Genomic DNA, 72089 nt, shown 5'->3' with positions numbered 1-72089 from the left:
TTTATCCAAAAAACTTGACCTTACTGTTTGGCCTAGCCCTCAAGTCTGTGTGCAGCGGCCGCCGCTGCCCTAATACTTTTAGAGACCCTTAAAATCACGAACTATGCTCAGCTCACTCTCTACAGTTCTCATAACTTGCAAAATCTATTTTCTTCCTCACATCTGACACACATACTTTCTGCTCCCGGCTCCTTCAGCTGTACTCACTCTTTGTTGAGTCTCCCACAATTGCCATTGTTCCTGGCCTGGACTTCAATCCCACCTCCCACATTATTCCTGATACCACACCTGACTCCCATGACTGTATCTCTCTGATCCACCTGACATTCACCTCATTTCCCCATATTTCCTTCTTTCCTGTTCCTCACCCTGATCACACTTGGTTTATTGGTGGCAGTTCCACCAGGCCTAATTGCCACACACCAGCAAAGGCAGGCTATGCTATACACTAGCCCGCCTCTTAGAACCTCTCATTTCCTTCCCATCGTGGAAATCTATCCTCAAGGAAGTAACTTCTCAGTGTTCCATCTGCTGTTCTACTACTCCTCAGGGATTATCCAGGCTCCCTCCCTTCCCTACACATCAAGCTCGAGGATTTGCCCCCACCCAGGACTGGCAAATTGACTTTACTCCTGTGCCCCCAGTCAGAAAACTAAAATACCTCTTAGTCTAGGTAGACACTTTCACTGGATAGGTAGAGGCCTTTCCTACAGGGTCTGAGAAGGCCACCACAGTCATTTCTTCCCTTCTGTCAGATATAATTCCTCAGTTTAGCCTTCCCACCTCTACACAGTCCAATAGCAGACCGGCCTTTATTAGTCAAATCAGCCAAGCATTTTTTCAGGCTCTTGGTATTCAGTGAAACCTTTATATACCTTACAGTCCTCAGTCTTCAGGAAAGGTAGAACAGACTAATGGTCTTTTAAAAACACACCTCACCAAGCTCAGCCACCAACTTAAAAAGGACTGGACAATACTTTTTACCATTTTCCCTTCTCAGAATTCAGGCCTGTCCTTGGAATGCTACAGGGTACAACCCATTTGAGTTCCTGTATGGATGCTCCTTTTTATTAAGCCCCAGTCTCACCAGACCAACTTGGACTGTACCCCAAAAAATTTGTCATCCCTACTATTTTCTGTCTAGTCATACTCCTATTCACCGTTCTCAACTACTCGTGCATGCTCTGCTCTTGTGTATACTGCCGGTTTACAGTGTTTCTCCAAGCCTTCACAGCTGATATCTCCTGGTGCTATCCCCAAACCGCCACTCTTAACTCTTAAAGTAAATAAATAATCTTTGCTGGCAGGACTATGCTGAATCTCCTTAGGCACCCTCTAATTAGATGTCCTGGGTCCTCCCAATTCTTAGGCCTTTAATACCTGTTTTTCTCCTTCTCTTATTCCATTTAGTTTTTCAATTCATACAAGACTGTATCCAGGCCATCACCAATAATTCTATATGACAAGTGTTTCTTCTAACAGTCCTACAGTATCACCCCTTACCACAAAATCTTCCTTCAGCCTAATCTCTCCCACTCTAGGTTCCCACGCCACCCCTAATCCTGCCCAAAGCAGCCCTGAGAAACATCACCCATTATCTCTCCATACCACCCCCCAAAAAATTTTCACCATCCCAACACTTTACCACTATTTTGTTTTAATTTTCTTATTAATATAAGAAGACAGGAATGTCAGAACTCTGAGCCCAAGCTAAGCCATCATATCCCCTGTGACTTGCACCTACACATCCAGATGGCCAGTTCCTGCCTTAACTGATGACATTCCACCACAAAAGTAGTTAAAATGGCCGGTCCTTGCCTTAAGTGATGACATTACCTTGTGAAAGTCCTTTTCCTGGCTCAAAAAGCTCAAAAAGCACCTTGTGGTCCCCAGTCCTGCCCACCAGAGAACAAATCCCCTTTGACTGTAATTTTCCTTTATCTACCCAAATCCTATAAAATGGCCCCACCCTTATCTCCCTTCACTGACTCTCTTTTCGGACTCAGCCTGCCTGCACCCAGGTGATTAAAAGCTTTATTGCTCACACAAAGCCTGTTTGGTGGTCTCTTCACATGGATGCACATGAAAGAGGGGGCTTTCAAAGTGTTCATGGATCTTTAACTTTAATGGAATATACTTCCCTTATAAAAATTTGCTGCAAATGCGAAGTAATTAATTATCAAAATGTGGTCTGAAACCACTCAGTGGTAGCATCATTTTCTCACATCCACACAAGTTTGCAGTTTAATGTGTTTTTTATTTATACATTAAAGAAAATGCTTCTGAGAAAGATTTAAAATAAATTCCATGGCTTTTAGAAAATTAATACAATTCATACTGTTTGATTACATCTTTTAAGCCTAATATTATACACAAACATTTAAGTTATTGTATTTATTTTTTTAGTGCCTGCATAGTACTCCACATTACAGATATACCAGAGGGTATTTAAATAATAAATATCTTTGGGCATTTTAGTTAATTCTAACTAAATATTAAGATAGTTTCTGGCCCAGCACGATGGCTCACGCCTGTAATCCCAGCACTTTGGGAGGCCAAGGCAGGCAGATCATGAGGTCAGGAGATCGAGACCATCCTGGCTAACATGGTGAAACCCTGTCTCCAATAAAAATACAAAAAAATTAGCCGGGTGTGGTGGCGGGCACCTGTAGTCCCAGCTACTCAGGAGGCTGAGGCAGGAGAATGGCGTGAACCCGGGAGGCAGAGCTTTCAGTGAGCAGAGATGGTGCCACTGCACTCTAGTCTGGGCAACAGAGTGAGAATCTGTCTCAAAAAAAAAAGAAAAAGATAGATAGTTCCTTATTCTTGTATAACACTGTGAATAATGTATTTTATATAAATATTTGTGCATTTGTCTGATTGATCCTTTAAGATAATGAAGAATTTGTAAGTCAAACACTCCACCCACTTATAAAGCTTTTCAAAAATATTGGCAAAGAGTAGTTGGAGCAAGATGGCTAATTAGAGCCCCCCAGAGAACATTCCCTGCACAGGAACATCAAACTGAACAACTATCCACACAAAGATGCACCTTTATAATAACCAAAATCAGGTGAGCAATCACAGTATCTGGTTTTAACATTATATCAAGGAAAAAGACACTGAATAGGGTAGGAAAGATCATCTTAAATTGTGTACAACACCTCTCCCCCCACCTCTGGCAGGGCAGCGTGGTGCGGAGAAAGTACCCCTATGCTTGGGAGAGAGAGAGAGCCCAGTGACTGTGGAACTTTACATTGGAACTCAGTGCTTCCCTGTCACAGTGGAAAGCAACACAGGGAAGATTCAGCTGGGGCCCATTGAGGGAACATTTAAACTGGCCTTAGCGAGGGGAATCATCCATCCCAGCAGTCAAAAACTAAGTTCCAGCTAACCTCACCACCATAGCCTAAAGTGCCCTGGAGTCCTATTTAGTTTATTTAAACCTCAAAATAGGACCCCAGGGCACTTTAAGCCAGACGGCTGCAACTACTGGGCAAGACTTGGTGCTGTGCTGGGCTCCAAGCCAGTAGACTTGTGGTGCACACAACCCAGTGAGATACTAGCTGGAGTGGCCAAGGGAGCAGTGCTTGTATCATCCTTCCTCCAACTCCAGGCAGTACATCTGGCAGCTATGGGAAAAGAAGGAAGAGTAAAGAAGACTTGCTGCTGCAACTTGGATACCAGCTCAGCCACAATAAGATAAAGCACCAAGCAGAGACCTGAAGCTCCTATTCTGGGCCATTGTTCCTGTGACACATTTCTAGACTCACCCTGGGCCAGAGAGAACCTACTGCCCTGAAGGGAAGGACCCATTTCTGGCAGAATTCACCACATGCTGACCAAAAATCCCTTGGGCCTTGAATAAACTAGTGGTAGCCAGGCAGTCGTAACCATGGGCCTTGGGCAAGACCCAGTACCATGCTAGCTTCAGGTATGATACAGCACATTCCCAGCTGTGATGGTTACAGGGAAAAATTCCTTCTCCTTGAGGAAAGGAGGAGAAGCAAAAGGGACTTTTTCTGGCAACTTAGGTACCAGCTTAGCCACAATAAAATATAACATCAAACAGATTCCCAAGGTCTCTGGCTCCAGGGTTCTATGGGGAATTTCTAGATCTTTCCTGGTCCAGAAGGACCTACTTACCTGAACAGAGACTCAGGCCTGGCAGGATTCACAGCTTGCTGACTAAAGAGCCCTTGGGCCTTGAATAAACATCAGCAATATCTAGGAAATAGTCATCACATGCCTTGTGTGAGTATCGTGCTGGCTTCAGGTGTGACCCAGTGTCCCAGCAGTGGTGGTCATGGGAGTGTTTATGTCACTCTCCCTCCAAGTCCTGGCAGCTCAGCATGGAAAGAGAATTTGTTTGGGGAAATGTAAGGGAAGAGAACAAGAGACTCCTGGTAATCCAGGGAATTCTCCCAGCTCTTATGCAAGAACACCAAAGTCATACTGCTACAAGTCTGCAAGAGTCAAAGCATTACTGGGCTTGGGGTGTCCCCAATGCATACAGAGCTGTAGTGACCAAATACTTAGATCACACCACTCAATTCCCTTTGACTACTTGTAAATGCTTCCCAAGAAAGACAGGTGCAAACAAGCCCAGACTGAGAAGACTACGATACATATCTAAGTCTTCAATGACCAGACATTGATGAACATCCATAAGCATCAATACCATCCAGGAAAACATAACCTCACTAAATGAACTAAAAAAACCACCAGTGACTAATTCCAGATTTGCAGAGATATGTGACCTTTCAGATAGAGAATTAAAATAGCTGTTTTGAGGAAGCTCAATCAAATTGTAGATAACACAGAGAAGGAATTCAGAATCCTATAAGAGAAATTGAAGGAAGAGATTAAATCAATTAAAAAGAATGAAGCAGAGACACTAGAGCTGAAAAATGCAATGACATAATAGAGAATTCATTAAAGTCTCTTACTAGCAGAACTGATCAAGCCGAGGAAAGAATTAGTGAGGTTGAAGACAGTGTATTTGAAAATACACAGCAGGAGGAGTTAAAAGACAAAAGAACAAAAAATAATGAAGCACACCTATAGGATCTAGAAAATGACCTTAAAAGGGCAAATTTAAGAGTCACTGGCCTTAAAGAGGAGGTAGATAGAGAGATTGGCATAGAAAGTTTATTCAAACAGATAATAAATACTATGCAAGCCAAGAGAAATCTATCAATACTCAGGTACAAGAAGGTTATAGAACATCAAGCAGATTTAACCCAAATAACCTGAAGATATGTAATAATTAAATTCCCAAAGCTTAAAGATAAAGAAAGGACCTAAAAAGTAAAAAGGGAAAAGGAAAAAATAGCATATAGAGGAGCTCCAATACATCTGGCAGTAGCTTTCTCAGTGGAAACCTTCCAGGCCAGGGGAGAGTGGCATGATATATTTAAGGCAATGAAAGTGGAACAAATCTCTTTTATTCTAGAATATTATATCCAACAAAAATATTCTTCAAATATGAGGGATAAATGAAGACTTTCCCAGATAAAAAAAAAAAGGAGGGGATTTTGCAAACATCAGACCTGTTCTACAAGAAATGATGAAGACAGTGCTTCAATTTGAAAGAAAATGACATTAACAAACAATAAGAAATCATGTGAAGGTACAAAACTCACTGGTAACTGTGGGTACACAGACAAATACAAAATATTATAACACTGTAATAGTGGTGTGTAAATTATTCATATCTTGAGTGGGAAGATTAAAAATGAACCTATCAAAAATAATAACTACAACATTATTTTATGACATAGTATAAGATATAAATAGAAACAACAAAATGTTTAAAATGGGGGTGATGTTAAAGTACAGAGTTTTTGTTAGTTTTCTCTTTACTTGTTTTTGCAATCAGAGTTGTTTTCATCATTTAAAAATAATGGATTAAAAGGTGTTATTTGCAAGCTTAATGGTAACCTCAAATCAAAAAAGCTACAACAGACACATAGGAAATACAAAGCAAGAAATTAAAACACGTCACCAGGCCAGGCCCAGTAGCTCATTCCTGTAATCCCAGCACTTTGGGAGGCCAAGGTGAGTGGTTCACTTGAGGTCAAGAGTTCAAGACCAGCCTGGCCAACATGGTGAAACCTTGTCTCTACTAAAAATACAAAAAATTAGCCAGGTGTGGTGGCACACACCTGTAGTACCAGCTACTTGGGAGGCTGAAGAAGGAGAATCACTTGAACCTGGGAGGCAGAGGTTGCAGTGGGCTGAGATCACACCACTGCACTCCAGTCTGTGTGACAGAACAAGATTGTGTCTCATAAAAAGAAAAAATAAATAACACCGTCAGAGAAAATCACTTTCAGAAAAAGGAAGAAGGAAGATAGGTAGGAAGGTAGAAAGACAGGAAGGTAGAACGACAGGAAGGCAGGAAGAAGGAAGGCAGGAAGGAAGGAAGGATGGGAGGGAGGGAGCATGGTAAAACAACTGGAAAACCAGTAACAAAATGGAAGTAATACATTCTTACTTTTCATTAATAACATTGAACATGAATGAACTAAACTCTCCAATCAAAAGACATAGGGTGACTGAATGGATCAAAATATAAAACCCAACGATCTGGTGCCTACAAGAAACATACTTCACCTATAAAGACACATATAAACTGAAAACAAAAGAATAGAAAAGGATATCCCATGCAAATGCAAACCAAAACAGAACAGGAATAAAATAGATATAAACTATCTATTATAAAAAACAAAACAGAGCAGGAATATCTATCTGTATAAACCAAAACAAAGCAGGAATAAAATAGGCATAAACTATCATATCATCTATTTGGATAAAATAGATATAAAAACAAAAACTATGAAAAGAGACAAAGTCATTACATAATGATAAAGGGATCGATTCAGCAAGAGGATGTAACAATTATAAATATATATGCATGCAACACTGGAACACACAGATACATAAAGCAAAAAAATTAAAACTAAAGAGAGGGGTAGATCCCAATACAATAACAGTTGGAGACTTCAACACCTCATCTTCAGCATTGAGCAGATCATCCACACAGAAGATCAACAAAGAAACATCGGACTTAATTTTCACTACAGACCAAATGGACCTAATAGATATTTCTGGCAGATTTTACTCAACAACTGCAGAATACTTACTCTTCTCCTCAGCACATGGATCATATCTAAGAATAGACCATATGTTAGGTCCCAAAACAAGTCTTAAAAAATTCAAAAGAATTGAAATAATATCCAGCATCTTCTCTGACTACAATGGAATAAAACTAGAAATCAATAATAAGAGGAGCTATGGAAACTATACAGACACCTGAAAAGTAATTCGTATGCTCCTGAATGACCAGTGGGTCAATGAAGAAATTACGAAAGAAAATTAAAAATGTCTTGAAACAAAAGGAAAACACAACATACTAAAACCTATAGGATATCGTGAAAGTGGTACTAAGAGGGAAATTTATAACAATAAACACCTACATTAAAAAATTAGAAAAACTTCAAATAAACAACTTAATGATTTACCTTTAAAAACTAGAAAAGCAAAAGCAAATTGAACCTAAACTTTGTAGAAGAAAATAAGTAATACAAATCAGAGTAGAAATAAATTGAAATTGAAAAATACAAAAGGTCAATGAAATGAAAAGTTGATTTTTTAAAAAAAGATAAACATGATCAACAAACCTTTAGCAAGGTTAATTAAGAAAAAAGGAGAGAATACCTAGATCAATAAAATCAGAGATGAAAAAGAAGACATTACAAGTGATACAGCAGAAATTCAAAGGATAATTAGAGACTACCATGAGCAACTGTCTGCCAATAAATTGGAATACCGAGGAGAAATGAATAAATTCCCAGACATATTCAACCTACCAAAATTGAATCAAAGACATCCTAAACCTGAACATATCAATAACAATAATGAGACAGAAGCTGTAATAAAAAAAGTTTTTCAGCATAAATAAGCCCTGGACCCAGTAACTTCACTGCTGAATTTTACCAATTATTTAAATAAAAACTAACACCGATCCTACTTAACCTATTACAAAACAATATTAGAAAAGAGATACTTCCAAGGACACTCTGAGGCCGGTATTACCCTGATACCAAAACCAGACAAAGACACATCACAAAAATAAAACTATAGGCAATATAGTGTTTCATCTGATAAAAATTGATGTAAAAATTCTCAGCAAACTGAATTCAACACCTTAAGAGGATCACTCATCATGACCTAGTAGGACTTATCCCAGGAATTCAAGGAGGGTTCAGCACATGCAAATCAATGAGTGTCATATATCATATCAGCAGAATGAAGAACAAAACTATATGATCCTTTCAATTGATGCTGAAAAAGCACTTGATAAAATTCAGCAGCCATTCATGATAAAAATCTGCCAACCAAGGAACATACCTCAACGCAATAAAAACTATATATGATAGACTCACAGCTAGTATAATACTGAACGAGTAAAAACTGGAAGTCTTTCCTTTAAGATATGGAACTAGGGAAGAATATCCACTTTCACCACTGTTATTTAACATAGTACTGGAATTCCTTGCTAAAACAATTACAGAAGAGAAATAAATAAAGGGCATCCAAATTGGAAAGGAAGAAGTTAAATTATCCTTGTTTGTACATGATATGATCTTATATTTGAAAAAAAGCTAAATATTTCACTGAAAAACAATTAGAACTGTTAAACAAATTCAGTAATGTTGCAGGATACAAAATCAACTTACAATAATAAATAACATTTCTATAAGCCAACAGCGAGCAATCTGAAAAACAAATCAAGAAAGTAATTTTATTTAAAATAGCTAGAAATAAAATAGCTAGGAATAATGTCAACCTAAGAAGTGAAATATCTCTACAACGAAAACAATAAAACACTGATGAAAGAAATTGAAGAGGTCACAAGAAATGGAAAGTGTGTTAATGTATTAGAATAATCAATATTGTTAAAATGCACATACCACCCAAAGCAATCTACACATTCAATGCAATCTCTCAAAATACCAATGACATTTTTTTAAAAAATAGAAAAAATAATTCTAAAATTTATATGGAGTTACAGAAGACCCAACATAGCCAAAGCCATCTTAAGTAAAAAGAGAAAAACTGGAGGAATCACATTTCGTGACTTCAAGTTATATTATAGAGCTACTGTAACCAAAACAGCATGGTATTGGCATAGAAATGGACACATAAACCAATGGGACAGAATAGAGAACACATAAATAAATTCATGTTTTTACAGTGAACTCATTTTTGATGCAGGTTCCAAGAACATACATTGGTGAAAGGACAGTCTCCTTAATAAATGGTGCTGGGAACACTGGATATCCATAAGCAAAAGAATGAAACTAGACACTCCTCTCTTGCCATATATAAAAAAAACAAAATGGATTAAAGATTTAAATCTAAGACCTCAAACTATCAAAATACTAAAAGAAAACATTGGGGAAACTCTCCAGGTAACTGATCTGGGCAAATATTCATCAGTAATATCCCAAAAGCACAGACAACAGAAACATAACAGACAAACCAGATTACAAGCTAAAAAGCTTCTGCACAGCAAAGGAAACAATCAACAAAGTAAAGAGAGAACCCACAGAATAAGAGAAAATACTTGCAAAATACCCATCTGTCAAGGGATTAATAACCAGAAAATATAAGGAGCTCAAAGAAAAGGAAAAAATCTAATAAACCAGTTTAAAAAATAGGCAAAAGATCTGAATAGACATTTTTCAAAAGAAGACACAGTGAAAAAGTATACGAAACAGGTATATGGAACAGGTATATGAAAATGTGCTCAACATCACTGATTAACAAAGAAATAGAAATCAAAACCACAATGAAATATTATCTCAATGCAGTTAAAAATGTCTTTTATCAAAAAAAAAAAAGAAAAAAAAGCAGAGATGCTGGTGAGGAGGCAGAGAAAGATGAACGCTCTTACCCTGTTGGTGAAAATGTAAGTTAGTACAGACACTAACGTAAATATTATGCAGTATGGAGGTTCCTCAAAGAGCTAAAAATATACATACCATGTTATCCCACAATCCCACTATTGGGTATATATTAAAAAGGAAGGAAATGAGTATATCAATGAGATATCTGCACTTCTATGTTTATTGCAGCGCTATTTACAATAGCCAAGATATGAATCAACTGAATAAATGGATAAAGAAAATGTGGTACATTCACAGAATCATATTGAAAAATGAAATCTTGTCATTTGCAACAATGTGAATGGAACAGGAGAACATTATGTTAAGTGAAATAAGTCAGGCACAAAAGGACAAATATCACATGTATTCACTCATATTTGGGAGCTGAAAAAATTGGTCTCATGGAATTAGATAGTAGAATGATGGTTAGAGAGACTCAGAAGGGTAGTGGGAGGGGCATGTAAATAGAGATTGGCTAATGAGTACAAAACTAGTTAGACAGTAGGAATAAGATCTAGTGTGTGGAAGCACAATGGGGCAACTATAGTTAGCAATGATTGTACATTTTAAAGGAGCTAGAAGAGTGGATTTGGAATGTTCCCAACACAAGAATTCTCAGTGTTTGAGGTGATGGATATTCTAATAGCTCAGATTTTATTATTACACATAGTATACTTGCATTGAACTAGTTCACATACTGCATAACTAATGTACAACTGTTACGTACCACAAAAAATTTAAAAATAAATAAGAAGTATGCTTAGATTTACCTTTTAAACGACTATATGTAAACCCATCATAATAAAAACTAATGCAAAAAAAATAGCTTTTAATAACAACAAAGAAAGAACTCTTGGAAAAAGTTGCCAGTTATCATTTCAAATATTTGTTCTATCAGGCCATACATCATGATTAAGCACGCTAAAGAAAGTTTCTTGAAGACATTCGTGGTGATTATAACCTACTTATTTTCAAATCTCACTAATTTATTTCTCACAGGCCTCCCACTAACCTTTACTTGCTAAATCTGATAGTTTCTCATTATTCTTTTAATTTCAATATCTGTAATGTTCAGGTTTATATACGCTTGTCAAAATTCTGAAATGTATAATTTAAATGGGTGCAGGTAACGAAACATATTGTATGCCTCAAAAAAGTGGCTACAAACCGAAATCTTTAATGTGTCTTGTGTGAACATTTGCTGTTTGGCCCTTGCCTATCTTCTTCACATGATCTTAAATAATATATATGTTCCAGCTTTCCTTTTCCTTTGACTTTTTTTCTTTACAGCATTTAATGCTACTGAGTATTCCTTTTTTTTTTTTTTTTTTTTTTTTAAGACTAGTCAAGTACAGTAGTGAGAAGGGAGGAAAGAGTATGACAAGAAATTCTGTCTGTTAATGTTTTTGAATAGTCATTTGAGGTAACTCAGTATGTTCGGACCAGCCTATTTACTCTTTTTTTTTTTCTTTTTTTGATACTCTATTCTCTTTTCATTTCTTTTTACAACTTTCTTTCAGATTTCCTCTAAGAAATTAGAGCATCCTCTTTATTCACTTATATTTATTTCTAATTCCAAATTATTGTTTCATCTTCCTAGTCTTTCTCTAAGTACTTTTTTTGTCAGATGATTCATTTAAAATAAATGGATCCAAGTACTTTAAGACAGATATAATTAGACTTGAAGCTTAATACCAGGAAGGAAAACTATGTCATGATAAGATGGGCGTATTTTATGGTCAAGGTGTATTAGACTGAATTAATCTGATTCATCGGGGTGCATGTCAATTTTTGTATTAAGACCCTTTCGTGTAACAAACACTATGAAGTCATATAAAAGAAAGACAATTGCCAACAGGTTAAATAATGATAATATAGATGTAAGGATTATTATAGGATAGTAATCCAAGTTGAGTTGCTGAAACTAAATTTTCATATCTCAGAATGATGATTAAAATTTCTGCCTACCTTAGGTTGTTAGGAGGATTTAATGAGATGCCAGTGAAATCCCTTTGCAAATTATACAGAAAATAATGTTTTCTTACTTTAAACAATTGAATCTTTAGGTTTATAATATTCTGAATATCAATTAAAATAATGCCACTTTGCAACTTTATGTGAAATAAAAGTTCAGGGATAAGAATTCACTGAATTCTATCTACTTTATCAATCAAATTAATTTTCATTTAAAGTTGCAAAAATGCTACATGATTTTGTTTTCAGCCTAATAACCTATTAAGTGACCCACGTAGCTATTTTACTCGGTAAATGTCTCTTTTTCTGCCCATATATTTTACATTATGCCCTTCCTTTCCATTACCTTTATTTTTGCTTCTGTGATATTATCCACATAACTGAAAGAATTTAAGCTTTACTTACTGTATTTTAAACTCCAACGTTGACTTTAACTGGAATGAATAGCTTTATTTTTTTTTTAATTCTTTTCTTTCCCCTCATTAATCACCCAGGGATACAAACCTTTGAAGGCTTTACACAAGCAAAGGACAGGTGATCTAAGAGAATCATTGTTGTTTTAATTGAGAAAGAGACATTTTCTACAAAGTTATTAACAGCCATGCTTGCATTCTGCTGAGAAACAAGAGAGAGGGAAACTCCCGAGTAGCAAGATGGTGAAAAACATGCTATTACAATTCATTCTCCAGGAAAAATTCAGGAAAAATATAAATACCACATGTCAGGAAACTCCGAGGTATGGCTTGAAACTCTGATCTCCACTTGGTGATTGTGGAGACCACTGTGAACAGTGTCCAGGACCATCAGGAGGCTCCCTTGCCTAGTTTCAGAGGCTGAATCCTTGTGATCAATCAAACATGGCTTAGTGAGTTGTTGGTCATGTTCATGAAATCCTTCCTTACTCAAATGTCGTTGAAGATAACCTCTTGTTTTCTGCCAAATGTTTGACAGTTTTGTGTTTTATAGTTTCGTTTTCACATATAGTTCGTGGACAGCTACAAGAGGTTAAGAAAATGAAAAACTGATTTGATTTACATTTTAAATAAATAATATTAGCTTATGTGAAAAATAGAAATTGCCAGCAGAGGCAGGTTGGGCATTCAAGGCTAGATGGAAGAGACCAGTTAGGAGGCTCGTCCCACTTTGGTTTATATGAGATAACTAGTTACACTTTTATATTGAGAGTTATTTTTAATTAAAAAAGTAAACCTTGCATTTTATCAAATCTGCTTTTAACAGCCACAACATTTATATTGTTTTCTATATTGATCTATATATGTGGTAAATGGCATTAATCTATTTTAAATTTTGAACTACCCCTGTCTATTTGGAATACAGCAACCACGGCCAAATTAATATTATCTGTTAATATGTGACAGGGTTCTGTTTGACTCTTGGATTGATGCTTCAAAGTCTCACTTTTTCATCAATGTATTATATCAGCACAGACTAATGGTTATTTGATGGGTTATAATTCCATGCTGTCATTATTTATACTAATCCTCAAATTGCCCTAATTTTTGGCAAGGAGAGCTCTTTCAGTCTGGCCCCTGTGTCCTTTTAATATTTTCCCATAATTTTTTACCACTTTCTTATTTTCTGACACAGTAAGGTGTTCCTGGTTCACCTTTAACTTTCTGTTTCCTAGGCCTGCAATTTGCAATTGATGCAAGGAGGTCTGGTTCCTTTAAGCGGAAAATGGAGAATTGTACTTGAAAAACAAGATCTGGTATTGCCTACACTCATTGTTATAGAGGTATTCCTGCTCTAGTCACTCTCTGTGGAAAGAGTTAGAAAATACATATTCATATTTGTACACACACACCTTTACATCTATATCATTTTTATATCTATTCATATATACTGAAAACCATACTTACATTACCATTCCAATCCAATTCTATAGTGTTTATTTTCGTTACCATTCCAATCCAATTCTATAGTGTTTATTTTCATTTTCTCCCTTTTCTTATTTGTAACTCTCTTCCCGGTGAGAAACCTGACTTTAACCATCTTTAATATATTTACGTATGTGAGTCAACTCCCCGTATGAACTCATCACTGTCCCAGTGTGGATACCCTGTTCTCCCCTGTGGACTCTTACACATAGCGTGGTACCCTGTGTGGTCCTCTCCTCACCCCAGTCTGGTCCAACACTCTCCACTGTACAACAGTCACATGTGGAGGCCCTACTAACCCTGCTGGTGGTCTAACATCCTGTGCTAGGCTGTCGTCCCTCGTGTATGCTCCCTCCAATTCAATCAGGTTGGGCTTTCCTTTTAGGCTCTCCACCAGGCCATCACCTTGATTGAGCTCTAATACCCTATTGCAGGCTTGGACTCTACAGTGGCACTCTCCAAATTCCACCTGACACTCCACATCATATCAGCCCCCTCCCAGTGTGGACACCCTTCTCACCCTAATCAGGCTCTTACAACCCACGACAGACAGCATCCCTATGCAAGGGAGGTGCTTTCTCATCCTGGGCTTGGATTTTCCACACAGAGAAATTGTCCTCCTCTCCTTCACCCAACTAGGGCTTCAAAACCCCATGCCAGGCTGCTTCCCATAAGTGTGGATGCCATTCTCACCTGACTCAGACTCTGGCATCCTGTGCTAAGATTCACTGACACAACTACATTGACACACATCCAATGACAACATTCTCACATTTATCATGTTCTGGAGCCCATGCTAGGTCACCCACCTGTGTGAATGTCCCTCTAAACCCACCAGGCAGTAACAACCTCACCAATAATTAGTTCTTGAAATCAGACAACTTCATCACTCTTCTTAGCCTTCACTACCCGATTCTAAGAGGCAATTATTTATTACATTTTATATTTATTCAATATTAAATATTATTGGCATTTTAAATTTTTGTGTGTGTGGGCTCAAATTTTCATCCAATATCTTTTGTTCTACAACTGAAGAACTTTTCTTAGTAATTACTGTAAAATGGATGGGCTGAATTACATACACACACACACAGAAAAAAAAAAAAAAAAAAAACGAAAACAAAACACAACTCCACTTCTCTACAGCTTTAACCCCTCTGGAGAGTGAGACAAGGCTGGTAAAAAACACCATGAGATTTCCTCCCACTTAGAATATGGCTTTTTCTTAATTGGGCATTCCCGTAGCTGCTGCAGACTTTTGGCTCCCTCTCAGATTCCTATAAGGTTATTTTCTCCTAGTTTGTAGTAGTGTTTGGTATTTCCATGGGAAAACTGAGGCTTGGATCTTCCTAATCTGCCATTTTGCTTGTGTCGTCTTCCATTTTTAAATGATAAATTTAGTTCACTTTTATTTAGAGTAGTGACTGGTTTATGTCAGTTTATTTCTAATATTTTGGGTGCTGTTTTGAATTTTTAAAACTTTTATTCGCTCTTGGTTTTTTTTTTTTTTTTTTTTTTTTTTTGAGATGGAGTCTCGTTCTATATCTCCCAGGCTGGAGTGCAGTGATGCGATCTCGGCTCACTGCAAGCTCTGCCTCCTGGGTTCACGCCATTCTCCTGCCTCAGCCTCCCAAGTAGCTGGGACTACAGGCGCCTGCCACCACGCCTGGCTAATTTTTTGTAGTTTTAAAGAAATGGGGGTTCACCGTGGTCTCGATCTCCTGACCTCGTAATCCGCCCACCTCAGCCTCCCAAAGTGCAGGGATTACAGGCGTGTATTCGCTTTTGTTTTTATGGGAGTGATTAAGTTCTTCTTACCACCACCACCACATTCCTTTCATCCCTCTAGTGATTTGGAAGTTATGTATTTTAGTCTAAAGTGAAACAATCCCTTTAAAATCTTCTTTAATGAGGCAAGACACTTAGACTTTTTTGACCCCCCCATAATTACTTGATATATTTGTGCTATTATTTCAATTTACCTTGCGTTATAAACCAAGTATTAATATTAGCTTGTAAAATTTATAATTTACATTTACCCAAATATTTCCTAAATTAACTGACTTGTTCATATTGTTTCCATTACATAATTTATTTCTTCCTAAAATATATACATAAGAATTATCTAGAAATAATAATGTGAGTAAAATTCAGTCTACTTGTCTCAGAATATATTTATTTTGCTTTCATTAATATGATAATAGGCATAGAATTATATAGATTTGGCTATTATATTTTCTTCAATATATTTTTCTTCAATAATGAGTTTTTTAATTATTAAAAAATTTGTTTTCTGTTTTATTTTATAATCTTTTATGTAAACAATGGACAGAAGTGAACAGAAACAAAAAATTCTGCTCTTACACTGCTTGCATTCTTTGTGGGAGATAAATATTAAACAAGGAATAAACTGTATTACATTGGGTTTGCTTGACTGCATCTGGAATATCAAACCTTTTGTATTCAAAAATGTGTTTTGTTGGCATAAGTATTTAAAAATTTTAAAAACAATCTGAGTAAAATTTTTTGTCTCTTCTTTCCTTTTGGGTAATCTCGTTTTATATTCAGTCTTATAGTTATGTCTTTGACATCCATTATTACTTCAAATAATTCACTATCTTATTTTCTCTTTTATTTGAATTACAATTAAGTATCTGCTGGGCCTCTTTCTTCTGGTGCTCAGATTCCTTGATATATTTTCTATTATTTTATTTATGTAGTTTCTGAGCTGTAGTCTATTTAAGGTACTTCTAGTTCACCAACCTTCTTTAGCTGTGTAAGGTCACCTGTATAATTGCATTTTAATTTAAGCTGATAATTTGAAAGCTTAAATATATTCTTTATTTCTATAGTTTTTGCTATTCTCTCTCCATTATTAATTTCATTTTATGTACTTTACTCAAATTGTATTTTTCTTTAATAGTTTCATTCATTTTAATTATAATTAAAATGACTACATTTTGGCGGGGGTTGAGCCAAGATGGCCGAATAGGAACAGCTCCAGTCTACAGCTCCCAGCATCAGCGATGCATAAGATGGGTGATTTTTGCATTTCCAACTGAGGTACCAGGTTCATCTCACTGGGGGGTGCCGGACAGTGGGTGCAGGACAGTGGGTGCAGCGCACCATGCGTGAGCCAAAGCAGGGCAAGGTATCGCCTCACCTGGGAAGCGCAAGGGGTCAGGGAATTCCCTTTCCTAGTCAAAGAAAGGGGTCACAGACAGCAGCTGGAAAATCAGGTCACTCCCACCCTAATACTGCGCTTTTCTAGTGGACTTAACAAACGGCACACCAGGAGATTATATCCTGCACATGGCTCGGAGGGTCCTACGCCCACAGAGCCTCACTCATTGCTAGAACAGCAGTCTGAGATCAAATTGTAAGGAAACAGCAAGGCTGGGGGTGGGGCACCCACCATTGCCAAGGCTTGAGTAGGTAAACAAAGCAGCTGGGAAGCTCGAACTGGGTGGAGCCAACCACAGCTCAAGGAGGCCTGCCTGCCTGCCTGCCTGCCTCTGTAGACTCCATCTCTGGGGGCAGGGCACAGACAAACAAAAGGCAGCAGTAACCTCTGCAGACTTAAATGTCCCTGTCTGAGAGCTTTGAAGAGAGCAGTGGTTCTCCCACCATGCAGCTTGAGATCTGAGAATGGGCAGACTGCCTACTCACGGGGGTCCCAGACCCCTGAGTAGCCTAACTGGGAGGCACCCCCCCAGTAGGGGTGGACTGACACTTCACACAGAAAGGTACTCCTCTGAGACAAAACTTCCAGATGAACAATCAGGCAGCAGCATTTGCAGTTCACCAATATCCACTGTTCTGCAGCCACTGCTGCTGATACCAGGCAAACAGGGTCTTGAGTGGACCTCCAGCAAACTCCAACAGACCTGCAGCTGAGGGTCCTGACTGTTACAAGGAAAACTAACAAACAGAAAGGATATCCACACAAAAAAAACCCATCTGTACATCACTATCATCAAAGACCAAAGGTAGATAAAACCACAAAGATGGGGAAAAAACAGAGCAGAAAAACTGGAAACTCTAAAAATTAGAGCACCTCTCCTCCTCCAAAGGAATGCAGCTCCTCACGAGCAACGGAACAAAGCTGGATGGAAAATGACTTTGACAAGTTGAGAGAAGAAGGCTTCAGAAGATCAAACTACTCTCAGCTAAAGGAGGAAGTTCGAGCCAATGGCAAAGGAGTTAAAAACCTTGAAAAAAAATTAGATGAATGGCTAACTAGAATAACCAATTTAGAGAAGTCCTTAAAGGACCTGATAACCAAGGCAAGCTGAAAACCAAGGCAAGAGAACTACATGACAAATGCAAAAGCCTCAGTAGCCGATGTGATCAACTGGAAGAAAGGGTATCAGTGATGGAAGATGAAATGAATGAAATGAAGTGAGAAGAGAAATTTAGAGAAAAAATAACAAAAAGAAATGAACAAAGCCTCCAAGAAATATGGGACTATGTGAAAAGACCAAATCTACATCTGATTGGTGTACCTGAAAGTGACGGGGAGAATGGAACCAAGTTGGAAAACACTCTGCAGGATATTATCCAGGAGAACTTCCCCAATCTAGCAAGGCAGGCCAACATTCAAATTCAGGAAATACAGAGAATGCCACGAAGATACTCCTCGAGAAGAGCAACTCCAAGACACATAATTGTCAGATTCACCAAAGTTGAAATGAAGGAAAACATGTTAAGGGCAGTCAGAGAGAAAGGTCGGGTTACCCACAAAGGGAAGCCCATCACACTAACAGCTGATCTCTCGGCAGAAACTCTACAAGCCAGAAGAGAGTGGGGGCCAATATTCAACATTCTTAAAAGAATTTTCAACCCAGAGTTTCATATCCAGCCAAACTAAGCTTCATAAGTGAAGGAGAAATAAAATACTTTACAGACAAGCAAATGCTGAGAGACTTTGTCACCACCAGGCCTGCCCTAAAAGAGCTCCTGAAGGAAGCACTAAACATGGAAAGGAACAATCGCTACCAGCCACTGCAAAAACATGCCAAATTGTAAAGACCATCGAGACTAGGAAGAAACTGCATGAACTAACGAGCAAAATCACCAGCTAACATCATAATGACAGGATCAAATTCACACATAACAATACTAACCTTAAATGTAAATGGACTAAATGCTCCAATTAAAAGACACAGACTGGCAAATTGGATAAAGAGTCAAGACACATCAGTGTGCTGTATTCAGGAAACCCATCTCATGTGCAGAGACACACATAGGCTCAAAATAAAGGGATGGAGGAAGATCTACCAAGCAAATGGAAAACAAAAAAAGGCAGGGGTTGCAATCCTAGTCTCTGATAAAACAGACTTTAAACCAACAAAGATCAAAAGAGACAAAGAAGACCATTACATAATGGTAAAGGGATCAATTCAACAAGAAGAGCTAACTATCGTAAATATATATGCACCCAATACAGGAGCACCCAGATTCATAAAGCAAGTCCTGAGTGACCTACAAAGAGACTTAGACTCCCACACAATAATAATGGGAGACTTTAACACCCACTGTCAACATTAGACAGATCAATGAGACAGAAAGTTAACAACAATATCCAGAAATTGAACTCAGCTCTGCACCAAGCATACCTAATAGACATCTACAGAACTCTCCACCCTAAATCAACAGAATATACATTCTTTTCAGCACCACACCACACCTATCCCAAAATTGACCACATAGTTGGAAGTAAAGCACTCCTCAGCAAATGTAAAAGAACAGAAATTATAACAAACTGTCTCTCAGACCACAGTGCAATCAACTAGAACTCAGGATTAAGAATCTCACTCAAAACCGCTCAACTACATGGAAACTGAACAACCTGCTCCTAAATGACTACTGGGTACATAAAGAAATGAAGGCAGAAATAAAGATGTTCTTTGAAAACAATGAGAACAAAGACACAACATACCAGAATCTCTGGGACACATTCAAAGCAGTGTGTAGAGGGAAATTTATAACACTAAATGCCCACAAGAGAAAGCAGGAAAGATCTAAAATGGACACCCTAACATCACAATTAAAAGAACTAGAGAAGAAAGAGCAAACACATTCAAAAGCTAGCAGAAGGCAAGAAGTAACTGAGATCAGAGCAGAACTGAATGAGATAGAGACATAAAAAACCCTTCAAAAAATCAATGAATCCAGGAGCTGGTTTTTTGAAAAGATCAACGAAATTGATAGACCGCTAACAAAACTAACAAAGAAGAAAAGAGGGAAGAATCAAATAGACGCAATAAAAAATGATGAAGGGGTATCACCACCCCTTCCCACAGAAATACAAACTACCATCAGAGTGTACTATACACACCTCTATGCAAATAAACTAGAAAATCTAGAAGAAATGGATAAATTCCTGGACACATACACCCTCCCAAGACTAAACCAGGAAGAAGTTGAATCTCTGAATAGACTAATACCAGGCTCTGAAATTGAGGCAAAAATTAATAGCTTACCAACCAAAAAAAGTCCATGACCAGATGGATTCACAGCCAAATTCTACCAGAAGTACAAGGAGGAGCTGGTACGATTCCTTCTGAAACTATTCCAATCAGTAGAAAAAGAGGGAATCCTCCCTAACTCATTTTATGAGGCCAGCCTCATCCTGATACCAATGCCTGACAGAGACACAACCAAAAAAAGAGAATTTTAGACCAATATCCTTGATGAACATTGATGCAAAAATCCTCAATAAAATACTGGCAAACTGAATCCAGCAGCACATTAAAAAGCTTATCCACCATGATCAAGTGGGCTTCATCCCTGGGATGCAAGGCTGGTTCAACATACACAAATCAATAGACGTAATCCAGCATATAAACAGAATCAAAGACAAAAACCATATGATTATTTCAATAGATGCACAAAAGGCCTTTGACAAAATTCAACAGCCCTTCATGCTAAAAACTCTCAATAAATTAGGTATTGATGGGATGTATCTCAAAATAATCAGAGCTCTCTATGACCAACCCACAGCCAATATCATACCGAATGGACAAAAACTGAAAGCATTGCCTTTGAAAACTGGCACAAGACAGGGATGCCCTCTCTCACCACTCTTATTCAACATAGTGTTGGAAGTTCTGGCCAGGGCAATCAGGCAGGAGGAGGAAATAAAGGGTATTCAATTAGGAAAAGAGGAAGTCAAATTGTCCCTGTTTGCAGATGACATGATTGTATTTCTAGAAAACCCCATTGTCTCAGCCCAAAATCTCCTTAAGCTGATAGACAACTTCAGCAAAGTCTCAGGATACAAAATCAATGTGCAAAAATCACAAGCATTCTTATACACGAATAACAGACAAACAGAGAGCCAAATCATGAGTGAACTCCCACTCACAATTGCTTCAAAGAGAATAAAATACCTAGGAATCCAACTTACAAGGGACGTGAAGGACCTCTTTAAGGAGAACTACAAACCACTGCTCAATGAAATAAAAGAAGACACAAACAAATGGAAGAACATTCCATGCTCATCAGTAAGAAGAATCAATAGCGTGAAAATGGCCATCCTGCCCAAGGTAATTTATAGATTCAATGCCATCCCCATCAAGCTACCAATTACTTTCTTCACAGAATTGGAAAGAACTACTTTAAAGTTTATATGGAATCAAAAAAGAGCCCCATTGCCAAGTCAATCCTAAGCCAAAAGAACAAAGCTGGAGGCATCATGCTACCTGACTTCAAACTATACTACAAGGCTACAGTAACCAAAACAGCATGGTACTGGTACCAAAACAGAGATATAGTGCAATGGAACAGAACAGAGCCCTCAGAAATAATGCCTCTTATCTACAACTATCTGATCTTTGACAAACCTGACAAAAACAAGCAAAGGGGAAAGGATTCCCTATTTAATAAAATGGTGCTGGGAAAACTGGCTAGCCATATATAGAAAGCTGAAACTGGATCCTTTCCTTACACCTTAGACAAAAATTAATTCAAGATGGATTAAAGACTTAAATGTTAGACCTAAAACCATAAAAACCCTAGAAGAAAACCTAGGCATTACCATTCAGGACATAGGCATGGGCAAGGACTTCATGTCCAAAACACCAAAAGCAATGGCAACAAAAGCCAAAATTGACAAATGGGATCTCATTAAACTAAAGAGCTTCTGCACAGCAAAAGAAACTACCATCAGAGTGAACAGGCAACCTACAAAATGGGAGAAAATTTTTGCAATCTACTCATCTGACAAAGGGCTAATATCCAGAATCTACAATGAACTCAAACAAATTTACAAGAAAAAAACAAACAATCCCATCAACAAGTGGGCGAAGGATATGAACAGACACTTCTCAAAAGAAGACATTTATGCAGCCAAAAGACACATGAAAAAATGCTCATCATCACTGGCCATCAGAGAATTGCAAATCAAATCCACAATGAGATACCATCTCACACCAGTTAGAATGGCAATCATTAAAAAGTCAGGAAACAACAGGTGCTGGAGAGGATATGGAGAAATAGGAACACTTTTACACTGTTGGTGGGACTGTAAACTGGTTTAACCATTGTGGAAGTCAGTGTGGCGATTCCTCAGGGATCTAGAACTAGAAATACTATTTGACCCAGCCATCCCATTACTGGGTATATACCCAAAGGATTACAAATCATGCTGCTATAAAGACATGTGCACACGTATGTTTATTGCAGCACTATTCACAATAGCAAAGACTATTTGTCCACAACCCATATGTCCAACAAGGATAGACTGGATTAAGAAAGTGTGGCACATATACACCATGGAATACTATGCAGCCATAAAAAATGATGAGTTCATGTCCTCTGTAGGGACATGAATGAAGCTGGAAACCATCATTCTCAGCAAACTATAGCAAAGACAAAAAACCAAACACCACATGTTCTCACTCATAGGTGGGAATTGAACAATGAGAACACATGGACACAGGAAGGGGAACATCACACACTGGGGACTGTTGTGGGGTGGGGGGAGGGGGGAGGGATAGAATTAGGAGATATACCTAATGCTAAATGAGGAGTTAATGAGTGTAGAACACCAACATGGCACATGTATACATATGTAACAAACCTGCACATTGTGCACATGTACCCTAAAACTTAAAGTATAGTAATAATTTTTAAAAAAGACCTCAACCACTGAGATCTTAATTTCAGTTATTTCACTCGTATGTTTAATAATTGTGAATTTTAAAATTTTCCAGTTGTTAAATTTCCCATTTTGTCACTTATGAATACGTTAATTAAAATTATTTTCAAATAAAAAAAGACTACCTTTTATATCATTAAAATGACTACGGTATATTTTTAATTATCCTCATTTTATAACAACATCAAATTGTGGTTTTAATCTTTTTCTATTTTGTTCCATGTCAAAAGTTCCTCAATCCTAGTGAAATGTGTATGTTTATGTATGTGTGTTTGTAATTACACAACAATAAATTTATTTTCATGAGGCTTGATCTTTTTATTTGGGGAAGAAAAAAACTCTTAGGTTTTTTGAGGAGTATTCTCCAAATAAGTATAGAATTTGCTTCTGTTGTCTTGGTGCAAAAGTAGTTGATATTTTTATCACTACTTTTAATGGCAAACCCAAAATTACTTTTATACCAACCTAACAGAACTACTGCTGACCTAATCCTTTTATAATGTTAATTTTTGGCTTAGAAATTTCCAGAATTCCTAATTCAAATACAGATAATGAAGACCTCAGACTGTCTTGAGAATCGGGATAGTGGTTAAGCCTCACCGGAGAAGAAGGAAAATCTTTTCTTCATCCAGAACTTTCACATTTCTCTTTAACATCTACCTGAGATATTGGTTCATTTTTTAACTGAAGCCATAACACGTTGAAGGTAATAGATTTATGCAGCTTTATCCATTCTAATTTCTTGGCTCATCTGTCTCTGCATGGACATTAAAACCAAATGCCCAGATTACTAAAATCAAAATTCTTCATCCCGACCCAGGAAGCTCTAGCGTTAGTTAGTACTCTGGTTTTTAGTATCTCCTTCATTGTAGCTTGTGCATTTTGTTTTATTCTATCTTGTTTTCTTAAAACATACACAAATTAAATTAAGCAAAATATTTATTTTTATATTTAAATAATTGGATATATACAGCCTGCTTTTATTTGTGTATCCATTTGTTGGTTGGCTTATTTTATTATGGCTAAAAAAGAAGCAACCATGGATTCACCCTGTCAACCTTGTGCATGTCTCCTGATGCACACATGTTAAAAAGCTCTATGGGCTATGTACCTGAGAGAATGATTGCTGGGTTAAGGCTATGTAAATGTTCAATTACATGTAATACCAAACCTTTTTCAAAAGTACTGTTAAAATATGAGCTTGTTTGTGTCCACATTGTCTTTTATCTTTGGGATTTTCAGAATTTAAATTTTTTGCCAATCAATATGTATGGTCTTGGTTTGCATTTTCCTGATCACAAATAAGTTTGAACATGTTTAATATAACTATATTTTTGGTTCCATGTATTTTTGTTTCTAGTAAATGTATTTCAATTGTCCTCTGTGCATTATTTCATTAGTATTTTTCTCTTGTCTTAATAATTTATAGGCATTGCTTTTGCATTCTTGATATTGAGCCTTTGTAAGATTTGTGTATTGCCAACATCTTTTCACAGTCTATAATTTTACTTTTCACTTCTTTTAAATTGTTTTATGAGGTACGAAAGCTTTTATGTTTAATAGTTAAATTTGTCAGTCCTTTGTATCACATAAAGTCAGTGAAGTGTTTGAAATAGCATTGACTGTCAAGATGCTTTTGAAAAAGTGAGAATTTAGGTAACTTACTAAATTTTTTTTCCACAATTTTCTTGATGATATATGGGAGAAAATATACGCAATAGCTGTACCTTTTAAATCTCACTGTTAAAATAGTTTATTTATTTTTCCAAAGTGAGTTAATGATGAAGCATTTGCCTGTGTGGACTTGAGGGCACAATCTGTCTTCACAGGAAGCTTCCTCAGAACCACCAGTGTGAACCCCTGAGGATGCCTCCTTTTTACAAACCCTACAGTTAGCCTCAATATTAGGTTTAGATTCCTGGATCAGTTCCAACCTGGAAAATACACAATGCTTACTAAAATTTCTGCTGCAGTTTGAATGCAATGCAGAGTATTTCTTCACTTTTCATAAAACCTTCAATATGATCTCAAATATATTAAAATATATTTTAATCTCCAGGGTAAATGATGATGTTCAGGGTTGCATATTCTTTTTCATGACATAGTCAAAATAAAACTTTGTTGTTTCAAAAATAAATACATAGTTTGAGCACATTCTTATTTCATTTACCCTGTATGTATTTACTGTCAAAAAGCCTTTAGGTACTATTTTAGATATGATAACTCAGGTAGGTAGGTAGATAGATTGACAGACAGACAGATGTGTGTGCGTGTGTGTATATATATATATACACACACTAGTAAAAGCATCAATTTCAAATGATCAGGTCTGGATTAGCACAATTTCTATATTGTATAACCTCAGTCTAAACTTTAGATTTAAGCAGATTTACAGAGAGTTGAATATTCTAGGGCAACACAGAGAGAGATTGCAGATACCTCTTTCTAAATTTGTAAACTGACCTCAGTAGATCACCCATTAGAGCAAAAATTCAATATTAAAATGCATAAATGGCTACATTGTAAAGTACAATTCTACTAAGTTTCTGTCCAGAAAATTGAAATCGTGGATTGAAAAATGTTATTTGGGCTAGCTTAACAATTAAATTGATTGACTGTATGACTAAATCTATTGAGATCACAGACTAGAATCTTCATGGCAGTCAAAACATTGACACAGAGAGATGAATATTTTATTTATGTATAGATTATATTTTGAATTTCTCAAAAAATTTTAACTATAATATTACATTCATCTACTGATTCTTTTTCAAATACATAAAGTGAAATTACCTGTACTTCACTCACTGCATAACCTTAGACACACGAAGAAAATCTTTCTTAGATACTATATATTCTAAAAAGTAGCCCATTAGGAAAAAAGAATCCCCGGAATAAATGGGACAACGTTGGTAAACTAGATAATTTTTTATTGGTTTGGCTAGTGCTCAAAATCATTTTCTGAGTAGAAATAATAATAATAAGAATAGCCTGTAACTGTTTCTTTGCTCTATCTAGAGCAAGTTTAAACAGGCCAACATAATCTCCTCTGCTTCTCTGGAACTACGTAAGGTTTAAATAAAACACAGGAGAGTCATTTTTATCAGGTGACCCTATATTTGGCCAAAATGAAAAACGTGTTCCCAATCTTATTTCTGATGAACATATCAAAACGACTGTCGTATGCCTCATCTTTTTAAGAAAGCATATGTTAAACAGTGCAGGCGAAGGTAAACTTGAAAAGGATTCACTTGTCCTAACAGCCCATCTGTTTCATACTCCCCGCAGAGCACAACTCTTTTCTGGGGTCCCTTTCAGGTGCGCTCTTACCTTATGTAACACTCTCTTTATTGTAAGTTCATGCTGTGACCCTGTCAGAATTGCTACAGCAGGGGTGACCTCAGTAATGACCATCCACAGCCTGCCAAGCTAACTTGGTCAGTGTTAGCTGATTAAACTTTTAACAACATCCCCTGTGCGATAAAGGGCAAAATGACAACTTTGCCCATCGTCAAGGTGTCTGTATAATAAACTAATTAGTAAACCACACAGTCTGTGGAGCTTTTAATGAGTGCTATCGGCTGGCCTCTGTAATAAAAACCCAGTCTGCCCCCTTTTGGGATTCAATTAAGGCACAGACTGTCATATGCTCGGTCTAGCTGATCAATGAATCCATTCCGACCTTTGTCGGAGCTGTTTGCAAGGTCAGTGGCAGTAGTGAAGAAAGCCGCCTTGGTAAAGGAGGTGTATCCAACAGCGGCCGACAGGCTCCAAGTCCAGTTGTTAATATCCTTGTGGTCATTTGACATCAGCAGAAGTTTCTCTCATTCAAAGGTTAGCTGGAAGAGAAGACAGCAATGAAAAAAATATATGTTGGTATTTTTTCACAGAAAGGTCCTTCTGTTATTAAAAAATGATCATTAGTCTGTTAACATCTAGTTTTACCTTGTGGTATCTTCTTTTTCTTCACCCAGTGGAATATATGATCCAAGTTTTGTTCTTCCAAATATAACTTATTGATTTAATTCTTTTCCAGAAGTGAAAACAAATGTAACCTTTATGAAATGTAGTTCTCTTTTTATGATTCAGGATGGTGAGGTTTTTACAACAGCATTAAATTAGAAAACATGATGTTTCTTATTAAAAGTCTATGAAGTCAGGAAAGTTTTTATTATAATTAAATGTTTTTAGTACTCTATAATTTTGGATATTGCAGTATTCTTCGAGTCTACATCTCAAACATTTTTGTTTAGTAATTTGAAAATCCCCATATTTATCTCTACACAAAAATCTTCAAAAATGAAAATAGTCATTTTAAAGGTATTTAAATGATAGTTTGACCAGATAATATATTTTTCTATTTTGATAATAAGTTACATAAGGAGAAAATATTTGCAAATTCTGTGGATTGTAGCATTCCTAGACTTAATATTTATGGATTTTAGAGTAACCCCAAATATCCATGAGAATTAGCAATCTGTAATTTTATTTATACCCAGGACAGAAATGCTTTACTGTTCAAACTGTGAGATGAAAAATCCCAGAGCTGGAGGGTGAACCTAGCTGACTACTCAGCAGCCACAACCTAAAGTGCCACTGTTGTTGTATATGCAATGAGTATTTGAGAAGTCCTATAGGATATTGCTATTTATACTTAATATAAGGTAAAATATATTATAAATGTAATTTAAGATTTCAGAAATTTATATATAAAAGTATATGTATATCAAGTATATGTATATCAAGATTCTACAGTTTACTACTTTTTACAAAATTAGCATTTATGTTCAAATTATGTTCAATGACATTCAAATTGAAACATTTTAAAGTTCAAAAATTTCAGTAAATATGTTTGCATAAAATGAAGATCCTAATTAAAGTTGAACAATCTCCACCTTTGAGTAACATTGGTATGATTTTTAAGCATTATAAATGAAGATAGCATGAAGTCTAGGAATTCTATTAAAGGTTTATCCTAAGGGAATATTTCTACAGCTATAGAATATGCAATTACTAAAATATCCACCAAAGAGTTCATTTTAGTAGGAAACAATAGTGTAAAAACTAAATACCCAACCATAGGAGACTACATATTAAAAATGTTAAGTATGTACACTTAGTGAAATATTATTCAGCCCTTAGAAATAATGATTCAGGGCATTTAGTCATAGTCATAGAAAAAGATCCATATATTTGTCAGTGAAGTGAACAGTGTGAAAAGCAATATGCTTACCTTTTTATTATATGTATTTCATAGTATATATTAAAGACATAAATAAAATATATGTACATGTATATTAGTATATTAATGTACACATGTGTACGTGAATATATCAGGAAATATACATGCATAGGTATGTCTATATATATGTATGCATCATGTATATATATATATAGACAAATAAATAAATAAAAATACATGTATATACATACTCATTTTATAAGGGTACTTTCCACTTTTTACATTCAATATTTTCTGATTTCTTCTAATTACTTTTAATGTTTTTATGAGGAAATTTTATTATTTAATATTTGCATTTTTTGAGAATGGGTCTTGCTTTGTTGCCCAGGCTGGAGTGCAGTAGCACAATCACTGCTCACTGCAGCCTTGACATCCTAGGCTCAAATGATCCTCCCACCTCAACCTCCTGAGTATCTGGGACTACAGACACATGTCACCATGCCTGGCTAATTTTTTTAAAATGTTTTTAAAGACAGGGTCTCCCTGTGTTGTCCAAGATAGTCTGAAACTCCTAGGTCCAAATCATCCTCCTGCTTTGGCCTCCCAAAGTGCTGGGATTACAGGCATGAGCTGCTAAGCACACTAAGCAAAACTGTAGCTGGTCAGGGTTAAAATAAGTTTTTATTGGGGTTGGGGGTAGGCAAAGGTTAGGGGGACAATGAGGAGAAAACACTTCCCATACTCCCCAAACTACATTTATTACATAACTTGGCATCAAATCATGAGTTTATTGTCTTTTTCCAGGTTGCCAAATTTCTGACTTAATTGGACTAGTCCTGCAAAATTATCTCTTTGGAATCTATGACTTTATATCAAAGTTAGGTTGCAGCATAAATTAAAAAAGAACATAAGATTTGCTAATTCAAGGATGTCTTGATGTTTTAAATCTACCAGTATACTATTCAAGTAATTAGATTTCAATTGGATAAGAAATTATATTTATACAAACTATTTAAGTAAATTATTCACGTTCAACATATTGAAAATTTTTATAAATACAAAATATAAACATCCTGTGATTGCTCATGACAGAGTGATCTCTTGTGCCTTCACAGATATAATTTCCTTTGTGTTTGATGTTATCATATTTCTACTTATACTACAAAGCACCTAACAGTAACGTTATAATTAAAATAATAATAATAATGATAAATACCAACTGATTTTTGTTGGAATACTCAGGACAGACATTACTAACATTGGAAGCATATTAATCCACAGAAATTTCTAAGCTTTATATTGTAAAATCAGTCCAGCTCCACTTCTTACGAGATATAGGAGGCAAAGGGAAATAACTGACTCTGTTTGCCAGATATTGCATGAGACGTTTTATAGCTATTGTGTCATTTAGGTCTTACAGCAATATTGTGAAATAAGTACTTATCATTATTTTTAATTGGAAGATAAAAATAAGATTTGCTCAATTATTAAATACTAGATTTAATCGATATATTATTTTACGATTAAATGTGCCCTTTCAGAGTTGCCAAATATAATCCAAGTATTACCTGTTATTGCTATATTAATTTTTCTATGTATATTTATTTAACTCCAACATGTGAAGAACTTAGAAGTTTACATTCTCTTATAATAAGAAAAAGCTGCATGAACTCAAACCCAATAACTTTTATTTGACCTACCAGAAAAATGAAATTGCAGGGCAAAATAACACCCTGAAATCTGGAGAGACAGATGCATCTACAGAAATGTAATAATTGATATCTACTAACTTGGAGGAAAAGCCACTGAATGATAAATTAATGAGGGCACTTCAATGAACTAATATGGCACTTTAGACTGGGAGGAATTGCTGGAGGCTGTGGATTAGCATGAAAATGAGAAGCTCCTTGGGGATGCAATCTTAGACAGACCCCTTACTTACATGGGTTTTCCTTTCAGGGACCCCACTTGGCTCTGACAGGGGGACAAGAAAGTAACTACTGACAAACTCTCCCAGACCCCCTTCTCCATTTAAAAAGAAAAAAAAAAAGGGCTACCCTCCAGAGAAATGTACTTTGCCAAAGTTCAATTCTCAAGCCTTTTTCTAGCAAAAGAAATTCCCTCCCACTCAAGCCCTCTTCAGCTTTCTTGTCTCTTCTTTTTTTTTTTTTTAATTATACTTTAAGTTCTAGGGTACATGTGCACAACGTGCAGGTTTGTTACATATGTATGCATGTGCCATGTTGGTGTGCAGCACCCATTAACTCATCATTTACATTAGGTATATCTCCTAATGCTATCCCTCCCTCCTCCCCCTACCACACGACAGGCCCCGGTGTGTGATGTTCCCCTTCCTGTGTCCTAGTGTTCCCGTTGTTCAATTCTTGTCTCTTCTAAGGGGGGAAAATAACATAGTCAACAAGATTCTGAAATTCCCATGAATACATTGCAAACTCTGCAGCAAAAGAGGAAAGGAGAGAATGGGTGGAAAGTGGGGCGTTGCTGGGGAAAGGAGAAGGCCATGCCGCTGGAGAAAGAGCTGTGACCATCTCAAGCCAGAGACACAGACCTATCAAAAGGCTGAGATTCTATCATTTGACTATAGAATGTTCCCTCACCCTGCACCCTACCACCATCAACAGGGCTCCAGTATAATAGCAACACATTACATTTAGAAAAGCTACACTTCCTGATGGATCCAAAAGGCTAAATATCAAGCATTGAGAAAAACACAAGGGTAGTAGAGGAATTGGAAACTGTACCTATAGTTACAACAATCATTAAAGATAGCCCTCTCCTTAGCCAGATTAATACAAATTCTCACACCAAAGGCCTTTTTTTACCTCAGTTCCTTTTACTCATTACAACATTTGGCTTTCTACAAAAAGTTACAAAGCATGCCAAAAGGCAAGAAAAAACACTTTTAAGACAGTGTCATCATCACAAGAAGACTCAAATGTGATACATATGTTGAAATTATCAGGTAGGAAATTTAAAATAACTATATGTTAAGAGTGATAATACAAAAATAAACCATTGCATTGCATAATGCAAGCAGAGACATAAAATTTTAAGAATCAAAAATATATACTAATCAAAAATACAGTAACAGAAATGAATGTTTTTTGTATGTTCATCAGTAGGCTTAACACAACTGAGAAAAGAAGGGGAAAAGAATCATTGAACTGAAAAATAAGTAAATAGACACTTTCTAATCTTAAATGAGAGTTAAAAGGATGAAATATCAGAACAGAACATACAAGAACTGTAGAAAAACATCAAAAGGTATAACTATATGTTATTGGAATACCAGAAGACAAAGAAAAAGACAACAGGGCAGAATGAATATTTGAAGTAATAATGGCTAAGTTTATTCAAAATTAATCATCCCCAGTAAACCAAAGATCCAGGAAGCTCAAAGAACACCACTCAAGGTAAGTACCAAAATACCCAAAGCAAACAAAATACCGACATGCTTAGGCATATCATATTCATACTGTAGAATGCAAAACACAAAGAGGAAATGTTGATGGAAGACAGAATGGGAATAAAACCACTTTAACTATCGAAGAACAAAGATAACAACTGTAATGGTCTCTTTATTATAAAGCACGCAATCAAAAATAGAATGGAGCAAAATATTTTAAAAATTTTTTTAAATTATTAATTTAGAATTCTATACCCAGAAAAACTATTGTGCAAAATGTAGGAGAAATAAATACTTAGGCAAACAAAAACTAAGAGAATTTGCCGTCAGCTGATGTGCCTTGCAGAGAAATTTTTAAAAAAGTTCTGCAGGCTGAAGGAAAATGACATAGGATAGAGACATGACTCTGCATAAAGAAACAGCTTTTAAGAGGACTTATGTGGAGGTAAATCATATATTTATATATACTTTTCTTATCATTGACTAATCTAAATAATAGCATTTTGAAGTAATAATAGTAAAGTATTGGGTGGTTATAGAATAAGTTATGTGAAATGAATGACAGCAGTGTCATAAATGATGGAAGAATGGAGAATACTCTGAGATGCTTACACTACATGACTACATGTGAAGTGATATAGTGTTATTTGAAAGTGGACTAAGATTAGCAAATTGTATACATAATATAAAACATATATTTATATATTATAAAATGCATATACATTATAAATTATAAAATAATTTTGTAAGGATGTATAAATGCCATGTTAATAGAACAGATGAAATGAAATTATATACAATGTTCAATTAAAACCACAAAAGACAGAAAATGAGTAGAAAACAAGGACAAAAGAACAAACATCATAGAAAACAGTTAAGAACATGTCACATATAAGTTTAAATATATCAATAACTATTACTAATGTGAATGGTCTAAAAACAGCAAGGAAGGAAAGATATTGTGAGATTGGATAAAAGAAGACCCAACTATACACTGTGTGTAAAAACCTACTTTAGGCCGGGCACAGAGGCTCACGCCTGTAATCTCAGCATTATGGAAGGCAGAGGTGGGTGGATCACCTGAGGTCAGGAGTTCAAGACCAACCTGACCAACATGGTGAAACCCCATCTCTACCAAAAATACAAAAATTAGACAGGTGTGGTGGCGGGTGCCTGTAATCTCAGCTACTTGGGAGGCTGAGACAGGAGAATTGCTGGAACTTGGGAGGTGGAGGTTGCAGTGAGCCGAGATCATGCCATTGCACTCCAGCCCGGGCTGACAACAGCGAGATTCCATCTCAAAAAATAGAACAAAACAAAAGAAAAAACCTGCTTTAAATGTAACCACACATAAGTTAAAAGAAAAAGAAAGGAGAAATATATACCATGTTAATTCTAATCAAAAGAAAGCAAGTTTGGCCACATTGATTTCAGACAAAGCTGACTTTAGAATAAGAAAGATTACTGGGGACAAAGAGGGTCATTACTTAATCATTAAGAGACTAATTTTCCAAGACATCACAACCTAAATGTGTATACACCTACTGGAGGGTTCTTCAGAGAAATAGAATAGAACCAATACAATAGATAGATGATAGATAGATAGATAGATAGATAGATAGATAGATAGATAGATAGACAGACAGACAGACAGATTAGATAGATAGATAGACAGACAGACAGACAGATAGATAGATAGGCAGGCAGGCAGACAGATAGGCAGACAGGCAGACAGGAGGGGATTTACTATGAGGATTTGTTCATAGGATTATGGAGGCTGAGAAGTCCCATGACAGGCCATCTGTAAGCTGGACAAACAGAAAAGCCAGCAGCGTGTGGCTCATCCAAGTCCAAAGATTCCAGAAGGAGGGAAGCGGATTGTAGTAACTCTCAGTTTGAGGCCAAAGGCCTGAGAACCTGGAGCTTCACTAGTGCAAGTCCTAGAGTCCAAAGGCAGGAGAACCTGGAGTTCTGATGTCCAAGGACAGGAAAAGAAGGGTATTCCAGGTCCAGAAAAAAAGAGTAAATTTGCTCTTCCTTTGCCTTTTCATTCTATGTGCTCAGCGGCTTCATGGTGTTCACTCACATTGCGTGAGGGCAGATCTTCATTGTTCAGTCTATTGATTCAAAAAAAATCTCTTCTACAAACACCCAGACATACTCAGAAATAATGTTTTATGACATGAGCTCTCAAGGTAACCCTTAATTCAGTCAAATTGACACCTAAAATTAATCATCACTGCACCGAAGCAAAAGAGGCAACACTGATAGAACTGAAAGAATAAATAATCAAATACATTATCATTGTTGGGGACTTAACACCTCTCTGTCAGTAACTGATAGATCAGACAGGCAGAAATCAGTAAGAATACAGATGACCTTAACAGCCTTATCAATCACCTTGACCTAATTAACATTTATAGAATATCACATTTAACGAGAGCCCAAAACACAATCTTCTCAGGTTCACATGGAACATTAATTAAGATAGATCCCATTCTGGGGCATAAAGCACACTTTTACAAATTTTTAAAAATATCATACAAAATATATTTTGAAAACACAACAGAATTAAACTATAATTCAATTAACTAAAAAAAGCAGAACAATCTCCAAATATTTAGAAATTAAGCAATATACTGCCAAATAATTCACAGGACAAAGAAACCTGAAAAGAAATTTTGATAAATATTTGTGAATTGAATTAAAATGAAAAGACCATTTCTCAAAACATTAGGGATACAGCAAAAGCAGACTTAAAGAGAATTTATAACACTATATTTATTTAAAAGCTGAAAGAATATGAAATAAATAATTAAGCTTCTGGAAAAGATAAGAAATTATAAAGCGAGGTCAATAAATAATGCAAGAGCAATATACTAAATTCCTTTCCTATGTAACATCAATGAACAACTTGAATTTGAAATTTCAAAAAAACCCACCATTTATAGTAACAACCTTCCCCCACCCCAGTCCCACAAAATAAGTACATGGGGGTGTAAATCTGACAAAATGTGGATAGAAACAGTGTGTTGAAAGTACAAAACAATATAAGAAAATCCAAGAAGATCTAAATAATTGGAGAGATATTCCATTAAGATGTCAATTCCCTCCATCTGGATCTATGAACGTAATGCACTCCCAATAAAAACCCCAGCAAGATATTTTTAAGATATCAAAACACTAATTTAAAAATGTATATGGAAAGGCAAAGAACCTGGGGTAGCCAACACAATACTGAAGATGAATAACAGAGAACTCACATTACCTATTTTTAATATTTATCATAAAACTATGGTAAATAAGAGATTGTGTACTAGCAAAAGAATAAATACATAGATTAATGAAATAGAATTGAGAGCATAAACTCACACAAATATAATGAACTAACTTTTAATAAAGCTACTAAGGCAATTACATGGAGAATAGCTAGTCTTTTCAAAAGATAGTGCTGGAAAAATTGGATGTCAATATGCAACAATAAGAAAAAAAACTCAGAACCTAGATAGAGACCTTACATCTTACACAAATTTAAAAACAACAGGTCATAGACACATATATAAAATGCAAAATTATAAAATTTCTAGAAGAAAACATAGGAGAGCATTTAGGAGACGGTGGGTTTGCTGCGAAGTTTTTGATACAATATAAAAAGCATGTTTCATGAATAAAAATATTTGCAAATTGAATTTTAAAATTAAAATTTTTTGTTGTATTAAAGGTGTTGTGAAAAGAATTAAAAGACCAGCCCCAGACTGGGAGAAAAATCTCTGTAAAACACAAATCTGGTAAAGTACTTATTTCCAAAATATATAAAGTAGTTTCAAAATCCAACATTAAGAAAACAAAAGCACAGTTAAAAATGGCCAAAAGATCTAAACATCTGCCTCATCATACAAGATAAGCAGATGGCAAATAAGCATTAGACAAGATGATCAAAATCATTTGTCATTGGGAAAAGGTGTAAATTAAAATACAAAATTAGATGTTACGGCACATCTAATAGAATGGCTAAAATCTAAAACTGACAAAGCAAAAGGCTGACAAGATGTGGAACAACTGGAACTTTCATTTCTGGTGGGAATTTTATTGCTGCTGGGAATGAAAAATGGTACAGCTGTTTTGAAGACAATTTGGTAGCATCTTATAATATTAAACCATGTCTTATCTTATGATCCAGTACTCATACTCCTAGGTATTTACTCAACTGAGTTGAAAACTTATGTGTATTCCAGATCTACATATTAATGTTTATAGCACCATTATTCATAATGGACTCACACTGGAAGTGACCAAGATGTCTTTCAATAGGTAAATTGATAAATAAATGAATAGGTAAACTGTGGAATATACATACACTGGAATACTATTTAGCAATAATACAAAATGGACTATCAAGCAAAGCAAAAACAAGGATGAAATTTTGGCAAAGGCAAAAATATAGAGAAAGTAAACAGATTAATGGTTGCCAGAAATTTGGAGAGAGTTAAATAGGTGAAGTACAGAAAATTTTTATGTCATTGAAACTATTTGTATGTGACTGTAATGGTACAGACATAACACAATGTACTTGTCAAAACCTACACCTTCACAGAACAAAATGTGAGCCTTACTGTATGCAGATTTTAAAAACTCACTTAGAAGTTCAGGGATACCAGGATAGAATGCAGGCTGTGATAAAAGAATCTAATCTAACAAGTGCATGAAACACCATCAGTGAAAAGAGTTGGGTGAAAGTAACCTTGGAAATGAGTGGAGTCTAAAACTAAAGGCAAAATAAACTGGACATAAGCACTTTACTCTAGCTGATAAAGTTGCTTCCCACAGGAGTATAGTATAACAATTCTAAAACATACATAAACACATATAACACAATGTAATAAATGGTAAATAATGGAACCCAGCTTATCACTGTTATAGTGGTAGGTTACTGACAAGAACCTGTTGACTAGAGTTGGAGACATCAATATAAAGTCATATTTATCTTAATGAGTGTATGTAAATAAGCAGAACACATTTACTTATATTTATGAAAATGTAAACATGGGTTAATATACACACATATATTACACTCTTCTGTCAATGGAGAAGCATAGTAGCAACGACACCATGGCAGCAATGAGTACATCTAGTTCCCAGGTTTGAGATTCTAATACCATTCTCCAATAAAAATAAGAAGGGCTTTTTTTTTTTTTTTTTTTTTTGGATGAAGTCCTGCTCTTGTCCCCCAGGCTGGAGTGCAATGTTGCCACCTCGGCTCACTGCAACCTCCACCTCCCAGGTTCAAGCAATTCTCCTGCCTCAGCCTCCCGTGTAGCTGGGATTACAGGTGTGAGCCATGGCGCCTGGCCAAAAAGGGCTCTTTAGAGAAGTGGCAAGGTTCTAGGATAGGAGCAAGTAATATACAAGATGAGCCTAGAATGTCTTATAGTGCCAGAAAGCAAGGAAGTACGTGCTATAAAAAGACAACAAACAAACACCAATGGGAATATGTCAAAAGGACACAAGACTCAACTTAAAGAATCCCCAATAGCCAAAGATGGAACCATATGAGCAACAAATGCAATGCCATTGAATTATCACACAAAATATAAAATATCTATGAATCTATACTGATACAAATAAATAAATGGATAAATAAATGGAGAACAGACAACCCATCAAGATGAATTGCAAAAACTTTATGTTGATAATCCACTCTCACAGAGATTGAGCATAAATTCCCTGTCTTTAAGTGTAGGCTGCACATTATTACTACTGAAGAATACATTAAAAACAAGGAGAGGGAGTGTAATATGTCACAGTGGAGAAAACAGAAAAATTTGACCTTATAAAGATGATTAAGGGTAACATCAACAATGGTAGATTGTGTTGCTATAATGTACCCCTGATGTGATGTGAGGTGATATGATGAGAATGATATATTACCGCTGTGGTTTTTCTCTTAAAATCTATAAATCCAGTCTAGTCATGAGAAAAGAATCATATAAATACCAGTTGAGGGACATTCTACAAGGTACCTGACCGATAATCCTCAAAACCATCAAAGTCATTAAAACAAGTTAAATCTGAGAAACTCACAGCAGAAGGTGCTTAAGGGGAAGTAACAATTAAATGTAATGTATCCTGGATAATATTCTGGAGGAGAAAAGGGAACAATCTGTAAAAATTAAAGACATCTTAATAAATTATAAACTTTATTTTATAGCAATGTTTCAATATTGGTTTATTAATTGGGACAAATATTCCATAGAAAGGTAAAATGTCAGTAATGTAGGGGACTGAGTGTGGAATATATGAAAACTGTCTGCTGTATTTTCACGATGTTTCTGTAAATCTAAAACCATTCTAGCATAAAATTATAATTTAAATAAAAGTTTAAAAAAAAACCATGGTAGCTAGACATGCAGGAAGGGAATTTAAAGAGATTAGAAAATGGCCATATCATGTAGTATCATGAAGGCCATGTTATCACAGAGATATTGTGTTCTCTGTTGATCAGAAGATTTGGTGATATTACGATTTTATTTCCATTTTAAAAAGACAACACAGGATCTTATGTGGCATACAGATTACTGGATGAAGAAACTGGAAGTCGGCAAACAAGAAGCTATTTGAAAGCTAATAAAAGAGCTCAGAAGAGAAACACTGGTGGTCTTGATAAGTAGAACTGGTGGGAGATGAAAGACCTATGGAATATGAGACAGCGCTCAGGGGACAAGCCAATGATTTTTGTTCAGTGCACACTGGTGTAATAATGGTAGCATTTTCTGCTGTGGAGACATTGAAGAAAAATCCTGTTTGAATGTGGGGGTTGCCAATTAAATAGCACAACAATTCTGTTAGTTACACATCATAGCACCCATTTTTCTTACATACAGAGGAAAGGTGGCTGAGAGACATTGTGAAATTCACCAAAATGTTTACACCTAAAAGCACTACAGCTGAGACATCATCTCATATGAGTCCAAAACATGTGATCTTTCCATATTTCACATTGTTTACTCTCTGGCATGGAGAGAATAAATTTCTTTCTCTGTAGCTACAATTTTCAAGGTAAAGTCCCTGTGGCTATTAGCCTACTAGCCTTTCAAAAACTCATGTGAAAACTTTCCAAATGAGAGGAATTCAGTAATATGATCACAAAATCTACTTTCACCTTTTGGTTTCCTTGGGAATTCAAGGCAAAGGGGCTTAACTTTACTTCTAGCAAAGGAGGGAGACACTTTCACCATCTTCTGAAAATAAAATAAATATAGGGGTTGGTTTATGTCATTTGATTCACCGTCTAGGGCTGCATTAGCACTTCTGTGAGACCACCCACTTTTGACTTTGTATGCCCCTTCTTCTATTAAAAGCATATTCGAAATTATATTTTACCATACAGTTGCAATAATAATATATTAATGTTACATCATAACATTTTCTTTGATGATCTACAGTACCTACAATGCCTAATAGGTAAATCAACCGTGTTTGTATCTCTGTAAAGAATGATCCTACAGTGTTAAGATGATGAACAATAGAAGATATAGCTTACCCCAAACCACAGGTTCTAGAGTTTTTCAAATGAGAATTATTTCAATTCATGATGATGGTCTATAGAATCAATAACTCATTACAGATTACTAAAGCATATCCCCTGGCCCCCAAACTTTTACTAATGTAGTTTTTTTTTTTTTTTTTCAATGAGGGATGCGATTCTTTTGAACACCAGTAACGGTGTTTTAGATTAAGCCAGCACGTTTTCTTTCCTTAGATGGTTTGTGACATTTATATTCATTTGGAAACCCTGATTTTACTCAACTAATTATTATTGCTGTTGTTCATATTTTATTATATTTTTCTCTTTAGTTATCTCATTGTTAAAAGGAACAGGACTTTTAAAAATTATGTGTGTGTATGCGTGCGTTTCTTTCTTGCCCAAGTATTACGTCAAGTTTCTCAAGTTTTACCTTACACAGTGCATCTGGGTCACATTTTCTGCTCTTTTAGGCTTGCCATAAACAGGTAAGTTTAAATATCTCAAGCATTTGGTCTTTGCCCTAAATATGCTAAAGCAAGGGAAATATTTTTTATTAATAATTTTACCTTTCTAAGCAAATCATCACATAAGAAGGGCAGCACATTAATTAATTAATACATGTACCCAGAGGAAAATTAAACAGTTGAAATAATAAATGTGGACATGTCTCTGAATATTTGAATAGAATTTTATTATTTAAGTTACTAGCAAATTTAATCTGTAGGCTCAGGCAAGATAATGCTTGGAAGTGTTTTATTCTTAGAACTGAGAATTCTAGATACCTAAGAGTTTATAATTTTGCTCTTTAAAATGCATTTTAATTACTTAGAATAGAATAATTTTAAAGATGATCAATTACTACATTTTTAATGGAATTGACATATTGCATTGATGACACAAAGACATTATTTTAAACACGTTATTGTTATATGTTGATATCCATATGTATTTTTTAGGATCCCAAAAGACACTTGGATTGTTTTATCCAACTTAAAAAGTTTCTAGACACTTGTACATTTTGAGGTGTTACAATACTTCCATTAGTAGTATAAGATCCATCAGGGGAAGGCAGTTTGTGGCAGAAAATGTGCTTAGTTTTGTACATGTTGCATTTGGTTATTGTAAGGATTATAAAATTAAAAAGCATTAAATGAAACAAAGTAACATATAAGTTATCCTAGTCTGCTGACATGTCATGCTGATTTTTCAAAAATGTTATTTGCAAATAAGAGTGCATCAGACTACCTGAGTACAATTTATAAAAAAAAAATCCTTTCTTGTTAGGAAAAATTTGACAGAGTTTATCAAAGTCCCCAATAGCAACAATGTTGCTAATAATATGGACTGTTAATTGCTTCAATAAATAAGCATGTAAAGTGTATATTTATATTTAACATTTCAAGTAAAAGTGACCTACATGAATAGAAGAAAAATTTGCAAATGCATAGGCTGTTAATTAAATGACATGAAAAGGGCAAAATTGAGCAAGGCAAGTGGATATGTTTGAAAGACAGGTTTTTTTTTCCCCATTTCTTCTTACATTCTCTCTTATAAGGTTATCACTTTTATTTCTCAATTTATTGAAGCTACTTACATCAAAGTCACTGATTCTTCTTCCACATTCATAAATCCAATTGTGAATTCTCAGTCCATATCTTAACTTATTCTATGAACAGCATTTGAACTAGGAGATCAGAGTTTCCACCCCCTGCTTTAGCACCAAACTCTTCAATTATAATTTTTCAGAGCATTTCCTTAGGTTAATTTTCTTTCTTAACTTCACCCAGCCTGAAATATTTAAATGCCACCCATGTGGTGTAACTTGAACACCTCCATTGAATTGAAGACCCCTATGTCTACCTGACTACTTGATATTTCCATTGAATGTGTCATAGAATTCCCAAACTTTGCATGTTGAAATTTGATCTATATTCACAAACTTGCTCCATCTATAGTGTTTCTTGTCTCAATGCAAAGACTGGTTCCAGTTATTAAGGCCAAAATGCCTTGAAGAAATAATAACTCTTCTTCCTCATATATCACATGAAACTAGTCAAAAACTACTATTGAATCCACCTTTAAAATATATCCAGAATATGACTACTTACCACCCTGGTCATAGCCACCATCCTTTTTCCCAAGTATTATTGCAATAACTTTATCTGTCTTCCTGCTTTCATCCTTGCTCCTTCTAAAATCTGTTCACTGCAGAACAGTGACACAAAGTCATTCAAACTTAGTGAAACCAGTTCATTTTGTGTGTGTGTGAGTGGCAGTAGCATAAGTGTTGAAAAATGTTTCCGTTATTGATTTTGGTCTATAATGTTAAGGTAGAGCCAACAGGATCTGCTGGAGTATCTGGTGAATGTTGTCATGTGTAAGAGGTGTCAACAAAAAGAATGAGTGGCTTGAGCAAATAGAATAGAGTTGTCTCTAACTGAGAAGGAAAGATGAGGAGAAGAAAATTTGAGGAGGAAGAAGATGGGCAGGAGAAGTTCAGTTTTGGACACTTTAACCTTTAGAAGCATAATAAGCATCCAACTGGAGACGTCAATGAACCTCTGGATAAAAATTTGAAGATTGGGAAAATAGATACAGTTGAATTTATAAATTTGGGCACTGATAGAGGAGAGGTTGCTTTTAAAGCTATGAGCCTTGAAACCAGGTCATTCTTTTGCTTAACACCTTCCAGTTGCTCTGCATCTCCTTCAAGGCCCCACACAATCTGGCCTCTCACTACCTCTCTAACTGCATCCCCTATTTCTCTATGGCTTTGCTCCTTCCACTCTCTCCACTGTTTTTATTTCTCAAGCACATCAGGCCGACTTCCCACCGAGGGCCTTTGTAATGGCTGTTCTTTCTCTTGCAGATGCTCTTTTCCCATCTCTTTCAAATTTTTATTCAAAAATTCAAAAAAAGATGTTTGCTCCCTAACTGTTCTATTTTACATTGCAACCTTTTCCCAGACTCCTACTATCCTTTATTCCTATTACCTTCACATATAGTTTGGCTATTGTTTAATTTATTGTCTGTACTCCCCCTTATTATTAAATAGGCCCATGAGAAATCTTATTATTTTTTATTTCTTTGTTTTACTGTTTAATTTCTTTTTATAACAGTAGGTAAAATCTCTCAATAGATATGTGTTGGACTTGTTAAATGACTATAGATCCATATGGTGAATGACAATTTTAAACAATCATGATGAAATTAGTCTGCGTGGGTTCGATGAGAGTATGAAGCATTGTTTATAGAGGTAAATTTTCTGATGAGAATTCAAGCTAAAATTATAGTTATCATTATGAAAGATTAGGTCAAATTCATAAATAAGAAGAACAAAGTAGTTTTCAACATTAAAAACTCTTAATTAGCTACTTGAAAATAAAATAAAATCATAGTTTTTCTGTCATCTCCTCTAGATATACTGATCTACAGGTATCTGCATTTTTTTTTTTTTTGAGATGGAGTCTCACTCTGTCACCGAGGCTGAAGTGCAGTGACATGATCTCGGCTCACTGCAACCTCCACCTCATGTGTTCAAGCAATTCAAGCAATTCTCCCATCTCAGCCTCCGAAGTAGCTGGGACTACAGGTGCCTGCCACCACGCTCGGCTAATTTTTGTATTTTTAGTAGAGACGGGTTTTCACCATATTGGTCAGGCTGGTGTCCAACTCCTGACCTCAGATAATCCTCCCGCCTCAGCCTCCCAAAGATAGTTTTGATGCAACTTGTCCAAGGACCATGCTTTGAGTAAATGCCTTAGAGAAAGAGAATGGAAAGTTGAAAGAAAACTTCTAGGATTTGAGGGAATTGAGTTCCCATTCTCACTAAGAGACATCTTAAAAGTATGTGATTAAATAGCAGAATTAAAAATTTGATTTAGTATTAGAGAGTCTTTTTCTTCTTGGTCAGGACTGATAAACTGAGGAAGATAGACCATTTTATTCCAGGAAGAATTTAAAAATAGATTCTCATCTTTCTGCAGTGATTTTTATGATAGTCTATTTTAAGATATCAGATTAGCAAAAATGAACTTGCATTGTTCTTTTCAAGTGCTGTGATTATGACTTTAAATCTTTTTAACAGCTATGAAGGGATAGAGTGTATGTTTCACAGTAAGCTTTAAGTTGAGATAACTGATAATAGGGCCAACTTTTCTTTGAGCATCAAAGTGAATGAAATACAATTTTAAGTTAATTCTTTTGAACTTTCTTTCCTTTCTTCCTTCCTTCCTTCCCTCCTTCCTTCCTCCCTCCCTCCTTCTCTTTTCTTTTCTTTTTCCTTCCTTCCCTCCTTCCCCTTCCGCTTCCACTTCCCCTTCCCCTTCCTCTCTCTCTCTCTCTGTCTCTTTCTTTCTTTCCGATAGGGTCTCACTCTGTAGCCGAGACTAGAGTGCAGTGGCATGAGGCATGATCATGGCTCACTGCAGACTCGACCTCCCCAGGCTCAAGTGATCCTCCACTTTTGCCTCCTGAGTAGCTGGAACTACAGGCATATGCCACCATGCCTGGCTAATTTTTGTATTTTCTATAGAGACAGGGTTTTATCTTGTTGCCCAGGCTGGTCTCCAATACTTGGACTCAAGCAATTCACCCACTTTAGCTTCCCAAAGTTCTGGGACTGCAGGCATAAGCCACTGAGCCCAGCCACTGCCTATATTTTTAATGATTTTATCTCTCTCTCTCTCTCTCTCTTTCTGGGTCTCTTTCTCATCAAGGTGTACATTTTTAGACCTTATCAAGGTCATATATAAATATAAAAATATTTTTTCATTTGTAAAATTAGTAATTTGTGCAAGATTTTCAATGGGAAAGACACTCCAGAAAGGTATAATTTTTACCATTTTAATTTAATTATATGATTGCTATGGTTTAAATGTGTCTCCCAAAATTCATCTTTTGGAAACTTAATCCCCAGTGCAAGTGTTGGGAGGTGTAGCATCATAGGAAGTGATTAGGTCATAAGGTCTCTGCCTTCATAAAGAGATCGATGTGATGTCATTATCTCAAGAGTAGATTCTGATAAGCCAGTTTGGCCTCCTCTGATTCTCTTGCTGTCCCAAACTCTCTTGCACTTCGCCTTCTGCTGCAGGATAACGCAGCAAGAAGGCTCTCACCAGATGTGGGTCCCTTAACCTTGAACTTCTCAACATCCAGAACTGTAAAAAATACGTTTCTTTTCTTTGTAAATTATCCAGTCCATGGCACTCTCTTATAGCAACACAAAGAAGACTAAGACATTGACATTTTACATTTCTCAGTATTGATGAAATAGGATGTCTATCACAGTAGTAACAGAGGGCAAAAAGAAGGAGGGATTGAGAAAAACAGTAAATTTTTGTTGCTGATGTTATTTTTCTCTTGACATTTTCAAATATATCTGCACTGTGGTGTTGGATACTCAAATAAGATCTTAGCTTACTTCAAAATATTGCTGAGCTAAATGTTTCCTTTGTTTTCCTGAGTTTTGAAATAACCAAAATGTAAACAGAAAAACTAGTCCAGGACAAGGTTCTAAAGTAGTCATTTTCTTATTAAAGATCCCCATCAACTGTATATATACAGTTTTATTTAGCATTTCCAATCCCACATAAATACAAATATACACACCTTCTATCTCTAATTATACTCCAAGCTGTTTCAAATCTGTTCCTGTGTAATTGGGGCAGGGTTTGTCTGTGTGACATTAAATAGTTTTTTTTTTTTTAAGGAAAAAAAAAAAAAAAGAACAGCTGCAGAATTTGAAGTGATGAAACCATTTTAATTTTAAACTTCCAGCCCTATCTAAGACTTCAATTTAAGAATGGGAAACTGAAAAAAATATATACACTATTTTGTTGAAATAAATCTTTCTTTTCTACTTCCAGAAACATCATGAGATTACACAGCCTGATTTATAAAAGAATTTGGAGCAAGCTTCAGACTTTAAACATTCAAAACTGAGGTTTGTTTATTTCATTTTCTACTTACTGAAAGAAGAGTTTCTAGCCTGAACTAAAGGCCTGTGCTTTATGTACTTGAGGTACTGGAGTGCTATATGTACTAACTAAATTGTGACCCTATTTTACCACTGGTGACCCGAGTGAGGATTCAAACTTTCTTCATGTTTTTATTTTTAACATAAATATAAAAATGCTGAGCTGTAGAAAATATTGAATACACATGGATTTAACCTCAAGAAGCTCCGTAAAATTCTTAGATGACATTATAAAAACAAGAAGCAGTTAAACCTAAAGCATCCTCCTTAACATAATTTGAGAAAAATAAAATGTTCATATCTTATATAAGATACCCATAACTCCTTGTTAAAACACTAAAATGAGTAAGAAATATGCACTGACCAATTTAAAACTTTATTTTTTTTCTATTGATGATCATCAGATAACTTGGTTAAATTTGTTAAATAAAACAGATACACTAGTTAGTAATTATTGATGGGTATGCTACTTTTGGCATGACTAAAAGTTTGCTATTAAAGAGAAGGTTCCTAACAGGAAGGGCAAAACACACTAAGACATAATCAACTCAAATTAGAAAACTCTCTTCCACTGGAAAAAAAAAAAAACATAGACTTTTGGTCACCCTAACTATATGTTACAACGTTTATAGTTTAGTGCTTTTAATATGAAAAATGACTAATATTTGTATGAAACTTTTCAACAGTTATTTCAAATGTTATTCCTCAAAAAATATCAATTTGTAACAGCATTATCTTTATTTAAAAAACTCACATTCAAAGAGACTAAACTTTTTATATCTAGTAAGTCACATATCTGATAGTTGATGGAGAGAAATCTGAATGCCACTTCTTTGACAATAAATCCTGTGACCTGTCTGGTGCCCAATTAATTTGGATGCCTCTGAAGCCTTTATTTCAGACCTATTTATTATTAATTTACCCCCTAAAAACTCAAACTATTTTAATTTGCATCTAAAACCTATGACAAATTTCAAGACACTGAATATACCCAACTCTGGGAGATGTAGAGATGAGTCTGCTAAGGTCCTTCTTCAGAAAATAATTTGCTCCCCATCTTGAAAATCTGCACAGTTCTGTATCTGACAAGCACATGGCCATATACATGTGTGGCCATATGTCCCCATGTAGGGAATGTTGATAATGGGTGAATGAATGTATAGCAGTTGGACGTTTTCCTCCTTCCATTTTGAATTCCTCTCTTCCCTTCACAGTAGTTACTCCCTAATATACATCTAGCATCCCAAACTGTGTCTCAGAATCTGCTTCCATAACATCAGGACCAACTACATCATCTGTGGGGCCAGTGCAAGGAGGAATCCCAGGGACCCCTTTTAATAAAGCATCTGACTGCATGTTTTTATGTTTAATTACTCACAGCTTTCAAGCCCCATAGTGGGACAAGCCCATAAGAAAGCTGTCACTCCCTTCTTTGTCACCAGATGAGAATGATCAAACCAGGCTAATCCAGCTCCTATGCAGAGGCTCTCCTCCCAGCATGTCTGAATCACAACAGAAACCAAAGCCATATTCCCCTCATTCACTCAAGCCATTTTGAACCTGCTTGGGAGTCTACCCTGCTGTCCCCAGAAACCCTCATAATGAGAGTAATACCTTCTCATACTCTGTCTGCGCGTGTGTCAACATCTAAACCTATCCTGCCTTTTGCAGGACGCTACCAAAACACCCTTGTTCCAAAATATTAAAAGTCCCAAGACTGCAGCAGCAGAGGATTGAACCAAATGCAAGGCCATTCTTAGCGTGGGATCCTGTGTACCTATACAGGTCACAAACATGGAGCCAGCCCTAGGTAAACCCAACCTCCAGCATCAGCTATCCCTTGTCTTTTCGTTAATTTTGTGATCTCAGTTGGGGAAGCATAATTCATAGTATTCATTTTTGGGGAGTCTGTTGTAGCACTCTTATACGTACAGTTGCTTTTCCACTTTTCTCTTTTCTTGGTGTTTAACGCTGTGCTTCCACACTCGATTTTATGAGTTCTTGTAATTTCCCCAGTCTTATTACTAGCCCCTGTCTAAGAAAGCCCTCCAAGTGGAAGAGATGATTGACTTATCATTCATGTATTCCATTCCCCCAAGTATAAAGGGATATCTATCATAGTTATTTATGGCACTTATGTGTGTGCATTGTCCTACCCTCACCACCCTCCTTACACCGTCTAAATTCTACATTCTTACATACCATTTTGTGCAAACATTGCCAATAATTGTGCCCTTCTTTCACTTTATTATCCTCTCCTTGCAAAACTCTCATCAAGTTTAGTTGTATTCGCTGGTACTCTGAACCTGGACATGGCTCACTGTCTCAGTTTAAAGTCATAAACATTAGTTTCGAGACCGACGTTGCTAAAAACCAAATTCTAGTTTCATTATTGACACTTTTCTTTCTCTCATAACATATATCTGATCAGCTATCAAATTATTTTACTTTAATTTCAAAACATATCAAATTTGGCTTTCAATATCCAAAATGATCCCCTGATTCAATCCACTCTCATCTTTTGATGGGATGATCTTTAAAGCTCCTTAACTAGTCTCTCTGCTTCATCTCTTTAACCCCATTAGCAGATTTTAAGTCCAGACGTCAGTTATAATTTTTAAGCCTAAGTAGACTTATGTCCCTTCTTTTTTGAAATATTCATATGGCCTTCATCTCACAAATTAAAAAAGGTGAAAGTTTCTGCAAGAGCCTAAAGGTAACATGTAACCTGGAGCCCAATACTTTTTTGAACAAATATGCAAATACTCTAACTTTCTTTCCTTCTTTCCAACCACTCACTTTCACATTGCTCCTCAAACAAGCCAAGCATGCTCTTGCCTCAGAGTCTTTGTACTTGCCTGCTCTTCCTGGGGTACCTGATACCCTTGAGTAATGCTTGCCAATCTTTGGTCAAATGTCACTTTCTCAAAGAGTCCTTCTAAGATCACTCAAATTAAGATAGTAACCCTTTTTCTGATTCCTAATCATCAATTCCCATATTACTCCTGAGTTTTCCTCTTGCTTGTAGTATTTTAAAGTTTCTATCATTAGTATCTATAGTTACTTATATATAGTATCTATATATACTATAGAGAGAGACATTGGAATAGAGGTAAACTTATTTATTCTGTCTATTGTATGTCTCTCCTGTCAGTGGAATAAAAGTTTCATGATAGCAAGAATCTTTACATGTCCGGAGCACAGCAAATACTCAATAAATAATTATGAATTAATTAATCAAGGTATAACTACTGATAGGGCTCTTATAAAATATTCTTAAAGCTTTTTACAAGTTCTAACAATCTAAGACACAATTGACATTATATTAGTGACTTGTTAAAGATTCCTTGCAAGGACAAATGCAAAGATTGAAGTATATATGAATGACTGAAGAGGTAGAAAATGCAAATAATGTTTGAAATATGAAAAAATACATGTTAATAAAATAATTCAAAGTGCAGACATTTTATAAGCAGATGATATGTAATACTTTCAAGACCAATATAAAGCTAAGTGGAAAACAACAACATAGTCTGAATTTGGTGAAAAATACGGGCCAAAATACTGATGGGTTACAATTGGTCCATCATGGCTTTGGCTTGTCATGATCCTAGGATATTAGCTGAGAAGGCAGCTTGTGATTTCTTCAGGAAGCTACTCTAACTTACGAGATGTATGTGTATGCCTGTGTATGTATGTGTGTTTAAACAAGGAGTGGGCAATTTATTGCAAAGTGAAATGGATAATTTTGCACTTTTGTTATTAGGTTAAGAGGCCAAATCTAGTCCACTTTTTAGAAATACCTCCTCTCGTTTCATGTTGTTTAAGCTTTCTTCTTAATGTTTTGGCAGGGGTACGGAAAGGCTGTAGTCAAATTTGTCATAGTTTGATATTAAAATATGGGTGCATTAACCTTACAATGACCTTTTCCCTGAACTTATTCCTAGAAAAAAAGATGCTGCATCTTTTGTAAGTAACTTCAAGGCAAGATATCATACAGCATTCAAATATAAGCTTTTATCCAGTTAATCATCAAGCATTACCTACTTTCATCAATGTTCAGGAGCTTAATTCCAGGATTACTTATTCCAAAAAAAAGCTAAATACAAAAATCAGAAGCACAGACCCAAACAATAGAACTTTTATACCATGATAATTAGAAAAGGAACCTATTACCCAGGATTATAATTAGTGACTAACATATTAAATGACCTTTAACATTTACCTTAAGCCCTGGATTTCTGGAAAACCAGCAAGGTTATGAATGCCATATTAGTGATCTTTAATCTTTATTACTGCTGTGGACAGAATTTTAATGATTTTTAAATAGGCAGTGGTCACTAACATATCCCTATTAAAATAAAAAAAAACTCATAAAAAATTAAATGGATTAAGACTTCAAATGTACCATCATCAAAAGTATTATCTAATTATGGAGTTCAGTGAACAGGCCAAGTGAAATGGTTGGTAATATTAGTTACTTGCCACATGGGAATGCCCAGGATTTATGCACAAATAGATTCTGCTTCTGTTGCAACACAGTAATTAAGAATTTGTCAGGGAAATTTGACCCTCTAGGGTAGAAATTACTTTGTAAAATAAGAATGGCAGAGCACTAGTCTCCTTGCTGCACATAATTTAACTTGATTATTTATACATCAAAGAGAGTCTGCAGTGACTGCAGTATAATATTTAAGTAGAGGGATATTAAAGAAAGAAGCACCTAGTGAAATCTTTTTTCCAAATCTCCGTGAGAAAATAGAAGAAATTTTCATAAAGCATTTCATTTTGCATATAAATTGGAGCCTAGATTGTGCCTGTGAATTTACTGCTGTCAAATTTAATTTTTCTTTAATTCTTCAGACCCAGATGTGAAAGGCTCTGTGTGCAGGCTGCAATTTTCAATGCTTACAGGTAGCTCCCGGATCGATAATGTGTCTTTATGAGAAATTACCATTAATGTTATTGAGTATGCATTTTGTTTTGTAGGATAATAAGGTAATATGAAATGCCAATTCATTCATTAGAAGAGAGCTAAGTGCTTAAATGAAATGGGTGACAGGTCTGAAAAAGAGATGTAGTAATGGGCAGGAAGGCAAGAATGGATTTTTAATGACCTAATATGTAAAAGTTAACCATGTTTTTGCATTTTCTCTTTATACATGATGTAATCTATAATATAAAGAAGTTTATTTAAATTGGAGAATGTGTCTTGGCTAAAAACCCTCTGCAAAAGTGAATAAATAGATATCAACTAGGTTTCAGAACATTTTTCTAATGAGTTAGTTTTACTGAGAACACAGCACCTAAATCAATTAAAAACAAACATTGCCATATGAAATCAATGCTATAAAAATCATCAGTTAATATTAGAATGTCACAAACAAGACCAAATTTGATATATATTTAAGATCTCTGTTTTTGAAGTATGGTGATAAGAAAAACTAATCCTGAACTTAATGCAAGGGCACAATGCAAGAACAGAACATTTGGGAAACTATGTTCAAAGTCATTGGAGATTAGACTAAAAAATGACTTTAAAAAATCAGTTAAACTGAATGTGAATGTTAGCATCGCTATTAATAACTTTTTATTTTGCCACTTAGGAAAACAAGTTTCACACCTTCTTCAGTAAAATAGTTCTGATTCAGCCCTGTGCTGTTAAGCTGAGGGGCATTCTAATTATCTAGAAAGTTGGATGGACTCGTTAATTTGATGCCTGTGATTTTATAAAGCACCAGTAGGCACTCTACAAGAAAAGCTTTGAGTAACTCAGTTCAACAAGGCTTTTGGAAAAAATACAAACAAACATATCTATGCTATTACATAATTTGAACTCAAATTACTTGCTTCTGACATCTTATTTAACTATATGTAATTCTGAAACCAATTTAAACTCATTGGTGGGCTGAACACAGTTTTATGAACAAAATGTTATTAGGCCAAATATCTTCAAAATGAAAAGGACACTAACATCTTTGAAGATGTTCCCAAATCAAACACTTAGGTCCAAAACAACCAATCAGGAATATTCAGTTATAAACAAAACAAAGTAAATAGAACAAATGATTATCAAAATTATGTTGATTCTCTTATAAATTAAAACAGTATAAACTTGAATAAAGCAAAAATGCATCCCTATTTCATTACTTGAGAAGTCAAATTGTGCAGGATGATATGGACTAATAAAAGTACAGAAGCTCTGAAGTCAGAAAACCTGTGGTCAAATCCCAGCTCTCATACCCACTAGTGGTTTAAACATAAATTATGTAACCTCTCCAAATCACTTGCTTTGTCATAAAATGGACACAAAAATACCTAACTCATCACAGCCGACAGCCATACGTTGAAGTTGAACTGAAATCTGTCTATATCTGAACCTTAAGTGCTGATGTCGCACGCTTTAAGCACTGATGTCTCAGGTTTTAAGCACAACCTCTTGTCTTGATCACTCTCACTTATCTGGCCATAAACAGCTTTACAGAAACAACCAGTTCTGGATTCCACCCCACCTCCCTCTTTCAGCTGAGCTAGACATTTCCAGGCTTGATGTCTTCGCTCCTCAGCCTGGGTCCTGTTGTTGCTGATTATCTGAACTATTTTGTCAATAACCTCAATGCCTTACATCCTTACCTTTACAGACATCTGACAGATAAAATGTCAATCTTGAGTTAATTCCATTATCCACTTTCTCTACTCTAATGCAGAGGCTTGACGCTGCTAGAGAAATGCCATCATTTAAACATTCATATGTCCACAAATTTGTACATTCGATCCTAGTCAATTTCTCAGGTCTTTGGCCTTCTCAATCAGTTGTTCCTTCCACTTCTTTCAGCAATTGTTCTACCTTTATTCTCAAGGCTTCTCCACTCTCTCAACCTTACTCTTAATAAACAAACTTCTATATTATTAGGGAATCTGATTTCATAAAACATGAATTACTGGCTCTTCTGTCCCCCTCACCTTCTGATTTTCTATACCCACCCTTACCTTCTGAGAGGATTATATACTTCTCTTCTTTATGACCAACCATCAAGCAGACATCTGTTCTTTATTTTCTAAATGTCCTTCAGAGCTTTGTTTCATCCGTTGCAATTGTTTCTTCCCTTACCATGGTTTTTCCTTTATCTTGGCTTTACCCTTGCTTTCAAACACATATAATCTTTCTAAGCAATCCCTTATCCCAGGAAAGAATAGAATTAGAAATACATTTACTTGAAAGTTAAACTGTTTTATTTGTGTTGATTCCTCTCTTCCCTTTACCTGCACTTTTCTTGAAATAAGATACTTTTTCCTTACTTCCCATTCATTTTTTAATAGCCTGTAACTTTTTTCACTGTCTCTATCATTTCCCTGAAACTATTTTATCAGAGTAGCCAGTGATTTCCTAATTACCCACTGGAATTTAAAAGAAAAAACCTTAACCTACTAGAAAAGTGACAATATCAGTCTGTTTTTGGTTTTTGTTTGTTTTTGTAATCAAGAAACAAAATTTTTTGACTTTTTTTTTCCCTCAATCTCCAATGAGTTCTGCCCTTCTGCCCACTCCTTAAATGTTCCTCAAGATTGATCTCTGGTTATTCTCACTCCACACACACTCCATGGAGATCCCTTTTCCAATTTTCTAGTTTCAGCTGCAAACTAATGTTTATGACTCCCCTTTGTGTATTTCTAGTACCAATATCTGCAATGAAGTTCAGATATCTATATCCAACTGCCTGCTAAATATTTTCAAAACTGTCTCAAAATTGTCATAAGTTTGCTTTTCCCCATTAATTGTTCCTGCCTGTGTAATACTTGCCTCTCATAAAACCATTGTCCAAATATAAATATGGGCTGTAAATATCATTTTCTTTTCCTTACTCCAACTTCCAGGTAATCGCCTACTAAATTTATCACTAAGTTGTTTATACATATATAACCTTTCCTCAAACCACACTGTCATTCTCCTAGTTTAGATCCTCCTCATTCCCAATTTAACTAATGGGTGCTAGTTGTAGTCTTTGCCTGTGGTATTTCTTCCTCCAATTTTACAAAGTTACCATTAATATCCCATATAAAATAAGATCTGGACGGGTGTGGTGGCTCGTACCTGTAATCACAGCATTTTGGAAGGCCGAGGCTGGAGGATTGCTTGAGTCCAGGAGTTTGAGACCAGCCTGAGCAACATGGTGAAACCCCATCTCAAAAAATACAAAAATTGGTCCAAGCATGGTGGCTCACACCTGTAATCTCAGCACTTTGGGATGCCGAGGCAGGCAGATCACCTGAGGTCGGGAGTTGGAGACCAGCCTGACCAACATGGAGAAACCCAGCCTCTAATGTAAATAACGAGTTAATGGGTGCAGCACACCAGCATGGCACATGTATACATATGTAACAAACCTGCAGGTTGTGCACATGTACCCTAGAACCTAAAGTATAATAAAAAAAAAAATAAAACTACAAAATTAGCTGGGCATGGTGGCGCATGCCTGTAATCCCAGCTACTCAGGAGGCTGAGGCAGGAGAATCGCTTGAACCCGGGAGGTGGAGGGTGCAGTGAGCCGAGATCGCACCATTGCACTCCAGCCTGGGCAACTAGAGAGAAACTCGGTCTCAAAAAAAAATTAGCCAGGTGTAGTGGTGCACACCTATTGTCCCAGCTACTCCAGAGGCTGAGATGGGAGGATCACTTTAGTCCAGGAGTCCGAGGCTGCAGTGAACTGAGATCCTGCCACAGCACGCCAGCCTAGGTGACAAGAGCAAGACCCTGTCTCGAAATCAATAAATAAATAATAAAATTAAAAATAAGATCTGATCGTGTCACCTGCCTGCTTTAGAACCCTTCAGTGGAACCCTGTTGTCTGCAAAATCCTTGATATTATCTCCTGTACAGCCCTCCCTGTCCTATGTATCTCTTAACCTTAACTCCTGCCATGCCCTGCCTCTTACTTCATGCACTTGAAATCAAGTGACTTGCTGTTTTCCTCATGCACCATACTGCTTCACAGCTCTGTGCTTTAACTCACGCTGCTTAACTGCCCTGAATGCACTTCCCACATTCTTTGCCTGGCTAACTCTTATTCGTCCTTAAAACTTTAGCTCCCGCCATGCTGTCTTCTCAGGAAATTTTCCTGTATCCTCCCAGTCTAAGTATAAATACTCTGTGCTCCCCTGCAGCTAGTGCATCCCCACAGCCTCACTCTTACATCATGTTTAAATGTTTGTCTTTCTTACCCTACAAGATGTAAGCATCTCATAAGGAAGGGCCCTATTTTTTATTTTGAGATTAATTTATTTAAGATTCTCAATTTGCTGAAGTGAGACAGCAAGCCATTTTATTTTTCCGATAACTGACACCAACTGAGTCAACACCTCCCACTTTCTCGCTTGGTCATGCATTCTCTGTAATGACAACTCTGTTCACTTCTGTAACTTGTCAATAATTTTAGCCATTATGAGAGCCAACTTCTACTTCCTAAGACCCAGATATATCTGTTTTAACATTTACTTTAATATCTAATTAAACACTCTTTTTAGAAACACTTCCTCTTCTCTCCCCACACTGTCATTGCTTCTCTTCCTAACATTGACTATTTATAGCCATCCTCTGTGTTGCAAATATCCACATGGGACACATTCGATGCCACTTAAGAGAGATGTAGGCCAGGTGCAGTGGCTCATGCCTGTAATCCCAGCTACCTGGGAGGCTGAGGCAGAAGGATCGCTTGAACCCAGGAGGCGGAGGTTGCATTAAGCCGAGATCACACCACTGTACTCCAGCCTGGGAGAAAGTATGAGACTCTGTCTCAAAAATAATAATAATAATAAAAGAGATGTAAATGCAATAGAATGCATCCATCTAATTCCCTGTCAAGGGAGATCAGATGGGTTTTAATCTGTGCCCCAACATATGTATACACACATACTCATTGCTACCAATGTTAGTTTTTCCAAGTTTAGTAAATGATGTTGATGGCAGTGGAGGCTTGTCTGGAGCAGCCACTGTGAAGATGCTGCTACAGCAGTGGAGGTGCATTCAGGGCTGCTTGCTCCATGGAGTCAGCAGGGGCCGGGAACAGGTGGGAGCCCCGTCATCTACTAAGTCAGCAGGGCAGGAGCCCTGCACCTGCGGGTGCAGCTGCAGCCGCCCAGCCAGGGCTTTGGACCCAGACATTCCTGCACTCTCAGGGGCCCAGGGAGCTCCTTGCTCCTTGGGTTTGAAAGTGCCTGCTCCCACTGCCTGGTCTCTTCCTGCTTCCACAGCTTGCTCCTGGGTAGAACAAAGTTGTGGCAGAGGCTTGGCACTATTGCATCCCAGCCAGCTGTGCAGATTCAGGGCAGCCTGACACACTAGCCCTCTGCCACTTTGGTCCCCTCCAGACTGCTGATGAGTGGAGGGAGGCTGGTAGGGGGCGGGGGGAGGCTGAGGGTGGCTCGCACAGGCCGGCAGATGCTCCTCAGCACGAATAGCCTGGGCACCACGGATGGCATATTGACAGCAGGAGGCAGACATGTTCCTGGGTGGAACGGGGCAGGTCCCTGGTAAAGTCCCACCTTCAAGCCAGGGAATGCCTGAAGCCTGTGGACTGGGCTGGCAGTTCCAGGCAGTCTGATGCCGATAGTGAGAACTTCACTGAAGACCATTCGGCCAACTGGATAGTGTGTTTTCCAGGCCCACTCATGGCCACCCATGGACAAATTAGCACTGACTTTCACTCTTCTGAGCCCATAAAATTTTCCGGACTCAGTCAGACTCAAATAGATGTTGGGTGGACCTGCCTGCAGAAAGGAGCTACCCACTTCCAGTCTCCTGAGAGCTGTTCTGTTGCTCAGTGAAGCTCCTCTCCACCTTGCTTACCCTCCAGTTGTCTGCATACCTCATTCTTCCTAGACGCTGGACAAGAACTTGGCACTACAACCTGCTGAATGGCGGGAGTCAAAGAGCAGTAACATAATCAGGGCTGAAACATGACCCCCAACCCTCGCCATGCTGCAGGCAATGAGAAGAAGAGAAGAGTTGCAGCCCTAGGGGCTCCCCGAGCCAGGGCCGTAACACCCTCTTTGGGGCTCTGAAGTTTCTGGTGTCTCTGAGCTTTCGAGTGCTGCCCTGTTCCCCGTGTCCAGATGCTGGTGCCCACAGTGGAAGCCACGTGTGGTATGTCTCGTCCAGCTACAGCCTCAAACACAGCCTGCACCTATACCTATACCAGTGCCTGGAGCTGAGCACCCTGCTGCAGAAGGTGATGTGCCTGGCTGTGTGCAGCGGCCAGACCCCGCACTCGCTGGCTCACACACCCCTGGATACTCTGCACCTGGCTCAGGCTAGGCAGGTATGAGATCCAGGCCAGTAGCACAGGGCAAGTGCAGCCTGCCTGGCTGAGTAAACAGAATGAGCCTAGAGGGCATGAGCAGTACTCAGGCAAAAGGAGCTGACATTAAGAGGTTTCTGGCTGGCAAAGCGACACCCCAAAAAATTCCGCATCAATGTTTGGGGATTGAGTGACATGGTGATGTTTGGGTTGTAGGTAGCTAGCTTTTGAAGCATCAGCTTGCCATGATAGCTCCAACAGTGAGCTGCAGCCCTGAAATACCTCGCTTAAGCCTACTCTCTCCCTCCTATACCTGTCTCAGCCTCAGCAGTATTAAGTACTTGTTTACTCAGTAGCTCAGAAATTTTCAGATATAAGATGGTGAATATTCCCAAATTATCGAGAGACATCCCCAGTTTTAGGAGTGATTCTCTTGAGGCTTTTTTCATACTCTCAGAAGAAAATGTACTCAAGAAGTAGTCTTTATTTATTAACACTACTCTACCCACCCAAATGCATATTCCTTTCTCTTATCCAGTTGATAGTGACATACTGATTGGCCTAAAATCGTTCTCTCAGCCCCAGCAGCTCACGGTTCCTTGACGGTAGATTGTTGAAATCTTTATTGATTATTACAGTCAACAAAGATTTATTAAAGCCTACTGTGTGCTGACCCCTGCTAGCAGATACTAGGCTAATCACAGTGAACACAGCAGATAAAATGTCTCATCCAGTGGAACTTAAAGCTTTGAGCTTTAGCAAGCAATGCTTATCAAAGTTATCGCACCTAGAAGTATGCTACTGCACCAGTGCCTAGCATTTGGTTGGTTGCATAATTAATAATGAATAATAATCTGTGCAATGAAAACAGGCAAATTACCTGATATCCAGAGGGAATTAAATATACATAGTTTTTCTTATTCTTGTTTTGTTTTTTTTTTTTTAGATTTTAACTTACATGAACTTGCCCACTTTTTAACTGAGTTGCAATTTTTACTTAAAATGACCCATTTTAAAGCTCTAATAAACATACTTGTTATAAAAATCTAGATTAGGCTGAAATAACACACAACTCATGTTTTAGTTGCTTGAATCATTATAACAAACAAACTTGCTTAAGTCACAGTCAGTATGGAATTAAAAACGCTGATATACGGAAGGTTGCCAGTCAGGGCACCAGGACAAAGAGAAAGTTGAGAAGCCTCCAACCAGCAATTTAATGCTACACCCTATCTGTCCATAGCCAACTGGAAAGAACTAGTCACATGGTCCATCAATTTGCCAAGAAAGCAAGGAATTATAATATTCTCATTTACCAAAAAACTGCATTATTAAAAAATAATTAAATACCAAAGAGGCAAACCACTGCCCCGAAGTTTTGTTGTTGTTATTGTTGTTTTGTTTTGTTTTTCGGAGATAGAATCTTGCTTGGTTGCCCAGGCTGGAGTACAGTGGTGGTGTGATCGCAGCCTACTGCAATCTTGAACTCCTGGACTCAAATGTTCCTCGTATCTCAGACTTCTAAGTAGCTTGGACTATAGGCATATGTTCCAAGTTCTAATGGTGGCCTTCAGTCCCTCAGGGACCTTTTCCGAAGGCTTCTGACAGTCTTATGATCTACTCTGTGATGTCAGAAAATTAAAAGTTAAAAATCTGGCACTTTCATGTAATATTAAAAAACAAAACCCTTTGCTCAAACCATTTTTTATCTGAATTAAAAATTTGTTGGGCAGAATACAAGGTATTATTTGAAAATAATAGGGTTGCTAAAAATTCATGTAAGTAGGAAGCAACTTAAGACAGCATTTCTTATTCTGAGAATTATTAGTATGTCTGGCTGTATAATTTCTTCGTTGTGGGGGCATTCTTGTGTTTATAGCATCCCTGTCCTCTACCCATTAGTTGTCAGTAGCACCTCACTCAAGTTGGGTCAATTAAAAACATATCTAAATATTTTCCCTTGGCAGGGCAAATTTCCAGGCAACAAAATTAACTCTTGTTGAGAACTAGTGACCTAGAAGAACTTATTAGAAGTCTAATGACCCTCTTATGACTTTGTGTTGTAAACTGGTAATCCCACGGAATGAATGTCTCCGGGGCTTTCATCCTAGAAGAATCTCATCCCTGAAGAATTTCTTGTGCTATTTTTTCTGGATCTCTTCCCCTCTACTTCAGCAGTAGATATTAGGTGAACATGCTATCCTCACAACTGGTTTTAATTTCTTGAACTAGTATAGTGCATGTATTTTTTTTTTTTTTTTTGCCCTTAAGAAACACACAGTGGTTTCCATTCCTTGCAGAAGCCTAGATGGCTCCTGCATTGGAAGAAATCAGGAAGGGAGAAGATTGAGAAGAAGAACTTTTTAGTGAGTCTTATTTAAGCTGAAAAGAAAAGAAATCTTGACCTCAACTCTCTTAAACCTTATAGAAGTTTCTGATCTTTGAAAGCAGAAATTCCAGATGTAGGGCAAGCTTCCATATTGGTACATTGGTTCCATAGTGTCAAAAGCCCTGCATTCTTTTCATTTTTCCAGTCTGACATTCATAAGATGTCACTGGGAATTGGTGCCTACATTAATTTTAGGTGTTATGACTTTCACAGATCCAAAGCAAGAATAGAGACTGTCTCTCTGTGGTTCTCTGTTAGAAATAAGAAAACATTTCCGAGAATAGAGGCCACTAGAAAGAAGATTAGGAAACCAAGTTTATTCCAAGTTACCCCAAGTCTTGGGGTAAATGAATTAAAAACTCTGGGCTTCAATTTTCACATCTATTAGGTAAAGAGATTAGATCAAATGATATTATGAAAGCCCTACTCACTTTAAAACATTTTTCACCTATGTGAATACTGCTTGCTTTCTTTAGTTTAAATATATGATTGGAATCATCTGAAAGCTAAATAGTAATGTATTAAAGTGAGTTCACTTTCGCATTGCAGGAAGAAATTAGTTTCTTTTGAGATGACTTCATTGTTGAGTTTTTTCTTACTTTCCTCTGTAAAGTGAATGGTTACAAGAGCCTGGAGTTGTTGCTGAGAGGAGGGAGAGAATTTCCTTTGAGTACTTCTAAGGTCCCGGAGGCACTACCCATCTCCAGCTCGTCCAATCAATAGCCAGTTAGAACTGAGGAGAAACAGTGTGTAAAAATTATGAAATCGATCTGTCGTGCCCCACTTGGGCCATTATTCAGTCTCTGCACTTCCGAGGTTGTGAAGGGACCACTCAGGTTAATGGAAACACAGTGGCAGACCTGATCCTGTGTTTTCTCATTTCTCCTCTCTTGCCCTGGAGTGAATGCATGGGTCTAAGGGAGTCAGAGAGGCCAGGCAAATCATGATGGAAATTCCCATCGAGACACTGTTCGAAATTCATCAACACTAATAATGACATCTATTCACTCTACTAGTAGAAAAGAAACAATTTGGGAAAGTGAGAGGGAATTTTATCCTACAGAGACAAATAATGTAGTATGCATATCCAAAAATAGGAAGGGCATTAATTAATGGATAACCTACCTCAGCAAACATCTGTAAATTGAGATTACAATTGTTTGTCATGAAGTATAATTACTGATATTTTTGAGGTACTTGAATATTACTTGTTCTTAAATGGTCCATCTAGAAAAGCAGGCATGTTAATGCAAACATTTGGCACTTTTTAATGATTACTGAGGTTCATTTGTAGTTTTGTACAAATATTGAATACCATGATGGAATGGAGAGAGTTTTGTAAGTAAATAGATTTTAATATTAATCAGTTTTATAACGTTTAACAAGTAATTTAAAGATCGTAAGGTTTTTTCTTAAAGTTAAGTGGTTAATGTAGGCTCTATGATCTTTTATGGATATAAAATTCTTAAACTACGATTATTTGATTTGCATTTAAAAGGAAAGCTCATTGTGCCATTTATCTCTACTATTAGGCATAATAAAACCTCAATTAATTCACATTGTTTTGAGGCCTGCAAGTCAAAAGAGTGAGGTGAAATTTAAAACTGTTTTTAATTTATCTTACTGTAAAGCACAAAGTAGTTTTTTTAAAACCTTCTTATCAATAATTTTAAAAAGAAAATGCAAAGTTCATAAAATTTCCTTTAGGGTTTCAAACAGAATCTGATCAAAGTAATCATCTAAACTTCAGTTGAATGAAGAAAAAAATGAAGATAAAGAATAAAATATGAGTCACCATATGTTAAAATAAATTTATCTTAGCCTCAGTTTCTGCTGAGGCCACAAGATGATTGATGTCAACATTCTAAAGTGAGGTGAGAGACAATCATGCAAAAGGCAGTTTAGAGAAATGGATTTCTAACTCTTAGCTCCTTGCTCACAATAAGGGCATAAAACTGGCAGGGTTTTGATTAGACAGGGATTTCTTTAGAGAATGCTGTCTGTGAGATGGAGGATGGTGCTTCTTACTCTACAGTTGCACTGAAACTTTAAGAAGACTACTTAGCTTAACGAGTCTCCTGTAGCTTGATAGGCACAGTGGACAGTGTCTGACTCATACTTAAGAAATCTGAAGCAATAAAGATCAGGTATCTAGCTACCCTGACAGCAGAGGGATTAACAGGTACTTTTTGAGATTATATATATGCATACATGTATATCATATAAATTATGTATAACTTAATTTACTCTGTGTATGTATATACATTATGTATAATATATTGTAATTATTATTATTAAAGTATCATTTTGTGGCTCAGATAACCATTGTAACATGATATGTCCTAGTGTTATTTGTAAAAGACTATTTATTTTGTGTTTGCTACACATGGGCCTGGGAGTAAGGATGGCTTAAATACTCAAAATCGAAGTTATGGTTTTCTCTCAAGGAACTTCCTATTGACTATGAAGAAGAGCAAATGTGATTTTTTAATAAATACTTTAATGACCAATGTTTAGGAAATTCTGTCACATAATGGGTGATTCTCCTTTAAGAGGCGGAGAAACTGAGCAAAAACATTTATGAAACAATAATCAATAACATTAAAATTGAATTTGTCTGAAAACAGATTGCACTTTGTCCTGGAGTATCATAAGAATAAACTTTTTAATGTTTGTAGCATGGCTGGCTGGCTGGCTGAATATCTTGTGGTTGGTGACTTCAGAACAGGAGACAGGAAAGCACTAGAAGGGTCTGTGTCATTCTTGACCTGATTAATTCTTTAAGGATTATAATATGACTTCTATTAATATTTGTATTCTAAAATTTGTTTGGACAAAATTTGGAAAGCTTCGAGATATTTAGCTTTTTCTTTCTTTTCTTTGGTTAATGCTCAGATATGGGATACTGGCTCCTAACTGTATTTGAACTTGAACTCACACTTCAATATGCATGCGATATCAAGCTGCTTACAGTTTCTCAAGAGTACCATATGCTTTTTACATCCATATCTATGTATGTGACCTACTTCTGGGTCTTTCTCCAGATCTTCATGGAGACATATTTTATTTCCAAAACTCAGCTTTTTGAAGATATTCTGATACCTTCATCCCCCATATAATTTATATTTTCAAATCTCTTTTTACTCTTAAACAACATCACATTTTTGCATTTATCTTTCCCTACAAAAAGTTTTTAAGTAGACTTAGCTTGTTTGGTTTTGTTTTGCTGTTGTTGTTTTGTTTTTACCTTCTCTATCACACCACCAATTTGATTTTCATAACACGGCAGATATTTAAAAATTATTTGCTGAACTGAATTAAACTAAGAAAAGTTAAGATTATTTTGCTTGTTATATTATCTTGAGACTCCATTTATGTAAAACTTTCCCTTTCAAAAATTATATATCATATATAATAGGTATTCTGTATTCTGGTTTAAAAATGATGATAATTACATACTTTCATTAGAAATTCATTTCTTATATACCTTTTTTTCTCAATTATGTAGTGACAACTTTATGCCAACATATTTTGAGAAATGTCCATAAGCATTATTTCCTTTACCTATAAATCCAACGATTGGGAGGTTAAGAAAATCAGTGAATAAATTGGAATTCTGGTTCTTCAACCAGATGTTGTCACTCTCTTGCCACTTCCTCCAACATAACATGGTAGTATAGCTACCATTTCAGCTTTCAACTGTATCTACTAGAAAACAATTCTGGAAAAAAAATGCTTCTGTTTTTTTATATGAAAAATGGCCCTTAACCCATTGCAGTTAGGCTTCCATCCAAATGCTGCCTCCAAGAATCTTTCCCTGAAGTCATCGGGCTTCCTTCCATGTTGTCAAATTCAGTGTTTCCTTTCTGGCAGCATTTAACACAGACAGGAACTGCAGCCTCTTAACTTTTCTCCTACCTGCATAGGAGGCTTTAACGTAATCTTCTTTGTAAAATCCTCTTCCTCTGGTTGTCTTCTAACTGTTGGAACCCGAAAAGCTTTGTCTGAATTGGACCCTTTTCTCTCTCTATGCGTACTCTCCGAGAACCTAAAGTTCCATGGCTGTGGTGGCATCTGCGGGCCAGTGACTTCCAAATCTATACCTTTTGACTTGACTTCTCATTAGAACAGCAGACTTGTACATCAAGGCCTGCTCTAATACTTTTATGTAGATATCTACTAAAATTTATCTCAAATTTTACTTGGCTCCCATTAACTTTTAATTCTTAACTTGCAAACTGGTTCCTTGTGTTTTTCACAATTGTTTAATGAAAATACCGAAATTATTGTACAATCATTCTTCATCCCTCTCTTTCCTTCATTTTCTCTCCCTCAAATCTCCATCCCATCTTCAAGGTTTGTTCACTTAACTCTCCAAAATATATTTCATGCCTGATGACACAATTGTTTTTTTCTTCTCCCAAAGTACCGCCCTTCTCCAAGTCAATGTTACTTCTCATCTAGGACTGCATCATTAGCCTTGATTTCCCTTTGCTACCAAACCCCATTGCCCCCAGGTATTTAACACAGAAGGTAAAACAATCTTACACAAAATAAGACATTTCATTGTCTTGCTCAGTACCATTCAACGTGTTAGCTTCTGTGTGTACAGTAAACCTTGCCTTACAATTAACAGTATCCTTGCCTTACAAAGCTATACCACACCCAGATCTTGTATCATCTTGAGATATTTTTCCTCCTAAAACTATACTTCAGGCAGACTGGTCTTCTTCCTCTTTGAGTATATTAGGCTTGTTCTGCCCTCAGGACCTTTTCATTAGTCTTTCTTCTGCCTGTAATAATCTTCTGCCTGAATTTCACATAACTTTATCTTAGACTAAATATCATCTCCTCAGAGAGGAGCTCTTTGACTACCCAATCTAAGGTAGCCCACTATCACACCACTGAATCTTAATTCCCTGCCTATCTCTAAATAATGTGGTATGTTGGACATACTTTCATGACTCTCCTCTGAATTGTTGTTTGCTTTTCTTTTCTGCCTATTCCCTTTTAAATAGATATACCTGAGATTAGGGACTTTATTTTATTCAGTGCTCTACAATCCAGATATAGAATAGTGTTTTTTCCATAGTAAAAGTTTATTAAGTACCAGATAACTAAAAAAATTATAAATATATCTTTGGGACAGTCATGCTTTATATTTTAGTAAAGGTTGATTTTTAAAATGAGTTTAAGCTATATGATATATATATTATATATCACATATAATGTGATATATATTATGTATCACATCATATAAATGTGATATATAGTATATAAGGTGATATATATCACATTAAAATATATGTCACATTATATATTATATTATATATATCACATTATTATATTATATATATCACATTATATATTATATATCACATTATATATTATATATCACATTAAAATGTATAGATATGAAATATATATAATATATACACATAACATTTCTCAACTTTCATCTGAAAATTAGAGTAATTTTTTCCCCAAAATGCTTGGAGCTAACCATCTTTATCAGCACAGGCTGTGTATTGTAACAAATTGTATATCTGATTTGAAACGATGCTTTATATATAAATGTGAATCTATATTTTTAATTCATCTTAAAGCCACTTGCAAAAGTCCCCAATTTCATGAACAGGTAAGCCTATCTAGTAGTTAACATGGAGATTTTGGGGATTCAACTTACCTTGCATTTTACCTCTTTGTGTGACCCTCAGTGGTTGACTTTATCAAACTTTTTTGTTTTTCCTACTCATAGTTAAATTTAAAAACCCCAATAAAAGCATTGAGACATGCCGGCTGCTTTTTTTCATATCTTAAATAAATAACATGCACATAAATATCTTTTTTTTAGTCTGCTTTTACTTTTAAATGTAATTAAAATAATTTTTATTAAGTGCCTGAGAGGGACACTGGAGAAGGCAAAGATTAATTTAGAAAATCAATCCTTAAAATAAAATTTGTAAAGTTTATGTAACCCAGGTACCTGTGGAAGAAACAATTTGTTCATTATTGACTATTTTCTCATCTCTCATAACGGAACTTTCTACTTTTAGTTGGACACCACCATTTCTGCCACATTTCCTTAGGAGAAATGATGTGTGCAAGTCCTGTCCCTTAGGAGATGAGCTTTCAATCCTCTGACTCTCCTCCCCACTCCTCTTTGGCCAGCAAATGAAGAAACTGGAGCTTTACCTTTAAATTAGAAGATGGAAACCATGTGTGGAAGATAGCAGAACTCCCCAGCAGAACAGACTCCTTACCTCTTACACTAGAGAGAAATAAAATTTTTATCTTAATTAAGACATTTTGCTTTGAATCATTTTGTTACAGGTGTTTGGACTGTACTCTAAATAACACCATTCCCCCAAAAATATATGAGTTCTTTTTGGCATGTCAAGTTTCAAATATGTGAGTATAAATTGAATTTTAGAACAACGTCAGTAAGTTGGATATTGCCTATAATATTTTATTATTTTTTAGGATAAAAAGTAATGCCAAATGAGAACAGGATATGGCTGCAAATCAGCATCAGGGATATTTTTTGGGGTAATGAAAATGGTCTAAAATTGGATTATGATGCTGGTTGCACAATTCCTGTAAGTTTACTAAAAATTGTACACTTAAAATGGGTAAATTCTGGATATTAGCCCTTTGTCAGATGAGTAGGTTGCGAAAATTCCAGAATCTACAATGAACTCAAACAAATTTACAAGAAAAAAACAAACAACCCCATCAAAAAGTGGGCGAAGGACATGAACAGACACTTCTCAAAAGAAGACATTTATGCAGCCAAAAACACATGAAAAAATGCTCATCATCACTGGCCATCAGAGAAATGCAAATCAAAACCACTATGAGATACCATCTCACACCAGTTAGAATGGCAATCATTACAAAGTCAGGAAACAACAGGTGCTGGAGAGGATGTGGAGAAACAGGAAAACTTTTACACTGTTGGTGGGACTGTAAACTAGTTCAACCATTGTGGAAGTCAGTGTGGCGATTCCTCAGGGATCTAGAACTAGAAATACCATTTGACCCAGCCATCCCATTACTGGGTATATACCCAAAGGACTATAAATCATGCTGCTATAAAGACACATGCACACGTATGTTTATTGTGGCATTATTCACAATAGCAAAGACTTGGAACCAACCCAAATGTCCAACAATGATAGACTGGATTAAGAAAATGTGGAACATATACACCATGGAATACTATGCAGCCATAAAAAATGATGAGTTCATGTCCTTTGTAGGGACATGGATGAAATTGGAAATCATCATTCTCAGTAAACTATCGCAAGAACAAAAAACCAAACACCGCATATTCTCACTCATAGGTGGGAATTGAATAATGAGATCACATGGACACAGGAAGGGGAATATCACACTCTGGGGACTGTGGCGGGGTGGGGGGAGGGGGGAGGGATAGCATTGGGAGATATATCTAATGCTAGATGACGAGTTAGTGGGTGCAGCGCACCAGCACGGCACATGTATACATATGTAACTAACCTGCACAATGTGCACATGTACCCTAAAACTTAAAGTATAATAAAAAAAAAAGAAAAGAAAAAAAAAGAAAATAAAATGGGTAAATTCTTTTATGTAAAGTATACCTAAATAAAACTTAAAAGAAAAATATTGTGCTGATATACTAATAAAAAGAAGCAAGTGACGTATTAAGTAGCTTTCTGGTTTATTTTGTTTTATCTAAGTATATTATTATTTCAAGGTCTTTTCCTGCTGTTAATATATTTTAAAATCAGGAAAGAGCTATAAAGTCAAAATTGGGGATACCTTTTCCACAGATAACAAAACTTATTCACCTTCTTTTGGATTTTTTTGGGGGGTAAAAGCTACTTTTTCTATTATGCATGCAATTCTACCATATAACTATATTTACTCACTCAAAGACTGCCTGCAATGATTTGGATAAACCAAGTAGCATTAATTCCTGTATAAGTCTGTTAGACTGGATACATTTGGAGAAATAATAACACTAGTATAGCTTAGGAACAGCAATATGTAATAGAACAGTATGAGAGGAACAAATGTCTTAAAGATAAATTTAATTCTACCTTCAAACAATATTGTTTTATATGGATTAGTTGTGCATTGTAAACTAGTTAAAAATTTGACAATCCGGTATAAGTTGGATGTCTCTAAGTACATCCTTCAGGTAGGCCATAAAGCAAGAAGAATTTCAAACACATATTCTGTTTAGTCTCTCATATATATATATATATATATATATGTAGTGTCACAACTAGTACTGTTATCTTCAAGCACAATGATTTCTCATATCTTCCAAACCCATCCATATGCTTCCACTGAAGCCTGTAATTTTATGATAATTCTACTTCACACATTATACAGTAATAATTTGCCTATTCATCTATTTTTTATTATTATTTTTTTTGAGACAGTTTTGCTCTTGTTGCCCAGGCTGGAGTGCAATGGCACAATCTTGGCTCACCGCAACCTCTGCCTCCCGGGTTCAAGCGATTCTCCTCCTCCTTCAGTAGCTGGGATTACAGGCATGCGCCACCATGCTCGACTAATTTTTGTATTTTTAGTAGAGACGGGGTTTCACCATGTCGGCCAGGCTAGTCTCGAACTCCTGACCTCAGGTGACCCACCTGTCTCGGCCTCCCAAAGTGCTGGGATTACAGGTGTGAGCCACCATGCCTGGCTTCATCTATGTTTAATGTATTATGAGTTCCTAAAAGAGGATAAATAAATATTTTTAAAACATTGAAGCCCCTTCTTTACAGGTGCATGACACATAATACGCACTTGATAAATTCTTATTGATGTTAATGAATTTTCAAGATCTAGAAGCAGAAATTAGCACTGCTAAAAAATGGACAGCCCATCTGTAACTGAACTGAATTTGCCTTAAATGCACACAACCTGCTCCCCAATATTAAGATTTTTTTTCAGATTTCAAAAGAAATATTAAGACTTTTAAAAACTATATGTGTGAAGATAACTACATCTTAAAGAAATAAGTTAAACAATGAATCTCATTCCTGGAGATATATCCAGGTTCTAAATTTGCTTTGAAAGAATGAAGAAAGTCAAGAAAATACTGATTTTGACTTGTCAGGTGTCATATAATCTTAATATTTCTAAATGCCTCTAAATGAACATCTAGATTTGATTCAGTTACAAACAGAAGCATTTCTAAATGTCTGCTGTAATATTTTAATATTTCTATTCTTATTTCATTAAGAATCATGTTTCCTTGCTTTCCTTGATTTTAAAAACTTGAAATATATTAACTGCACAAGATATTTGAAACACATTTACGCGTGTGTCTGTGTGCATGTGTGTGCACACGTGTGTGCATATCACTTTCCTTATTTGCAAAGCAAGTGCTTTGTTCTTAGTGAAAGTAAGAGACAGAGTGTGGATAATTCAGCGAATAAGATGATAGAAAGCAGTTATTGGCGATGGGTCAGTAGCATCATCCATTACAATGAAGAATAGAATTTTTATCAAAGTTCCTTGTCTTAGGGTAGCACTTCAAGAGTAAATCATATCACTGATTATAGTCTATAAAAAGATTTTGGAGGCTTCTAATGGAAGTAATTATTTTTTCCTGGTTCTTCTGTATAACAGAATTCAGACATACAGATTATCAATCATATTAACTTAGAAATAATATATGTTAAGTTATAACTCTTGATCATGTCACATGAAGTCTACATCATCAATTATAGACTATTGGAAAGATTTTCTTGCTGTTATAAAAGTCAATATTACATTACAGAAAAAAATTTATCTTCATTGGCAATAAGTTACAATATTTACAAATAATACATTTTATCTACGTAGCAATTCATTTTAACCACATAATATTTTAACTACATAATGTGACCTGGGACCCCAGGAAATTAGAAATGTCTTATAACCTTGGATTATTCAGAACAGGTAACTGAATACAGTATTTTTTTCCATTTTCTTAACTTTATGGGGCTGCTTTTTAGTCGGACTCTTAGTAAAGTCTAAGATTCGCCCAACAAAAGGACAGTCTCCTAAATGCCCATGGTTGATATCAAGCTACCCAGACCCTATAGATACTTGTATGTAAAAGGAGTTAACTTCAGTTCCTAAGAAATATGTAATTGACCAAAAAATGTTCTAAGAAATAAAATGGATACAGGAGTGCTGAAGAACATAGCCTTACTTTGAGATCAGTAACAACCAGTTGAAAGAATTTTTCACTTTCCTGTCAGCTTCTGTAGCATTGTGAGGATACTGCCTTGGGCTATGCAGGTAGCCTTGAGGTGATGAGAATTTTTAAGAACACTATTTGAACATCAAATATCATTGAAACACTTCATGCCAACTAACTAGAATTGATGCTTAAAAATATAAAATAGACGATAGCTAACCGTAATCAACTTAAATTGTGCCCAGCTGTTGTCGACTGAAAAATGAATTTGAGGTTAGACTAACAGAATACATGCTAGTTCCAAATTTTTATTTTCAAAGGCCATTTATATGAAAGTGCCAGCCTCCATCAGTTGGGGCACTTCAGATAAAGTATTTTATATGTAATGTACATTATAGTCAAGCCATTTGATCTTGCAAATAGTGACTACATTGATCCTTGGAGAATACGGCTGTAAAGCTGAAAGCAATACTCAAAAAAGTTTCACAGCATAGATTTTTAACTTTTCCTCAAGTTGAAACTCAGTATGAAGTAAGTTTTTGCAACTGAAGATACAAAAAGAAATGACAAACCCTAGTGAAATATATATAAATAAACGCCCTTTAATAGTAATGAACACCCCTCCTAAGAGAGACAATTTTCTACCCAGCTTAGTAACTGATGTGTGAGATAAACAGTGGAAAATTGGGGCAGTAAGGCACAGGGAAGTATGGGTTTATTTGTCTCACAAGAGTTGAATCATACTTACTAGCTAGCTACTTGTGAATGATTAATGAAATAGAAGGAAAAAACACAGAGAGAAACAAAAAAGAGAAGAAAAAAAGGGGAAAATGCCCTTCGTTCCTCAGATAAGAGAGAGAAAAAACAGCAGTACCCATTGCCCAGAACAATATTATTTGAAAGTTTCTCAGCATCCAAAAGTCAAACTCAAGAGGCCAATGCTTATTTATTTACAGAATTTCACTATTTAAATGACTTGTCTTCTTTTTTGAACTTGAGAGATATTTGTTGCAAACTAAGGAAAAACATTTTTTTCAGTCTAAAATATCAAACTACTCTTGATGTTGTTTTCCCCTGCAGAAATTAAAGAAATTTGACAAAGTTTTGTTGCAACACTGAAAATTTAGATTTGAAAATTCAACACTACAGATGTAATCACAGCCAGACACTAATTAAGCATCAGGCCAAATTTGGTCCTAGAAATGTGTATGCATAATGTTTGACTTTAGTGGAAGTCTTCTGTGTGTTTTCAAGGGCAGACTTTGGTCAAAGGCTTATTGAAGGAACTAGGAATAAAATGCTTCTAAAGAAATATGGCACCTTTGTTTAATAATATTTACCTATATGCAAATCTTTTCTTTTAAATTTAGATATATTATGAGTAAAATTGCGGCCACTTTCTGACATTTCCCATATTCACTGAAAGACAAATGCTCTTTATCATCTTCAGTTGTTTTATTATTGTGTATAAGAGAAAGGATAGAAAATCTTCTCCATGAAAGCTTTCATTTTCAAATTGTTAGCATTTCTAGGATTGTCTCAGGATAGATTTTGGGTGATATGGGAATATTTGGGAGGAAGGAGGGCATTCTCATTCTGCAAGTTTGCTGGGAAACCACCCCATGGAAGTTGCCCCAAATACGGAATATTTTGTTTTTCTCTGTGGCTTTTAACTTACCTTAGTATTTGGCAGCATAAAGGGGGAAAAAGCTTATTTTAAATTGTGTCAGGATATGATGTGAGATGTGTCTCTGCTTGAGTCTTATTTATTTTCTGATAGAAAGATTTTAGCGCAACGTATAATAGAATTCTTGTTTCTGAATCTGAGCCAAGGGACACTTTCTATACGAGTTGCTCGGTGAACTCTGAGACAAATATGAGCAGTTGGACTGAACTTGAAAGCCACATGCTCATTATTATTAATGAACTTCAGCAAGTTTCCTCACTTCTCTAGGCCTCATTTCCTTTCTTTATAAAATAAAGATAACAGTTATTTATAGCATTACTGGAATAACCAAAACAGTAACAAAAAATGCATGCTAAGTGCCTAGTGTCAAACATGTAATAGGTTTTCAATTATCCTCACTGTTTTTGTTTCTCATTCATGTTGTTGTAACTGATGCATCATTGTTGTGGCTCTCCTTCTCCTTCCTCTTCCTCTTCTGATGATGACAATGAAAATAATCTAGGGTCCACAGATTACATAACTTGTATAGTGCTTTGTGTATTTTGATACAGACATCACAAAGAATTAAAAAGTCACGTGCATTGCCTAACATCTTTAGCAATATCATAAGAAAGTCAAATAAATTTTAGAAATTCTAATAAACCACGTATAATCTTTTTAAATTTAATATTTCTTTTACATGTCAGGATTTTTAAAACCTGTAGCCAGTGAATTCACAGTTCCTGGTTTCTGCCACATTTTCTTTTGCATTGAGAGAGGAATAGTCATTCAGATTTCCCTGAATCTCAGACGGCCAGGTAATATGTTTTCTGTAAAACTCCTGTGAAAAGTTTCTTTTAAAAAAATCACTCTTTCTCAGGAGGACTAATAGTGAATAAAAGATTCCACAGCAAAAGATATTGGGTAGAGCAGCAAGTTGTATCCAAAATAAAAGTTATACCCAGACATTTTTGAAGTTATGATTACTCGGTGCTGAAATGGCTTCAAGTGATGAAGGACTGAGCCCTCTCCTTTTCTACAGAAGACATTTCTGACTGGTTAATTGTTGTTTCCTATTATTTTACCTTTATTTTCTGATAGTTTTCAGTACCCACACTACCACAAACATCATCATGCCTAGTACTGTCTGGCTAGAGAAGAGACTATGATTTTTTCTTTTTCTTTCTATTAAGCATTCTCACAGTGTATACCACAGAGTGAAAGTCAGAACCTGAAACCAACATTTAAAGACAATAGTCATTATATACTTGGCCATGGTCACCTATCATGAACATTCACCAAAAAGAACAACCTTTGGACTATACTATAACAATTTAATAAGGTAAACCCTATTCTTGTTCTGGGTCAGTCAAGTAATTCATCAAAAGAATGCATTTGTAAATTTATATTCCAAAAGGACAGCATAACAGAGAAACAGAGAAAAAAAAT

The 72089-nt window shown here is 36.1% G+C and overlaps 1 long non-coding RNA gene and 1 other non-coding gene across 2 annotated transcripts, besides 2 other annotated features; both read right to left on the bottom strand.

Moving 5' to 3' along the window:
* Window positions 25925-27161: an enhancer, noted in NCBI's record as "VISTA enhancer hs980". NCBI's record gives its function as "enhancer in: hindbrain (rhombencephalon)[4/5] | midbrain (mesencephalon)[4/5]" and the evidence as "EXISTENCE:transgenic organism evidence [ECO:0001131][PMID:17130149]".
* LOC124902889 (uncharacterized) lies at window positions 26543-65058 on the bottom strand. Its single transcript, XR_007063232.1, has 2 exons — window positions 64981-65058; window positions 26543-26830 (listed from the first exon to the last, which is right to left on the bottom strand). It is a non-coding gene; the product is annotated as an uncharacterized LOC124902889 (long non-coding RNA).
* Window positions 48937-50417: an enhancer, noted in NCBI's record as "VISTA enhancer hs579". NCBI's record gives its function as "enhancer in: ear[6/7]" and the evidence as "EXISTENCE:transgenic organism evidence [ECO:0001131][PMID:17130149]".
* Window positions 48944-49039, bottom strand: MIR3974 (microRNA 3974). The gene has a single exon (NR_039770.1). It is a non-coding gene; the product is annotated as a microRNA 3974 (primary transcript).
* Window positions 65059-72089: the final 7031 nt, after the last annotated feature.

Source organism: Homo sapiens, chromosome 12 (genome assembly GCF_000001405.40).
Source record: "Homo sapiens chromosome 12, GRCh38.p14 Primary Assembly".
Classification (NCBI taxonomy): Eukaryota; Metazoa; Chordata; class Mammalia; order Primates; family Hominidae; genus Homo; species Homo sapiens.
This window is presented reverse-complemented; position numbering and strand designations above follow the sequence as displayed.